We start from the raw sequence: 71156 nt of genomic DNA on the forward strand, positions 1-71156 counted from the left end.
ATATTTAAGATACAATTATAGATAATTAATAAGAATTATATTCCGAATTAAATTCTTATTCAGTAACCTAATTCTATCTAACTAGGGTTTAGATACAAGAGGATATATATATATACCCCCCTTATGCAATTTTCAAAAGACCCTGGGCATACTAAGAGAGAGAATTTCGACCCCCCCTGTTCGAGGACGAGATTATCTACCGCTTCCTTCCGTTCAATTGATTTTCATCTCTTTCTCTTTATCCTTGATCTTGTGTTGATTAATTAGAGACAATCTACTTTGGTTGTTATAAACGGTTGATTCTAACTTGATCTTCAATTGTTTTTTGTTTTGTGCTTGGGAACTCGAAGTAAGAGTTGTGGGCACTTCGTTTGCAACGGTAGATAGAACATCTGAAAGGTATTTCTTTTATCCCTCTTTATATAAAATAACGATTAACAGATCTTGGGTTAATGGAAATATGTTAAAATTTTTATATTTCCGCTGCTATACGTTAGCCTATTTTCTTTCAAGAATATCTTTAGATGATTGTTCGGTTGGGTGCTCAATTCATGATAGGTCTAGCTAGCCTATCCTTTAGTTGGATGACCGCGGAGGAGACTCGGGTTAGATAATAGAAAATGCAATCTAACACATATTAGTTGAGGATGGAGACACATTCGATTGATATGCCAAGGGTTTTTAGCCTCATGGTTAAAATGCTTTCTTGTTCTTAATGCATAAGAGTTCTTGTGAGCCCACATTTTATACTAGTTTGCATGCTCTTAGTAGAATCTCTGGAACATGGGAGACCTGACCTTAGTGAGATTAGTGAAAGTTACCTTAGATCTATGTGCATGATATTGTTCATTAGGGATAAATCTGCTTGTTCGCTAGTCGTCTGGTTGTGCTTCCAGCATGTTCTCTATTATCCTGACCCACCCTAGAATTACTTTGCATGTTTGTTATTAACTCTGATTCATTTATTCTATTTATTGCATTTAATTTTAATTACTCAAACTCCAATTTTAAGTCACCCAAATCTTCGTTCTAAGAATCTGATTGTTCTATTTAAATATTAGTGACTTTTGCTTGTTCTATCCCTGTGGAGACGATAATTTACTATCATTTTATTACTTGTACCTAGTGCCCTTGCTAGAGTCACGCCCTTTGGGGGACAATAAGTTTTTGGCACCGTTGCCGGGGATAGAAAATAAAAGTCGTTATTTTTTTTATATAACAGTCGGTTCTCACCTGTTTGTTAAGTGTGCAGTTGTTCAGTCAGAACAAGCAGCCGAAGAAGAAGAACAAGCAGAGGAACATCAAAAAAAAAAAACAAAGACATGGAGGAAGATGTTCCACCCTTACGAATGAAAGAGTATTCAAAGCATTCATGAAGAAGAAGAACAAGCAGAGGAACATCAAAAAAAAAAACAAAGACATGGAGGAAGATGTTCCACCCTTACGAATGAAAGAGTATTCAAAGCATTCATTTATGGGACATATGTCATGCATCGTAATGCCGGATGAAGGAGAAAATGAATTTGAGATTAAGGCCTCCATGATAAAAAAAATATTGCAAGCAATTGTTCAATTTAGTGGATTGCCAAATGAGGATCCTAATGATCATATTTATGATTTTCTTAACATTTGCAATACTTTCAAAGCTAAAAAGGGTGTTTTTGATGATGTGATCAGGTTGAAGCTATTCCCATTCTCCTTAAAGGACAAGGCAAGGAGGTGGCTCAATTCTTTACAACCGGGATCCATCACAACTTGGGATCAAATGCTTGGAGCCTTTTTGACAAAATATTTTCCACCTTCCAAGGTTGTTCGCATGAGAAATGAGATCTCCAAATTCACCCAATGTGATGATGAGTCACTTCCGGAAGCTTGGGAGAGATTTAAAGAGTTATTGAGAAAAGTACCAAATCACAAGATACCCATGTGGATGCAAATGAAAATATTTTACAATGGGTTGAGCAATGCATGTAAAATTCAAATTGATTTAGTTGCAAATGGTGATTCGGATGAGCTAGAGGCGGAAGAGTTCTATGAGTTGATTGAAAAATTGGTGAGAACGAGCCATAAATGGCATTTGAGGAGTAATGGTGGAAATGAGAGGATTCATGGAGCAAAAATTGTGTTGCAACTTTCAGAACAAGTGGAAGCATTGTCAAAAAAACTGAAGGAAATGGAAATGACTAATGTTTTGGTTGTTCCAAGCATACCTTTGAGTTGTGAGTTTTGTGGAGGAAATCATCAAATCATTGAGTGTGAAAGAAGAAAAGTGCAAAATTGTACCCAAGAACAATGTTACTTTTTGGGAAATTCTTTAAAGAAACAAGAGAATTCATTTTCTAACACTTATAATTCTGGTTGTAAAAATGATTTCAATTTTTTTCAGGAACAGCCAGAAGACATTCCCACTCACCTTGTTCTGAGACAGAGAGAACAACCAGAACTTGTTCAAAAGCATGCAAAACCTCTACCACCAAAAGAAGAGCACAAATCCAACATGGAGGAGATGATGATGCAATTTATGAAACAACAGCAAAATTCAATCAAGAGCTTGGAGACTCGCATGCAACAACTAACCGATATGGTTAGCTCGAAGAATAATAAAGTCTCTCCAAGTAAGATCGAACCAAATCTAAGAGAAGGGGTGGAAGCAATCATGCTTAGGAATGGTGAAAAAATGCTCGAGCCAAAGAGAACAACCACAAAGGTTGTTCCGGTAGAGAACAAATGGACAGAAGAACAACCAGAGATTGTTTAGACTAAAGATAACATTGTTTCAGCACAACCACAAGTTGTTCGAGAAGTTGTTCCTGAAACCATTCCAGAGAATCTGATTGTTCCTGCATACATACCAAAAATTCCATATCCGGGGAGATTAAAGCATCATCAATTGGAAAAACAATTTGATAAATTTTTAAAGATTTTCAAAAAGCTTCATGTTGATGTACCTTTTATTGATGCTTTGATGCAGATGCCCATGTATGCTAAATTCATGAAGGAGCTCTTGGAGAACAAGCAGAAACTTGAAAGTGTGGCCATAATACAATTGAATGCAAATTGTTCAACAATTTTATAGAACAAGTAGGCTCTTCCCCAAAAGCTAAAAGATCCAGGGGATTTGATCAAGAAAAATTGTTTAGAAAAAGGAAAACAATTTCAGGATACCAAAGAAGAATGCAAGGAAGGTTCAGAACAACTGCATGACTGTTCTAAAAATTATTGGTTGAAACAGGAGAACAATCTGGCAAGGCAGCCTACCCTAGTTAAATCCTTATTGGCAGAACAATTGCAAGTTATTCCATGGCAAGAAGCGGAGGGTTTAGCTCAAAAGGTTCCATATATTAGCCCACCATGTGTATCATTTGTATATGAACCACCATGAAGAGCAGCCAAAACTAGTGTCCGCTCTAAACACCAATTGGAGCATGGTCGAACAATTTAATTTGTTGTCTTATTTTATGGAATCTCTCTCTTCTGGTAATGTCTCTAAACTCTTTTCTCTTTGATTGCTTGAGCAGAACATGGTAAACAGATTCTCTATCTTTTGTTAGCATTGAGGACACTGCTACTTTTATTTTGGGGGTGGCTTAGCTTGCAAAATGCACCTACATTCATTCAAATTATGTTGCATGGTGAGAACCTAAATGTTTAGTGACTATAGTTGATATCTATTTTGGGGGTCCCCTGTCTTTGGACCCCCCTGAAAAATTTTGGTTGCTCACATAATGATTTTGTAAAGCCTTATTTCGGGGGTCCCCTGTCTTTGGACCCCTTATGCAAATTGATATGAAGGATTAAGCAATTATTTTGGGGGTCCCTAGGCCTAATTCGTTAACTTGTCCTCAGTTGTTTTAATTTCAATTGTTCTGCATTTCTCATCTGTGTATTAAACTATTTAGTTCAGTTGTTCTGTGCGACTGTCTGCGTAATAGAACAACCTGGCTAAGCTGTTCTGTGCGACGACCTGTGTAGTAGAACAACCCGGCCAAGCTGTTCTATGCGACGACCTCTGTAATAGAACAACCTAGACAAAATTGTTTGATGTTGTAAACTTTTTGTCTGATCTTTTCTATAAGCTTCAAAAAAAATTAACTTTAAGTAGAAAATCTATGGATCCTTTAACTTGAATACAATCAATCAATTGAAAAATCCAATGAGCTTAAGCAATTGATCCTTTCAAGTGTTTTTCAAAGTGTTCTATCTTGAAAATGAACATTGCCTAATTTTAATTAATGCAATTAGAAGTCAGAATGCAAATTGCCTATTTAAGTGAGCTTTGAGCCAAATGGTTAACAAATTTAAATTGCTCATATTTCTTCTGAGTGAGCTTGCTTGAGTGGTTAAGTCTAGAACTTGCTTTGGTTGCCTTTTCAAAACCGCATGATTGATTGATGAGCACAAAATGATTTGGGCATTAGGTTTTTCCCAACTTAGCTTAAAAGGCCACCTTTGTATTTATGTTATTTCCCCACGTTTTAGAAAAACCCAACTTGAGCCAAACCTTTCTTTGTTTAACCACCAAACTATTCCTTAGCCTTTCACTCTTAGTTTTCAAAAATGTCCCTTGAAGTCTACTGTTGTCCAGTAAATAGACTCTAGCAAGTGCACTAGATACAAGTAATAAAGTGATAAGTGAGTATCGTCTCCACAGGGATTGTGATACAAATAAATAATGGAAATCGTTGCTAAACAGTGTGTGTTATAAAAGTGCCTTCCTTTATGGTTGTTTGTTTGATATTGGTTGTTTAATGACTCAGGCAGAATACTCAATCAAGGAAATAAGGTTACTTTTCAAAGATTAAGGGAAGAGAACAGGCTTTACATGACCGAACACGGTGTGCTACATCTTACAACATTCGATGAATAAAAGATAATGCCAACGAAGCCAAAGTATCAGTTTTAAGTGAGTTTGAGTCAACTGTCGTGTGTTCTCAAACTCCTAAGATTTACTAACATCTTTAGCGTCCTAAAGATATGTTCTTTCTAGCATTAAGAACAAAACTGCATTTCTAGATGAGAAAACCCTCGACACAACCTTCTAACTTGTCAGCTTCGAAGTTGGGAGATCAATAGAGATATCGGTGAAGATGAAAGTAGTGTCCTAACATTCATCTAACACATACATACATGCTTACGCAAGAAAGTTAAATCCTCATGGATCACAACATTGGCAAAATACTAAATATTCATAAAAACGTTGTAAAACTTACATCACCGGGCCGGCCATGCCATGCCCGTTCAAAATGTCTACTCACTCATATCAAGCAGTGAGAAGAAAATTCTTGTTACAGCTTGAGACTCCATCAGAGCTCTCTCCTCCTTCTATTCTACTTGTTAAAAACTAAGAAAATATCCGATCCCTAAAACCTTCTCTGCTTTTCCTATTTAAAGGGAAAAGACCGAGACTATCCAAAATTGGTACAACTTTCGTACCCTTTTACAAACAAAGTCAACTACTTACTACAATTAAAATAAACTAGAAAATGATTAACTTTTAGATTAACCCTTGAACACTCAAGGGGGTGAGACTTCAAATCATCATGCTTCTTTGGGCAATCCCATCGCCACACACTTTCACCTGCTTTTCCTGCCGCTTTCCTTTCACTGCCACCAACGATCTGTCGCTATCCGTCATTGGATAATCCGGCATTTAACTGCTGGATACAAGTAAGGCTCCACTCCTCATTGGCATTAGCGAAACAAGCTGTTTCCAGCGAGTTTAGCATTTTTCTTTGCTTATCTGCACAAGGACATTAATTAGCCCTTATTCCTTACAAAATGATATAAAAAATACCCGAATTCCCTTATAAATTATCTGTTTAACTTAGTCAATTTCATGCCTAACAAATACCCCCAAATTGAACCTTTGCTTGTCCTCAAGCAACAAATTGTAAGAAGAGATCAGAAAAAGGGTTAGGAATGAAATTAGTTTAATGAATGAGAACGACGAGTAAAGAAACATAGAACGCTTGGCACTATTAGGAGATGAACAGATGCATGCTAAGGTTTCATCGAAGAGTAAAAACTTGTTTTAAACGTTGTGTCCTTTTTGCTCCAGAAATTAAAATTTAGACTTCCTCTTTCACAAAGAGTTACCAACAGCCAGACATGCCTCACTAAGGAATGGAATAATTCACTCACTCTCGCATGGCATCTTTTTGCCATAGGAAAACAAATGCGATTTCACTCCTCAGCTCAGACACCACACCCTTAGGGTGCGAGTTTGCCTATTGGTCCCGAGTCTATGGGTCAAAGTTCCTCCTGACATAGTCCAAAGGACTTTATAAAGGTTGTAATGTTAGGCTAGGGCTCTGGTTTGACAGTGAAAAGCTATTTCGGTGTATGAATTCTGTCTTTTTGCACTCTATTTAACACACACAGCCTATAATGATTGCTGTTTACACATACTTTATCTACACAAACTATTCCCTCATAACCCAGTACTCTTCTGACTATTAATAAAGGTTCCTTCCTCCCCACATTATATTCCCTAGTTCATTCAATCGTTTCCTTAAGCGATGTTTGCTCAATTGCTTATGTTCGCTTAACTTAAGCACATGATTTTTATTTTAAACAATTGGCAATTCGAGGCATAAGACAGAACTCAAGGTATTTTAGAGTTAAGTGAAGGGAGAGGGATATTATTTGTGGTTATTCAGAAAGAGCAGGTTATGGCTCGACTTGGTTATCCTAATAATTGGGGTGCATAACACAGGTGCCTTTTGTGTAGCGGAGGGAATAACTAAATGTATTTTTCCTCCTATGAAATTCAGAACCAATCACCGTTTCATCAGGGCACCAAGGCAAATTCTCCCTAAAGATAGTGAGTGCTGGCCCACTAAAAAAAACAATGCATACCATGGGTGCATTATAAGGCTCAAATTCTCACTATTTTCGGGAAAAATTGCAGTAAGGCCATGATTACTAATTTTGACAAAGGAATTAAAGATTTCAAAATTTTTGGAACTTCCAGAATTAGAGAACACGAAGTGCAAACAAGCAATTAACACAACCAAACACCAAAGCATGCACAGTCTGCTCTATGATTCCTACATAACACCAAGCAATTCTCTAGATGGAACAAACATAAGCGAAAAGAAAACAATGGAAGCAGACAATAATTACCAAGGATATGCACAAGGATTCTCAAGGGATATTTGTTTTACATCAAATCACTAAATTAAACCAACCGATTTACAGCATTTATCATGTTATTTCCGCATAAATTGTGATGCACACAACACAATCCCCACCCCCAAAAGAAAACAAAACATTGTCCTCAATGTTAATAATCACTGCAGCAGATTGTACAAGATAGGTGGATCAAAACATGATAGAGTAAGGGTGTTAGAGGTTACTAGATGCTAGGACATCGAATATTTGGTCAGATCAGGCGTGATGGGAAAGAGAGGAGTTAACCTCTCTATCCACAGGGGCAGGAATACCCTCCTCCTTCGAGGAGGCGGCAGCGTTAGCCTTAACATTGGCACTGGCAGGTGTTTCGGGCACTTGTCTTACCGGACTTTTCACAGAGAAACCAGAGGGACTTTCTTTGGCATGCTCCTCAATGCAAAGGCTCTTGAGCATATCGATCTCGCCCTGTTGTGATGTATACTTTTGCTCTATGGCGAATATCATTTCGCGGTTTGCCTGATTCTGGGCAAACAGGGCATTGAATCGATCCATCACATCCTCGCATGTCATCTTTGCACATTTCTTATAAAAGTCCAAGTCTTTCGGCTTCTCGACTTGCTCGGAATCTGACGACACTGATAGGGTAGGCTCGCTTTTCCTTTTCCGGCTCTCAGTCTACCGAGATGTAACAAAATCAGACATCCAGACCCACTTCCCGTTCACAATTTTTCCGAATAACATCTTTTGGAGGCTCTTGAGATCAATAGGGTCAGGATGATTCACAATCGTGAGACGAGAGTGGTCTTCAGGTTTAAAAACCCCGATTGACTCCGCAATTCTGGTGACAATGCTTCCACAACAGATGACTGATGAGTTTTTCTTGGAAAAAGCGCTGATGTACTCTCCAAACCAGAATCACAAATTCATTCTCGGTCCAACTGCCATACTCCACAATGCGGTGAGATCTGCATGTGGCATGGTGGCTTGGTTTTCCCGGGCGAAGATCGTACCAGAGATCAACTTGTGCAAATACCGAACAGCATAATCATCGATATTGGACGCCTTGGTTGAACTGCCGTCATAATGTTTTTGTCCTGAAAGTGATTCCCAAAAGGCCACAGGGTCGAAAACATCAGGCGTTGTGGTGAATGCCTCTTTATAGCTCTCGGATTCTAGATCGTCATCGTCGGCAGCACCAAGCATCTGGTTGAACAAGTTAAGCGAAGGCCTTTAGGAGTGACCCATGAGCCTGAAGCTAAATTTTCCCTCTTCGTCAGGTTCGGTTATCTCAGCATTGTGCTTAAAGGTTGCCAAGAACTCGAGTGTTAGTTCCCGATAGGCCGGTTCCGTCATTTCAAAGAAACATTCAAAATGACCAGACTTCATGAGGGTGCGTACACGATCCTCGAGCTTTAGCCTTTTTAGGGATTCCCAGCAAACTGTTCGGATGGGTCCGAACTGAAGTTTCGCTAGCTCATCATAGTATGCCTGAACAGAGGCGTCTTTGAACTGGGAGAGTTTCTTGACCAGCTTCTCATCTGGGACAAACGCCACAGTGCACGGTTCCGCCATTTTTGCCTTTGCTTTTTCTTTCTTGGAAGAACCCTCAATTTTCACGTTTTTGTCCAAGCCTCGGGTTCTCATTTCGCTTTCAAGTTTAAGTAGGGTTCTCCAATGGTATAGGGCACAGATCATGAACTACCTTTGTGAAAAGAAATCTCAAAGAAAAGAAAGAAATATGGTGATAGAAGGACTGAACTGAGATAAAGCTTCTTTAAGTAGGGAAACGAGGCGTCTTCTCGCCAATCTGTCAGTTTGAGGCCGAATCAAAGTCGGCCACCTGGACAAATCGATAGAAGGGCGCGTATTTTCGAATCAGAATGAGGGTAACTGAACGGTCAAGATTTAATTTTAGCATTTATATCCCCCCAACCGTTCAATCTTATCGAGGAGAAAAACAGGCGGTATGATTGCCTATTTGGCATAGGAGTGGACGTTCCACTTTTCCTAGCTTTAATAACAAAATCCTACCGCCCAAATTTCTACGATTTTCCCTTTCCCTACAACACAGGTACAATTGTACTACCTCACCCTGGGAAGGATTTTTAGGTTTTACAATTGTGCCTAGGCAGAAATTACTCAAGATGAAGTCAACTTCAAACACACTTTACACAAGAGAAACAAAAAAATAAAAATAAAAAGTAAAGATAAAAATTAATAAAATGCGAAGTTACTTGTGCTACAATTGGTGTTTGTAGCGGACACCCTGTTCTCTTGCTTTTACTGTCCTGGGGGATCCTGGAAATGAACAGTGTCAATCTTCCTTGTGTGATCGTTCTCTAAATATGGTTTTAATCTTTGTCCGTTCACCTTAAAAGGATCACCCTCATATTTGAAAATTTCAACAGCTCCATGTGCAAATACACGGTTCACAATGAATGGTCCTGACCATCTTGACTTGAGCTTTCCCGGAAAGAGCCTCAATCGTGAATTGAAAAGAAGGACGTTTTGTCCTTCATGGAACACCTTGTTAATGAGCTTTTTGTTGTGCCACTGGTTGGTCCTGGCTTTGTAATTCACCGCATTTTCGTATGAGAACAGCCTGAATTCCTCTATTTCGCTCAGCTGTAAACTTCTCTGTTCACCAACAGCCTGTGTCTCAAAATTTAAAAATGTTAACGCCCAAAATGCGCGGTGTTCCATTTCCACCGGCAAGTGACAAGATTTCCCGTATAACAACCGAAAAGGAGACATTCCAATCGGTGTTTTATAAGCGGTACGATATGCCCATAGAGCATCATCGAGCTTGTTTGCCCAATCCTTTCGAGAATTGCCAACGGTTTTCTCTAAGATTCTTTTTATTTCTCTATTGGAGATCTCCACATGTCCACTGGTTTGTGGATGGTATGGTGTGGCAACCCTGTATGAGACTCCAAGTTTTCCCATTAATTTTTCAAATTTCGCATTACAGAAGTGGGTCCCTTGATCACTGATGATCGCTCGCGGGACCCCGAATCTGGCGAACAGTCTTTTCAGAAATTTGACTACCACACGGGCGTCATTGGTGGGACTTGCTATTTCTTCGACCCATTTGCTCACATAATCCACCACCACTAGGATGTATTTATTCCCTTGGGAAGTTGGGAATGGTCCCATAAAATCTATGCCCCAGATGTCAAAAATTTCGCACACAACTATGTTGTTTAGGGGCATAGCATTTCGAGCTGAAATGTTTCCCGTTCGTTGGCACTCATTGCAAGTTCCAACGAATGCATTGGCATCCTTAAAAAGAGTGGGCAAAAAAAACCTGATTGGAGAACCTTTGCCGCGGTACGGCTTGCACTATGGTGTCCTCCTGCTTCGCGGTTATGACAGTGGCTGAGAACATCCTGTCCCTCTTCTTGCGATATGCATCTTCGAATGATTTGATCCGCGCACAACCTGAAAAGGTAAGGGTCATCCCAAAAATAATATTTGATTTCGGAGAAAAACTTCCTTTTTTGATTTGTGGATAGGTTGTGTGGTTTGAGCGAAGTTGCAAGGTAATTAGCTATATCGGCGAACCAGGGCGCAGACTGTGCCGCATACAGATGCTCGTCAGGAAACCTTTCCACGATTTCTATTTGTTCAACCCTGCCTTTGTGATCTATCCTTGACAAATGATCTGCAGCAACATTCTCCGTTCCCTTTTTATCCTTAATTTCCAAATCGAACTCCTGAAGTAATAGCAACCATCGGATCAACCTTGGCTTAGCATCTTGTTTTGCGAACAAGTATCGCAACACTGCGTGATCTGTGTGAACAATCACCCTGGATAAAACCAAGTAGGGCCTGAACTTGTCGAAAGCATATACAACCGCCAGAAGTTCATTCTCGGTAGTTGTATAGTTTTGCTGGGCCACGTTCAATGTTTTGCTGGCATAGTAAATAGGTCGAAACCTCTTTTCAATCCTCTGTCCAAGAACAGCTCCCACACAAGTGTCGCTTGCGTCGCACATTATTTCAAAAGGTTGCTCCCAATCTGGTCCTGCTAGTATAGGTGAGTTGATCATCTTAGTCTTTAAGAGCTCAAAGGCCTTCAAACAGTCTACATTGAAAGAGAACTCGGCTTCCTTATGGAGTAGGGCTGACAATGGGAGTGCTATCTTTGAAAAATCTTTTATAAACCGGCGATAAAACCCTGCGTGCCCCAAAAAACTTCTCACATCTTTGACGTTCGCAGGCACAGCCAGCTTCTCGATTACTTCCACTTTTGCCTTGTCCACTTCCATCCCTTTCTCAGAAATTTTATGCCCTAGGACAATTCCTCCATTGACCATGAAGTGGCACTTTTCCCAGTTCAAGACTAAATTAGTCTCCTTGCACCGCGCGAGCACCGCTTCAAGGTTGATTAGACAGCTATCGAATGAACTTCCATAGACTGAGAAGTCATCCATAAAAATTTCCACAGTCCGCTCCACCATGTCATGAAAAATTGACATCATACATCTCTGAAAGGTGGCAGGAGCGTTGCACAGTCCGAAAGGCATCCTTTTGTAAGCATAAGTCCCATATGGACATGTGAACGTGGTTTTCTCTTGGTCATCGCAATGAATTGCGATTTGGTTGTATCCTGAATACCCATCAAGAAAACAATAGAATGTATAGCCCGCTAGTCGTTCTAACATCTGGTCAATGAAGGGTAAGGGGAAATGGTCCTTCCTTGTGGCTTCATTAAGCTTTCTGTAGTCGACACAAACTCTCCACCCTGTTATTGTTCTTATCGGTACTATCTCGTCCTTTTCATTCAAGACTACGGTTGTTCCGCCTTTCTTTGGTACAACGTGGACAGGGCTTGTCCACACACTATCAGATATTGGGTAGATAATGCCAGCATCGAGAAGTTTGATCACCTACTTTCTCACAACCTCCTTCATGTGGGGATTTAGCCTACGTTGCGGCTGAACAGTTGGTCGGTGGTCCTTTTCCATCAAGATTCTATGAACACAGACTGTCAGGATAATTCCCTTTATGTCATCAATTTTCCATGCTATTGCAGCCTTGTTTCTTCGCAGGACCGCCATTAGTTACGCCTTTTGGTCAGGAGTTAATTTTGATGATATGATGACAGGACTTCCGCTGGGTGGTTCCAGGAACACATACTCGAGATGTTCAGGCAACGGCTTCAATTCCGGCTTAGACACAGGCATAGTGGGTACCTCTGGTGGTTCTTGATGAGTTGGAACAGCAGGATCTAATGGAGGTGTCGGAAAGTTGCTTTCAATGGAACAACCTGTTTCTTCGCATATGTTCACCTCTCTCTCCCCAATAAAGTTTCTAATGTGTCCTGTTCCTGCAAAGTAGTAAGACTCTGAAAATCATCTAAGAAACAGCAAGTGTCATCATTATTATTCGCACGCCTCATTGCTTCATTCATTTTAAATATCACTTCCTCACCATTTATCCTTAAGAATAACTTTCCCTCTCCTACATCTATCAATGCTTTTCCTGTTGCTAGAAATGGTCTTCCTAGGATAATAGGGACATGCAAATCTTCATCAATGTCCATTATAATGAAATCAACGGGCAAAATGAATTTTCCTACTTGGACTAACACGTCTTCTACTACTCCCCTAGGATAGCATACAGAACGATCAGCTAATTGAATAGACATACGAGTGGGTTGTGGTTCTCCTAACCCGAGTTGTGCATATACAGAATATGGCATGAGGTTTATGCTAGCTCCTAGGTCGCAAAGTGCATTTTCAATAGTCAGCTTCCCAATTGAACAAGGAATCGAAAAACTCCCTGGATCTTTTAGCTTCTTTGGAAGCTGCTGCTTGTTTTGGAGTATGGACGAACAGTCTCTGTTGAGTTGTATCATGGAAATGTTCTCCAGTTTCTTCTTGTTCGACAAGATATCTTTGAGGAATTTTGCGTATGTCGGCATCTGTGCCAGAGCTTCCACAAAAGGTATGTTGATGTGCAATTTCCTCAAAGTGTCCAACACTTTAGAATTCTGCTCCTCCAACTTCTTGTTGATCAGCCGTGTTGGATATGGCACCGGTGGGACATACAGCTGTGGTGGTTTACAAGCCCTTTCCTCCTCTTGATTTGGCTTACTTGCTTGGTTATCCGTCCTCGTTTCTTCATTACCAGGAACAGCTTGTTCCAGTTCCCCTTTAGCCTCTTTGGATGTTTCTGCACGCTCAGCATCTTTGTTAGATAAAACAACTGGTTGAGTTTCCTTACCAGACCTCAAGGTGATTGCCATGATGTCGCCTTTAGGATTTGGCTCAGTATTGCTCGGCATTATTCCTTTTCCTTTTGATGTGGACGCGGCGATCTGGTGGGCTTGTGTTTCCAGATTATTGATCGATGCCTGCGTCTGTTTCATGAACTGCATCATCATTGTTTTCATATCTGGTTCGACTTCTTCCTTTTGTGGCACAGGTTGCATATAATGCTGCTGAGGTTGTCTTTGGTAATGTCCTCCTTGCTGTTGTTGATACCTCGGCTGATCTTGATACTGTCCTTGCTGGTCCGGTTGGCCTGTCCATCCAAAATTTGGATGGTTCCTCGTTTCCGAGTTATAAGTGTTAGAATAACGGTTGGGCTGATTCCTCTGATTGTACCCTGCGTAGTCGCATTCAGCCCGTGTGCCTTTTCCTTGCTTAACTCCAGGACAGTTGATATTGAAATGAGCTCCTCCGCAAAAACCACAACTTTCATTGAATGGTGGTTCACTAAATGGCGGTTCATTGTGAATGGACGAGACATTTATCTTTCCCAGCTGCCGGGTAAGCTGTTCTACTTGGCTTGTTAGTTTTGAAACGACATCCTCGTTTCCTATCCTTTTTCCTTCACTTCGTGACGAATGCCAGTTGTAACTCGTGATGACCACTTTCTCTATTAGTTCATATAAGCTTGTGGCTCTAGATCTTTCGGGTTACCATTCGCGATAGATTCGATCTGGATTTTGTAAACGTTGGTCGCGCCATTGTAAAAATTTTGCATTTGCATCCACATGGGGATACCATGATTTGGCACCCTTCTGAGCAGCTCCTTGTATCTTTCCCATGCTTCTGCCAACGACTCATCTTCTTCCTGTATGAAGCGTGACACTTCATTTCGTAGCTTAATGGCTTGTCGAGGCGGAAAATACTTCATTAGAAAAGCTCGTGCCATTTCTTCCCAACTCGTGATAGTTCTAGGCTGTAAATTCCGCAGCCATGTTTTTGCTTTATCCCTTAGTGAAAAAGGGAACAGCTTTAATCTGATCACATCATTAGAGACACCTCTGTTCGACCTGAATGTGTTGCACAAGGTAATGAATTCTTGAAGATGCCCATTAGGATCTTCAGATTGAAACCCATTAAATTGCACCGAGGCTTGGATCATTTGTATCATGGACCCTTTTACTTCGAACATGTTGTTTCCCTCGTTTGGCAATACGATACACGATGAGTGTCCCTCGGTAGTTGGCCTAGAGTAGTCTCTGATTCTCATAACAGGAGGGTTATTATTTTCTCCTTCCTCTTCTTGGTTTGGTGGAACTGGTTGTTCTGGTCCTTCCCTTCCAGCCATTCTTCTCTCTCTTTGCCTTTCTCTTTGTCTAGCACGTCGAGCTCCCACTCTGTTTCGTCTACACGTTCTCTCTAATTTGAGATCGATAGGAAAAACACGAGGTTCAGCTCTACGCATAAACGGAAAAATGATCTTTTTGTTCCTGCACGCCTTAACACACAGATTAAAAACACCCTGTTTTACAGAAATTTCAGCTATAAATTTGTTGCTCTCAATTCCCCGCAACGGCGCCAAAAACTTGTTGTCCAGTAAACAGACTCTAGTAAGTGCACTAGATACAAGTAATAAAGTGATAAGTGAGTATCGTCTCCACAGGGATTGTGATACAAATAAATAATGGAAATCGTTGCTAAACAGTGTGTGTTATAAAAGTTCCTTCCTTTATGGTTGTTTGTTTGATATTGGTTGTTTAATGACTCAGGCAGAATACTCAATCAAGGAAATAAGGTTACTTTTCAAAGATTAAGGGAAGAGAACAGGCTTTACATGACCGAACACGGTGTGCTACATCTTACAACATTCGATGAATAAAAGATAATGCCAACGAAGCCAAAGTATCAGTTTTAAGTGAGTTTGAGTCAACTGTCGTGTGTTCTCAAACTCCTAAGATTTACTAACATCTTTAGCGTCCTAAAGATATGTTCTTTCTAGCATTAAGAACAAAACTGCATTTCTAGATGAGAAAACCCTCGACACAACCTTCTAACTTGTCAGCTTCGAAGTTGGGAGATCAATAGAGATATCGGTGAAGATGAAAGTAGTGTCCTAACATTCATCTAACACATACATACATGCTTACGCAAGAAAGTTAAATCCTCATGGATCATGTAGATACCCATTTTTGTCCGGACCAATTTTTAAATTTTTAATAATTTTCACTCAAAATCTGAACAATTCACGAATTATTCAAAATATATAGTATTATCTCGAAAATAATTTATTAAGGGAAAATGGTGCTATTAAGGCTAATTTGCCATATTTCGGTATAAATCGGTAAAAATATCGAATTATATTCGAAATGTGACTTAATAGAATTAATGCATAATTTTAACCTATTATAAATCTTATTCGAGATACGTTCCTCGTATTTTGAATAAAACTGAATTTGCTCGAATTCGAGTTATAATTTATTAATTAAAGTTCAAATGTCAATCAGTCAAATTGACATTTCAATACGTATTTATTTGTCGTAATCTGTATTTGGAAACGCCTATAGTCTGAATTACGAATTATGATATAACATCGTATATCGAAGTTAAAAGTTAATTTTTGACTTTGGTCACAATTTGTACTATAATTAAAGGTTTAGAATATAAGTGATTTCGAAATAACAAATTATGATGGATGGATCCAAAATTGAAAAGCTGATAAGTTAACGACAATTGAACGTTGCCTTAAAATGTTAGTCGTCGTCATAGCCCAAAGTGCGTCTTTATTAAATAGGTCGGTGGAGGTAATATTCTTCTTTTTTTCAGATTAGTCGAGTTCAAATTGCTTTGTTGTAAAATTTCACGGTCACGTGTTATTGTAACTCGAGTCGTATTTATTAAGCATTTTAACTCGTCGTATGCTGCTGGGCTAATTGCGTTAAATAAAATGGAAACAATGATAAATATATATATATAATAAATAATGGAGCCTTTTTTTATTAATAAAGTAATAATATACGAATACAAATTACATTACGGTACAAATGTTTAACTTCTAATTACATCTTTTGCAGAAAAAATAAAATAAAAAAAAAAGCGGAGCAAATGTAGCGGACCCGGGGGGGGGGCCGCCATACAATGTCGGGGGTTTCTGTACCCCACTTTGAACGCCGAGGCAACTCAGGATCCCGAAAAGCAGGGTCAAAAGCCCACATTCAACCCGGGAGTGCCTGTTCGTTTTTATCCGAGGCGACTAAATTCACATGGGACAATCAGAATTTATCCGAGGCGACTAAATTCACAGGGGACAATCAGAATTCATCCGAGGCGACTAAATTCACAGGGGAGAATCAAAATTCACCCGAGACAACTAAAGTCCATCCGAGGCGACCAAATACGTACAGGACAGTCTAGAATCATCAGATTTAACCCGCGACTACTAAATCAAACCGGAGCGGCAACAGTCAAACAGGGACCCGGAGTTCAAATAGGCGATTCGATTCGGGACTAATTCCGTCAATTCCCAACAAACTTACCGACTCGGATCAAATGCAGAGTCCGTCCACAAAAATCACAATTACAGGGACCAAATCGCATTTTTACCAAAAAAATCAATAATTCAGCAGAGATGAGATCATCCCAACAGGCATCGAGAAGTGAAAAAAAGCAAGCAGATTGACAAATTAACCCCCAAGGGTACAGTAGGAAATATGAAGAAATCATGATCAATAATTCACAGTGATTTTCTTACTATAAATTGACAAAGCTGATCACTGTAAAGGGGAGGAATTTGGTAAAAACTCCATCAATGTAGTAGAAAAAGCTTCACTGTAATAGGGATGGAAAGAGCAAGAACAAGTTCATCCCCAACATTGTAACAAGGAATCAATCAATCAAAAATCAAAAGGTTAACATCATTCCTAAAGCATCATTTATAATCATATATGCTCATTTATATTGTTCACTGTAACATTTAATTCTACTTTCTGTTGTTCTTTTCGTTTCTCATCATACGAATACATGTTAAGCATCAATATACGAAAGTGAACCCGACTTTACCCAAATCGAATTGAGATCCGAAACACCCTCCAGAGCCGGTAATGGCTCTGGTTGCGTTCATGAAACCCGTTTGAGAGTCTCAAACGACTCTCCTCCCACACGAAACCAAGATCAGACAAGTAAGGGCAAAGACTAGAACAGGGGTGTGAAATAAGCATGGTGGAACACAGTAAAATCAAACTTCTATCTCAAAACCCCAAACAAACATAGCAAGCATTTACCTCAATCTAAAAACACAGAACATTTCATACGCTTAGAGGAGTTTCTAGAACTCGCAAAAGGAACCCGAAAGAGAGACCGAACTCAGAAAAGAGAGTGTAGGAAAAAAGGAAAGGATACAAACCTCAAAATTCACATGTGCATGTAGATTCTAACCGACTGAACCTCCTCGGGAACTCAGAGTTCCTCATCGGAGACGAGAGATCGCGTCGTTCGTAGGATGAGACCCAAGGGCTCTGTAACTAGGCGGAATCCATGTGAGATAGTTAGGAAAGTCTATGAGGGAGTGATTGAGAGCGAAAATCAGGGAGAAAGGGAATCGGAATCCATGGGGACGAGGAGAGCACGTCGATCGCCATAGGAGGGGAGTGAAGAAAAGAGAGAAATCGCAAAGGAAAGAGAAGGGATTGAATGTTGTGAGAAGAAAAAAGGGGGATAGGTTTAGTTAATTAAGTCATGGGCTTTAGGCCTCATGGTTACGGGTTAGGAATTAGGAGGCTTTAATAATGGCCCAATTGGCTCAATTGAGCCTATATCGACGATAACCGTGTTATTCCGAATACACGGATACCGCAAGTCGATTAAATCAGTTTGGTCATTATCTTTGCAACAATTTAATGGATAAATTAAGAGTGATCAGTTAAAAGTGCTCATTTCAAAATTAATTGCGAGCCGTTGCGGTTATAGCCTATTATATTACGATGATACCAATCAGCTTTGTTTTTTTTTGTGTTGAACTTATTTTTATTCCCGTTTACAAGAAAATCCGAAATTCACTTTTAATTAATTCATAAATCTAACCCTGCTTATTCGATTAGGCCCTCCTATTATCTCTAATTGGACCTAAATTGTCTAAAGATAAGTTCAGTTAACCCCCTCCTAAACTACCTCTACGCCCTTTGAGTTCGTTTAAATTCTAATATGGCCCTTAGTAAATCAAAATTAGTTTATATCCCTTGCATCATAACGAACATTTAATTCATCTCCTAAATCTAACCTGTAGATTTAATGTATCGTGTATATGATATACCTAAAAAATAATAAACCAATTCGAAATGTTATTTCGAATTAATAGAAAATAATCAAGTTAATTCAGATCGATGTGGAAACGTCGTCCGAATCAATAATCAAAGCAATTCGAACCAATGTGAAAACGTTATTCGAATGCGCAACCAAGATTAATTCTAGTCGATGCGAAAACGTCGCTAGAGTTCGAGATGCTCCCTTTTGGATCTTCTATTCTATTTTTTATCGTATATGTGATATACGTAAAATAATATCGAACTCTAATTTAATAAAAAGAGATTACGCGTATGCCGCACGTGTAATTTAAAAAGAAAATAAATCGATTCGAGATGTTATCCCGAATCAATAAAAAATATATTAAACCAAATTAATTCGGGTTGATGTGAAAACGTCACTTGAATTTATCTCTGAATTAACTCAAACTGATGTGAAAACGTCATTTGAACTTATAAATTAGATTAATTCAAGTTGATGTGAAAACGTCATTTGAATATTAAAATTCACTCGAATCGACGTGAAAACGTCTTTCGGATTTAAAACCATATCAGTTCGGATTGATGTGAAAACGTCATCCGAACTCTCAACCAACTTAATTCGGATCGATGTGAAAACGTCGTTCGAATTCATAATCAAATTAATTCTAATCGATGTGAAAACGTCATTAGAATACAATACTAAGTGCGATAACCCCAAAATACACAAGTGCATGGTCTATACTGACAATTCAAAGCAAAACAAATAGCAGACATGCAATATCATGATAGTACCGATACGTTGGGCGGGGTAGGGTGAGATCACATCTCTTCCCTACACGTAACCGGAAAAACGAACCCTAAATTTCTCCAGAGACCATCCTTACCAAACCTAAACCATACAGAGTCAATCCAAACAGATAGGGCGACCAATCACGCCCGCGCACGTATTTCCAAGTGATGATTGGTGGCGACTCGAAACCTTAAACGCGAGAAAGGCAGATCGAGCCGGCCACGCACCCCGACCTGTGTAAAAACCGGAAGCCAGGGTGCGACAGATCACAACATTGGCAAAATACTAAATATTCATAAAAACGTTGTAAAACTTACATCACCGGGCCGGCCATGCCATGCCCGTTCAAAATGTCTACTCACTCATATCGAGCAGTGAGCAGAAAATTCTTGTTACAGCTTGAGACTCCATCAGAGCTCTCTCCTCCTTCTATTCTACTTGTTAAAAACTAAGAAAATATCTGATCCTTAAAACCTTCTCTGCTTTTCCTATTTAAAGGTAAAAGACCGAGACTATCCAAAATTGGTACAACTTTCGTACCCTTTTACAAACAAAGTCAACTACTTACTACAATTAAAATAAACTAGAAAATGATTAACTTTTAGATTAACCCTTGAACACTCAAGGGGGTGAGACTTCAAATCATCATGCTTCTTTGGGCAATCCCATCGCCACACACTTTCACCTGCTTTTCCTGCCGCTTTCCTTTCACTGCCACCAATGATCTGTCGCTGTCCGTCATTGGATAATCCGGCGTTTAACCGCTGGATACAAGTAAGGCTCCACTCCTCATTGGCATTAGCAAAACAAGCTGTTTCCAGCGAGTTTAGCATTTTTCTTTGCTTATCTGCACAAGGACATTAATTAGCCCTTATTCCTTACAAAATGATATAAAAAATACCCGAATTCCCTTATAAATTATCTGTTTAACTTAGTCAATTTCATGCCTAACATCTACCAAGTTTGCTAATTAATTATCTTGATCTAAAGTTGATTTTTTATAATGTGCATAATTTTAATAGTGTTTTATTAGAAGAAAAAAAAGTCAGCAAAAAAAATTGAAAAAAAAGTCTTGCTGACTGTTCTTTCTGCTTGTTCAAAAGTAAGCACTATTCATATTCTTCATTGTCTACTTGCACTAACTACTCTTCAATTTACAACTTTACTCAATTTTCTTTAGCTTGGTAGTCTTCTTTAGCCTAATATTATCCCTTTCCTACCCATACACCTAACCCCCGATTCAACCCTTTTAAAGACCCTTTGATTGTGCTTATTTTCAATTCAAAGCAGTAGAGTTTTGGCCGATTTGCAAGCTTATTGTTCTTAATTGCTCATAAAGTAGTTGTTGAGTGAAAAACACATTAAACCTAAACACTTTGAGAGACTTGCGTGTTTACTCTAGTGAGGCATTCTAATTTCAAGTTGTTTTAATTAAGGTAGTTAATGTTCAGGCTCATTATATGCTTTACAACTTTGGTTGAAAAACAAGAACTTTTGATTGAATGTTTGAAGTTAAAATTGCTTGGTTACTTGTCTTTTTCTTGAGACTGAAAGTATCTCAACGTTTTTAGGATCCTTGTATTTTCTGCTACCGGTTCTCTAAAATTGTGTCTACTTTCGGATTAGTGTTTCTAGTTTACCTTTGGTGTCTTTTGTTGTGTCTTAGTGTTTGCTTGAGGACAAGCAAAGTCTATTTTGGGGGTATTTTATAAGTGCAATTTATACCTATATATTTATGGGACTTAGACTCGAATTAGAACTAAGATGAACCAATTATTATCCATAAAGGCTTATAAATTGCCTTATTTGTGCAGGTTGTTCTTTGATACTTTTGCTTGTTCGAAAAGAGTCAAGAACAGTCAAATTAGGAGAGAGAAAGAGAGGTCATGTGAGGAAGGCTTCGGAAGGAGAAATGAGAAGTCCCAATACTGATACAACAAGTTTCTAAGATAAAAAGTTCTTGCATGCATCTTGAATGAATCATTGAAAAGAGAACATTGTCCTTTTGTAGGCAGACTTGTCTGCTTGTGCTGTTTTATCCTTTACTGCAGGCTGTTTTGTCTTATGCTGCAGACTGTTCTATGCAGCAGTTGTTTTGTCTGCTTGTGCTAGACTGTTTGTCTTTTGTGCCAAACTGTTCTGTCTGTTCGGCACACTGTTCTCAGATGTTGATTTCTATAGTTTTGTCTTTGTTTTAGTATTTTATTAGTTTTCTTGTGTATTTAAACCCACTTTGGGTTGTTGTACTGATAATTTATCATTGTAAGGATCAAAAATCCTATTTTAGAATCATCAATTAGAGAAGGTCTAATATAGACCAGACTTAAGCTTCATTTCTTCTTGTATTGCATGGTGACAAAGAGTGAGTAGTCACTCTATGGGCTGAAGCCAGCCTTAGGCTAGTGGATGTAAGTGGTTTTTCTTCCCTATTATATGCAAGAATATCTTTAGATGATTGTTAGGTTGGGTGCTCAATTCATGATAGGTCTAGCTAGCCTATCCTTTAGTTGGATGACCACGAAGGAGACTCGGGTTAGATAATAGAAAATGCAATCTAACACATATTAGTTAAGGATGGAGACACGATCAATTGATATGCCAATGGTTTTTAGCCTCATGGTTAAAATGCTTTCTTGTTCTTAATGCATAAGAGTTCTTATGAGCCCACGTTTTATACTAGTTTGTATGCTCTTAGTAGAATCTCTGGAACATGGGAGACCTGACCTTAGTGAGATTAGTGAAAGTTACCTTGGATCTATGTGCATGATATTGTTCATTAGGGAGAAATCTGCTTGTTCGCTAGCCGTCTGGTGGTGCTTCTAGCCTGTTCTCTATTATCCTGACCCACCCTAGAATTACTTTGCATGTTTGTTATTAACTCTGATTCATTTATTCTATTTATTGCGTTTAATTTTAATTACTCAAATTCCAATTTTAAGTCACCCAAATCTTCGTTCTAAGAATCTGACTGTTCTATTTAAATATCAGTGACTTTTGCTTGTTCTATCCCTGTGGAGACGATAATTTACTATCACTTTATTACTTGTACCTAGTGCACTTGCTAGTCACACCCTTTGGGGGACAACATCTAACCCGTATATTTTTTCTCGCATGTTAGTGATGAAGGATAGGGAGGCGGTTGCTAGAGCTACTGCTAAGACTGTCACTACGCCTGGAGACGGCTCTGCCCTAAGAAGAAGTGTTGCATTAGTGGATGCACTAACTCTTTCCACGACACTATTATGTCTGGCCTGATGATGCTCAGATCGGGCCCACTAGAAGCTGTCCAAAGAAATAGAAAAGCTGATAGAAAGCGGCAAGGTAGACAGATTCATCCAAAGCCCCCAAGACTTGGAAGAAAGCAAGTAGAAGTCTGATCCGAAAAATAAATCCAAAGGCGTTATAAACGTCATTGATGGCGGACTAGGGTACCAATGTCCAGTTAAATGATCTAAGACATCCTCCACACGGAATGACAATACCAAGGATTTTCTCAATCGACTATTCGCCGAATCAGGAAATGGTATCTCCCTACATGTGGATGCCCTAGTAATAGCCATGACCATCGAAGGATGGGATATAAAGCGGGTGATGATTTACAACGAAACTTCTTGCAATGTTATCACCAAAAGTGCATTCGCCAAGTTGAAAGTAGATTCGATACGAATTGAACCAACATTCATACATATATTGGGAGTAACTGGGCACATGATACAAACCAAGGGCCAAGTAATGTTGGAATGTGAGATAGAAAACAATAACTGTTGAAACACATTTCCACACTGATTTTGATTTGACAAATCTATTTGAATTAGAATTAAATTCCTAAGATAAATTTCCAACACATTAAATTTAAATGCTTTGATTTATTTGTTACTAGTGTGTTTGTTGAGTATTGTTTGGAGTATTTAAATATATAAGTGTGAAAGACATTAAGATAAAGCCCAAAGCCCAATAAGAAAGGTCAAGGCCCAAACTAAGTCAAACAGATCAAAGGTTTGTGATTCAACTCAGCCCAACAAGTAGAAGGATCCAGAAGATTGGCTAACTCCTTCACAACGAAGCCGCTGAGTTCAACGGACAAGAAGACAAAGCAGAAGTTGACTTGATAAACTTGGGGACAAAGTCTATCCAAATGAGGAAAGGTTCAGATGCAACAGAGAAGCTGTCTAGGAATCTTTGCCGAAAATGGAGAGACAATCTGACGCTTGCTGACCAAAAGCAACTGAAGCACTGATCAAGACACAGAGAATACTACGTTCTTATTGGCCGCGACACTGAGCACTGAGGACGAAAGGGACATCAAACCCATTTCCCTCCAACGGTTATTTCGAAATTCAAAATGACCGATGGCTTCAAGTGTCACTATAAATAGGCCTCTCATTTGTTTCAATCGATGCAATTCTTCAACAAGTCGAAACGATGACTAAATTCTCTCTTGAAGTTCTGTGAAAAAGCAAAGCAACACAATCTTACACCAACTCTCATCTTTATGTAAACGATTAGATTAAATCTTATAAAGTGTTCTTTGTTATAGAACAAAAACATTATGAATTATCAAATTATTAGGAGACTTTGAGTTGCTCGGTATTTAGCACTCAGAGGTAGATAGTGTTGAATATAGGATATAGAGGAAGGTACTCTGTATACTCGCTGACTATTGTAAGGGGTTTGTGCTCTACCCAAAAGAGCTCAATAGTGGATTAAAGCTTGGAAGGATTCCGGGGACTGGATGTAGGCAGGAGGCCGAACCAGGATAAAACTGTTGGGTAATCTTTTCTATCCCTTAACTCATTTATCTGCTTGCTTTTTATTTTGTCTAGTAAATGCTTAACTGAACGAATACTGAGTTGTGTGAATTGGTGCTGAGTTCATGAATAGACTCCCAAGTGCTATTTCCTGACTCAACGTTAGAAGTAGCTTTAGTCATTGATCAATTAAAGCTGCCTCTGACCTCACCCAATATCATTGTGCTAAAAATTCAAGTGAAAAACTTTAACTCATAATTGAGACAAGTCAGCCTAATAAAGCAAAATTTTAAATAGTTCCTTTAACTCCCCCCCCCTAGGAACTTATTCTCATATCATAAGGGACCAACAAGAACCAAGCCTGGAAAGGTGATTTAGAGTTCTCCATCATGGATGGGCAATTAGCATATAATGCCATCCTGGGTAGACCATTGCTTCCAGAGGCTGGAGCGCTATTCTCCATCAGATATTTGGTGGGGTTATGATAAAAGGGAACCAAAAAGTGGCACAAAAAACTTACTCAACCTCGTTATCAATATGTCTTCAAAAAAAAAGAAGACGAATATAAACTAATTACCATAGCTCTCGGAGAAACAGAGCTACTCATGATTCCCACAGGGAAAAAGTAAAAATTGCGAAAGGCTTGAAACCCGAGATAAAAGAAGCCATCACCAAAGTACTGACTCAATGTGAAGGTTTCTTTGTCTAGGAAAACGAAGTTTTGATTGAAGTAAGTCCATATGTTATCGCCCACAAGTTGAACATGGCTGAAGATGCAACACCAGCCGCACAGAAAAATAGAAATCATAGATCCAAAAGACAAACAAATATTAATAATTACCTAAGTTTTATCAAATAAGTTAAACAAGAGCTAACAAAAAAAGTAATCGGCTAACCAAAAAGTAATCAGCTAACTGCATGACAATGTAATTAAAATGGGTTACAACATATTTTCTTATAGGAAAAATTACAAAATTGGGTCAAATGGGAGGCCTATTTACATATTTAGATCAATTACCCAAGCCGTTACCTATCTAGACTATATATTTATGACTTTTCCAAAATGTCCTTCATATATATATAACCACTTAGAAATTTCTTACTCTTTCTTCTTTCTCTCTTCGTTTCTCTCTTTGATTCTTTCTTAGTTTGCGAACTTGGCACTCCGTCTTAATTATCGACTCATATATACGTAAAATCTTTCTTCTTGCAAACTTGGCACTCCGTTTTTTTATTATTTTGTACGTTTTCCCAGGATAATCCTTCCAGAGTACATGATTTTACTTCGCATTTTTCGCAAACTGCGAAGCCTGCGAAGGTAAATACTACTTCAGTACACGATTTTGCTTCGCAGTTTGTAAAAGTCATTTTGCGAAGTAGTATTTACGAAAAATGCGAAGTGGTATATAACATCAAAATCATAAACAAAGATTGCAACAATAATTATAACATTAAAATCGTAACATTATCAAAATTTAAAACAAAATTGCAACAATAATTCAAACCACAAACCCTAAACTAATCATAACATTGGAGTGCTTCCAGGTTTTACAGAAACAAGAAAAATCGGCTATGTCATATATAATTAATGGCATTTGGGAGGAAGTTCAGAAGCAAAAAGAACTAGAACATCCCAATCACCCCTCACTGTGATTGATGTCTTGGTCTTCACCATCTTCATCACATCCTAATAACCCCTCACTGTGATTGATGCCTTTGTAGTCAAGATAAACAGATCACTGTGATTGATGCTTTTGTATTCAACCTTCACAAATATAAGTCATTTTAGGGAAATAATGAAAGAAACGCTTCGCAGACTAGAGAATCTACGAAGAAAAATACACTTGAAAATGGATGATTTTTACTTCGCAGAAAGCGAATTTGCGAAGAGAAATTCCCCTGAAAAAGGATGATTTTGCTTCGCAGAAAGCGAATCTGCGAAGAGAAAAAAAACTAAAAAATGATGATTTTGCTTTGTAAGCTTCGCAGATTCGCTTTCTGCGAAGCAAAATCATTCTTTTACAGGTGAATTTCTCTTCGCAGACTTCGCAAAATGTGACGCAAACTCATTTTGCAAAGTCATTTTCTAGAAAAAGAGGAAGATGAAACAGTAGATACTTACGTTATTTCCACTTTTTGCCATTAAAATCGATAATAAATATATGATAAACGCAGAAGAACGTCGAATAACGATGCTTTTGATTCGGACAAGAAGAAAGAAAACACGAGACGAAGATGAAACATGAAGATGAAGAACCATGCCTTCACAAGAACAGAGAGACAAAGAGAGTAAAAAGAGAAATGATGATGAAGAATTTCTTAATGATTCGCATAATATAAATGAAGGGAAAGATGAAACGATAAACATGAAGGGGAGATGAAACCGATGAAATGTTTAGGTTATTTAGGAATGTCATGAATATATAATTTAGATAGATACTAATTTAGATGAGATGTACCTCCCATTTAACCAAATTTTATAATTTTTCCTTTCTTATAACAGCTTTTTTTTTTTTTTTTTTTTTTTTTTTTTTTTTTTTTTGGTCAGATTTGTTGGAATCTCTAAATTAGTTATCACATTTGACATACATTAATTTTATAGAAGAATTTAGGGTTTATCTTTATCTAGTGGCTAAAGTTAAGAAGATTGACAATATTTTATGCTTTGGATGGCAAAGTTCCAAAAAATTTATTCGAATTGGACAAGAATGAGGGAATTTTTTAACTGGGTTAATCTATGTATATGGTGAAATGAAGACTAGGGAAGGCTTTTCTGCAATTGGTTGACTAAATTAGAGAGTGGTGAAGTCTGTTTCTTTCTTCATCTACTCATTTGCCTCCATCTATGGCTTTTGGTTCAGTTTATCAAACGGGTTCTTCTCCTCCAGGTATTCTTTCGATTTTGTGATTCATGCTTCATTTCTACCTTTTTTTTGAATCAAAATGTAATTTATCAAGCTAATGTAATGTAATTGTTTCGATTAGGGCAGCTGATGAAATCACAGAGCATCTGTTGAACGTGGGGGATGTAGAACCAAGCGTGATTGATTCTCAACCCAAGTTTAGGATCCGCAATTTGAGCAAGATTTCCGATGCCGGAGTAACCATACTTGACGGCGTTTACTTGGATATACCAAAGGGCGTTATTATTGGAATCATAGGCCCTAGTGGTAGTGGAAAATCTACTCTTTTGAGGTCACTTAACCGCCTGTGGGAGCCACCGTCCGGCACCGTGTTTCTTGACGGTTGTGATATTACAGATCATGATGTTCTTAGCCTCCGCCGTAAGGTTGGGATGCTCTTCCAGATTCCAGCTCTATTTGAAGGTGATTTTTTTACTATTCGTTTTGGAATTCAATTCAGTTTCCAGTAATTGTCCCATTTTTGTGATCCTGTGAGTGGCTTTAGCATAGGGTGTCAAAATGCATTGTGGTGTCATAATCGTGTTACTGATCTGTAAATGAAATAAAAATGATAATCCAGTCAAAAGTTGGTGTTTGGCGAGTTATTTATGTAAATCATGTTATGGTGTCAAAAATTGACGGCCATAGTTTAGTATTTCTAATGTTTTAAGATAGCCAGACCTTTTATGAGCCTTTTAATTGAACCCAAGCAGGAAGTTTCTGATGTTTGAACAAAGCTTGTATTAAACTCTCATGCATAGTTTTAAAGGCGCTAAGGGGTCCTAAAGCCTAGGTTCAAGACGCTTGCCTGAGGAGCATGAGGCGCAGAAAATTTATATATATATATATATATATATATATATATACTCTATTGCTAGTTAAAGCATAAACCAATATGAACTCAAACAAGACAAAACCACATAAAAACATGATGCTAAATGTCAAAAAGACCAAGCTAAGTTCATACTTTATAGAGACATTAACATACACTTAATATCTTAACCTAAGTATCTAACTAGTGCTACTAAACTAATAACTATTCATTGTCAATCAAAAAGAACACACACAAAAAAAAACTAATTCCAGGCTGCACGTTCTCTGCTGATTATTCTGTGTGTAGCAGTTTCTTCTGTTTCTTTATGTGACTCTGCTCTTAATCCCTCTCTGGTCTTTCTATATTTACGTCTCTTGATTTTCTTATTTAGATCAAGGGTTAAGATTAAGTTTATTTAAATTAGATTAGTGGTTGAGATTAATCAACCATTTGTTTTACACAAAACAGTAAAGAAAAAAAACCTAGTGAAAACAGTATATGTTAGTGAGGCTGCCTTGACTAAGGCTCCGAAGCCCAGGCGAGGCGGACAAGGCAAGAGCCTTCTAAACCGCGCCTCGCCTTTCACTACCTTGAGCCTTGTGTAAGGCGCCCCTTTAACAACTATGCTCTCATGTTGTTTGTTTTGGCTGGTAGTTAGAATCCAGCTCTAAAATGTTGTAGTTTCAAGGATCAGAGGACAAAGAACTTGGCCAAATTTCAATCCAAACTTGGTACATTTGACCAGATTTCCATCTCATGTTTGCATACTTGTTCCTTGACTCGCCCTGTATCACATTTTCTGCAACATGTCACCCTCAATAAATTGCTCCTCCTAAAAGAACAATCTTCCTTTTAAAAAACAACATAATTGATTTAATCTTAATCTCTTCACTGAGAACGCTTAGATTACGAAAAACATGATTCATGTGCATATCGAAGGGCTTTTTGTCCAAATATGTGCTGCCTGAGTGTCTTTGGAATATATGCTTTATAGTTGATTGATTATGGATTTGCATCTCTTTAGGCACAGTTGCAGATAATATAAGGTATGGACCACAATTAAGAGGGAAGAAACTTAATGATAATGAGGTTCACAAGTTGCTTAAACTGGCCGACCTTGATCCTTCATTTCACAAGAAAAACGGCAACGAGTTATCCGTAGGTCAAGCTCAGAGGGTTGCACTTGCTAGGACTCTGGCAAATGAACCAGAGGTAAACCTTGTTCACCATTTTGGAATATGAATTCCTTTTCAATTCCTGTAATATGAATTTTTATATTGCGTCTTTGAAAGGTGTTGCTACTTGATGAGCCAACAAGTGCGTTGGATCCGTTGTCGACACAGAACATAGAGGATGTTATTGTGAAACTGAAGAAGAACCGGGGAATGACAACTGTGATGGTCTCTCATAGTATCAAACAGATCCAGAGAATTGCTGATATAGTTTGCCTCGTTGTAAATGGACAAGTTGTTGAAGTTGTAAAACCTGATCAACTTTCAGAGGCAAAACATCCTATGGCACAAAGGTTTCTTCAACTTAGCTCTTGAAACTTGTTTGTTCTGTTTTGTGTTTTCAGATATAGCTCTGCGAAATATCACTGTTTTGCTGTGAAATACTTGGAACTTGCCTTCAGACTGTTTTAATGTATATGTTTTAATGTATATGTATCTTGGATTATGTAATGGACGTATATGATGCAGCTAATGAGCTCTGAATTATGTTCTTCAATTTCGCTTCAGTAAGTTGGGGTTTACACCCATAGTCCCTCTCATTGAAAGAAATGGAACGAAATTGTCATAATTCTTTATTTTATAACGGAAAATCCCTCATTTGACTTCTGTTTTTTCAGTGGTCATTTTGACCGGAGATTAACTAACCCATTTGTTGCAGATGCCACTTTTCAACCACCGTGAAGTATAAAAAAACAATGAAAATTGATCTTTTTCTTGCATCCTAGTCCACATGCCAAAAAAAAAAGTAGGAATTTGAGACCCACGTGACATTTTCGGCAAATGGGTTCGTTGATTTTCGGTTAAAATGCAATCAGAAGAAGAAAACGGTAGAGGGTTTCTTGTTAAGAATTGAAGTGTTATAGCAGTTCTGTTTCATTTCTAATAGTTACAGAACCATGGTCTAATTAGCCCATCAAGTTTTAACTTTCAATCAAAAGACATTAAGTCAACATTTTGAATTTTAATTGATGTTGGACTTTCAGCTGCAGATTAATCCAGTTCCAACAGACTATCCCAACCAAATATGAATTGCTTCTGCAGCCATAGAAAACCAAAATGCATTAAGTTCTCTTAATGACCTAAATTAAGGTTTGAAACTATTTAAATGCTATAATAAATTTGAGTATATAATCAAAATTAGGACAAACTAAACCAAATAGAGTCATCACAATCCACCCATTAAAAACATACAAAATTAATATTTATTCAAGAATCTAGGCGGAGGATTGAAAAATCATATTGATCTTCCATGAAAAATCATATGATCAAGTGGAGAACAGGGGAAGCTTTTCTGCTGTTGGGTGAAAAGAACCCCGTTTCTTCACCCACACATTTACCTCTTTCACTACCATCGATGGCTGCTTCTGGTTCAATTCGTCAAGCCACTTACTTTCCTCCTCCAGGTATACTTTTAATCCTCTCCTTTTTTTTTTTTTTTTTTTATCTTTTTCTGCATCGAATTCTACGCTGTTAAGCTTATGCTATTGTTTTTGTTTGTGCAGATGCTGAGGCTGGAGAGTATCCACTAACTGTGGTAGAACTAGAAGTAGGGGTAGCAACAAGGAAGAATTCCTCATTTCCTGCAGGAATCAGAACCGACGGGAACAGAGGATCTCTCCTTGTTTGTCTCCTACTTAACCGATGGTAGCAACTATTGCAGATATAGTTTGTCTCCTTGTACATGGACAAGTTGTTCAAGTTCTAAAACCTGATGAACTCTCCCAAGCAAAACATCCCACAGAACAAAGGTTTCTTCAATTCAGCTCTTGAAACTTGTTTGTTGTTGTCTACTTTATAATGTGATGGGTTTTCTAGCACTGCATATATTGGAACTACATATATGAAGCATATGAAAGGGACGCTCTAATGATCATTTCGAAATTTCGAAATTCTACTACATTTTACTTAAGTTGTAGAATTTGCACAGAGATTGACAATCATATAGTACTTTGCACAAAAATTGAATGGATAGGAATCTTTCATATTTATCATACACCTATAATCAGTTTAGGGACTGTGAAGTAAGTGATTGAGAAGTAGATGATGATACCGCAGATTTAGTAAACTGTGAGGAATCTGAAGGGTGACCATTACTTGAAGACGGGTACCGGCCTCCCTCCAAAGAGCCAGTAGGATTATAGAAGCCATTAGCTGGTGTAGTGAAGTAAGTCGGAACAGGCATCGTTGGTGGGAGAATAGGCAACGCAGCTTCAAAATTCAGCACATGTATTGATTGTCTGATAGAAGGTCTAAGATTTTCATCGGGGTGAGTAGACGACAGCCCGACGATCATCAATCTTTCGATTTGCTGCCTGTCAAATTGTCCACGGAGTCTTGAGTCAGCTGCTTCAAGTAGCTTTCCTTTTCCATAAAGGCTCCAAACCCAGTTGACCAAATGCACTTCATCTTCCTCCACGCTGGTATCGATGGGTTTTCTTCCACAAGCTAGCTCCAAAGCAACAATTCCGAAACTGTACACGTCCGACTCTCTGCTAGCTTTCCCTGTTGTTGCACACTCAGGGGCCATATAACCCATTGTCCCAGCTAAAACTGTTGTTTGTGATCCTTTCCCATGATCTACAAGCCTCGCTAACCCAAAATCGCCAAGTTTAGCATTGAAATTCGAATCCAGCATGACATTGCTGCATTTTATATCTCTGTGCACTACACATTGTTCCCATTCTTCGTGCAAATATAGCAATCCCGATGCTAATCCTTGAGCGATTTTGTATCTATCCTCCCATATCAACAAGTTGTGTTCTTTGTAAAGATGAGAATCTAAGCTTCGGTTAGGCAGAAACTCGTAAACAAGTAACATTTCCTTCCGTTCATGACACCAGCCGAGGAGTTGGACCAAGTTTCTGTGCCTCAAACGGCTAATGATCTTCACTTCCGCCGCATATTCCTTAACCCCTTGATTAGACCCCTTGGATACTCTCTTAACTGCAACATGAGAATCTGTGCTTCGTAAAAATCCTTTATAAACCCCTCCAAATCCTCCTTGGCCTAACTTGTTTTCATCCTTAAAATTATCGGTAGCTCGAGCTAGTTCATGATATGGAAATCTTTTTGCTCCTATACCACTTTCAAATTCATCATCCAGGATATGAGCAACTTCTTCATCCTCTCTAGATTTCTTCAGATACACAATGATAAGACCAAGTATACAAATAACACCAACTAAACCAACACCAACACCCAAACCAACTGCTAGTCCTGTCTTGCTTTTCCGTTTCGTCGAAACGACAACATTCTCACCTAGGGTTGAACTGAAATCCCAAGATAAAACACTGTGTAAAGCAGTATCATTTCCTGTTGCTCCTGTAAATCCGAAAATAACCCTTTCCGGCAGGTACTTTCTCAGATCAAGTATATGACTGAGGTACTGCAGTTCTTGAGCACCATTTCTGAATCCGGTGAAGACAAGACTCAGATTATGTGTCCTGGAATCATAAACAGTCCAAACATCAATCACTCTCCCTCGTTCGATCCAAGTCATCCAACTAATATTTACCACAGATTGCAGAGAATTAACATCAATACCTACATGTTCCTTATAATCCTGAGGATCAAAAGCATTATCGAAAATATCGAATTCCACTGCTACAAAATGATTTGCTGTAGTGTTTGTTTCCTGCCAATCACTTGTAAGACCAAGAGTGCTGCCTCTGACCATATTGGAAGGAGGTTTTGAGCCTTCAGGTGCAAGAAAGAAGGTCAACCCGTCTCCATAATCCGAATCACCCTGCGAATCGATGACAAAAGAGAAATGAGTTTGGAAGTCTGTGAGATTTCCTGAACTTTTGTTCCAAAGATACAAAGATTGATTGTATGTAGCTCGTCCGATACTCGAAGTAGACTGCCTGGTAAGCTGAATAGATCGGTCTGTTATTGTTGCTGATCCCTCATACGTAATGGGGTCATCCACGTCGAAACTGCTGAAATTGAAAGATAATCCAGTAGCTAGAGGTGTGATTGTTAGAGAGATTTGAATGAGGAGAACAATAAGAAGTTTCGCTATGATAACATGTAAAAATATTGAGCTGGAGAGACTCATGTTTTGGGTTTGGTTCTCAAGGAAGTTGAATGCTGCAAAAGATATAAGTTTATGGGTTTTTTCAAGGAAAACAAATTTTATGAACTTTTATGTGGACTTGTCTTAGGGACTGCCGGCCTTATCTTTTTATTTTATTTTATCTTTTAGAAGAAACTTTAGATCATCTTTTTGACAGATGGTGAAACCTCAGTTTCTTGATTAGGTGGTATATAGTATATTAATTGTTGAACTGATACGTGTATGAACATATATTGGTCAACTTTATTTGAAATTTTTCTCTATTTAAATTGTTATAGATAACGTAAAAAAGTGGTAGTCTTTGGTATCTACAAATAGAAACAGCGATTGACTTATTGATATAATAACTGATATGTCATCAAGTGAATCAACACAAATCAATAATTTAAGATAAATGATTAAGCCTTTAATCTTTCAAATAGATATATTAAGTATTGATCTTTTAAAATGATATACTAATCAATTCTTTTTTTTTATTAGTGAATGAATTTGAGGGCGAGTCTTGGCGCAACGGTAAACGTTGTTGTCGTGTGATTGAGAGGTCACGGGTTCGAGTCTTAGGAGCGGCCTCTAATGCACCGGGCCGCCCTTTTTATTAGTGAATGAATTTGAAAACTTCTATCTTAGAGAAAGACAAGAGTTCTGATTACAATCTACTGAAAATTGCATGATACAACCTGTTATTGATAAATTGTTTTGTTCTCTTTTATTTCCATCAAATCATACTTGATAGTTGAATATATTTCACAGATTTTTCAAATTTTAATTTGACTTTATTCATGACTCAGCAGCACAAATGGGAAAAATAAGGGAAGGAGAAGTTTCAAATGACTTGCCAATAACAAAAATACAAATTACCTTTAAATGGATATTATAATCATCAAGAATGTTATTAACAAGTGCCTACAAAAACTAGACAAAGCAAGTTCCTTTTTCTACAATAAAGACTCTTCTAAAAGCACAAGGGGAAAGAAACAAAAAACAACTAACATTTCTCCTGAAGTTTGTTCTATTACTTCGAGTGGTGATGCAAATTTCAAGACCACCATCAGATGAGAAATGTCTGTCAGATGCTAGTAGAATTGGTTCAGATTCTTCGGAATTTCAACCTCCTGGCGAAATCATAGAGCAAGATGTTAAGGGAAAGGAAAGTGAACCCATAGAGAGTGATGACAAGGAGAATGCTTTAACCTCCGATAATAACAGGTTAGAAACTCGTTTCATTTTCTTCCTTTCTGCAAGATGCTATCCATTTTAATGCAACTATCACTTACTAGTATTTCTATTTGCAGAGCATCCGGCGTTAAGAAAATCCACATAGAACATAAGATTCTTAGCAAACATGAGATTCCAAAGAAAAATCAAAAAGTATACTAGATTATCATAATTTCTGTTGTGTATATTTGCAATGTTTTCGAGTTTCTGATTTGTTGCTGCGTTGAACATGAAACAGACCACTATAGCAAAAAGTAAGCAGTCTAAACAAAGCTCAAGAACTGATGTATGTTCTTACAAATTCTATAGCAAACAGACCACTATAGGAATGGAATCTAAGAATGTAGAACTCTTATAGGAAAGAGGAATTCTTAAGGAAGCAACTCTGGAAACGAAACTGCACCCGACACGACCTCTTTGTGAAATCGCAGCTGTTCCAAAATTAACAACTGTTGCCTCTTTTGAAAAGCATGATTATGCATTTGTAGTGAGTTTTTTCCCTCTAAAATTGCAGATATCTCTTTTGGTTATTTCAAATTTCCAGATCTAAATTAATATTTTGTTGATCCCAAAAGATGCAAAGTGCATGGAGAAAAACCAGAATCACGACAGACGAAGGCTGGATCAGCAGCCCGTAAGTCTAACTGAACGTAGAGCTCGAGATCATTTAGATTTTTATACATACATTTCTAAAACTCAGAAATTTTAATATATTATGCAGCAACATATGTCTTTGAGAATGAAGATTGTAAAAGAAAGGATGGGTCTAAATAACGCTTCTTCCTTATTGTCTGCTGTGAAGCTACCAATTTCTGCTTGGAACAAATAGTATGTCTCTGCGGAGTTGGAGTTGTTTTATGCCCCCATCCTTTCTTTTGCAATCTTCATTCTCAAAGACATATTTTGCTGCATAATATATTAAAATTTCCGAGTTTTAGAATTTTTTTTATAAAAATCCAAATGATTTCAAGCTCTACATTCAATTAGACTTACGGGCTGCTGATCCAGCCTTCGTCTGTCGTGGTTCTGGTTTTTCTCCATGCACTTGGCATTTCTCTGGGATGAACAAAATATTAATTTAGACCTGGAAATTTGAAATAACCAAATGAGATATCTCCAATTTTAGAGGGAAAAACTCACTAGGAGTGCATAATGATGTTTTTCAAAAGAGGTAACAGTTGTTAATTTTGGAACTGTTGCGATTTCACAAAAAGGTCGTGTCGAGCGCAGTTTCGTTTCCAGAGTTCCTTCCTTGAGAATTCCTCTTTCCTATAAGAGTTATACATTCTTAGATTCCATTGAAGAGAAATAGAAGTTTTTGTATATAGTGGTCTGTTTACTATAGAATTTGTAAAAACATACATCAGTTCTTAGTCGAAAGGGCTTTGGATTTGTCGGCTTTGGTTTCTTAAGCTTCATGGATTGAGCATTGGAAGCAGGTGCAGCAGAGCTTTCTTTAGACTGCTTACTTTTTGCTATCGTGGTCTGTCTCATGTTCAATGCAGCAACATATCGGAAACATTGCAAATATACAAAACAGCAGTTATGATAATCTAGTATACCTTTTGATTTCCCTTTGGGATATGTTTGCTAAGAATCTTATGTTCTATGTGGATTGTCTTAACGCCCGATTTTCTGCAAATAGAAATACTAGTAAGTGAGGGCGAGCCTTGGCGCAACGGTAAAACGTTGTTGTCGTGTGACCAGAGGTCACGGGTTCGAGTCTTAGGAGCGGCCTCTTGCCAATTAAATTGACAAGGGAAGGCTTGCCCCCAATACACCCTTGTGGTGGGACCCCTCCCCGGACCCTCGCTCAGCGGGGACGCGTAATGCAACCGGGCCGCCCTTTTTTTTTTTTTTAGAAATACTAGTAAGTGATGGTTGCATTAACGGATATAGCATCTTGCGAAAAAGAAAGAAAACGAAACGAGTTTCTAACCTGTTATCATCAGAGGCTAAAGCATTCTCCTTATCATCACTCTCCATGGCTTCACTTTCCTTTCCCTTATCATCTCGCTCAATGATTTTGTCAGGAAGTTGAATTTTGGAAACATTATCATCTCTAGAATTCAACACGGAATTTGAACCAATTCAATTAGCATCTGACATACATTTCACATCTGATGGTGGTCTTGAGATTTAATCACCACTTGAAGTAATAGAACAAACTTCAGGAGAATGTTCGTTTTTTTCTCCTCAATCTCAGTTTCATTGACATCATTTCCAACCCTTTTCCGACACATCATCATGTTTTTCCGGTAAGTTGTTTGCTTTTCTATTTTTCTCCAAACATCCGTTTCGTATGACGGTTCATGTTAGCCGACTAATTTCGGGACTAAGGTTTTGTTGTTGTTGTATTTAGATGATTTGGCAGCCTGGACCTTGTCATTATTTGAACATAGACCATCAAAAACTCGAATTTTAACCTCTCGTCTTCTAAATTGTTTTCGGGAAGTGTCTGAAGGCAATGGTCTATCATATCCCAAAACTTGCTTCCTCCGACTGGTGGTCTCAAGCTTCTTCATCCCAGCAGACAAGTTCTTTAAAGGTTTATTCATTTCGCCCTTCTTCGGCGAACCAAATACCAAAGTTTTTGCTACTGCTCTACTATTTGAACCTTCATTCTCTGTTGTTTTCTGGTTCCTAACACTTGGAACTGCTTCCGGGGTAGTCAAAGCCTGCTTAGCCTTAGCTTTTGGGGTTGCATTTTGTTTAGACATTGAAGAAATCAGAGCCATTCGTGTTATTCTTGATTTTGAAGGTTTTGCAGGACCCGTAAGAGGGCATTTGACATCGACACTAAGGCACAGAAAGCAGTAAATTAAATGATATTAGTAAAAACATAATTACAGGTATAAAGAAAAGAAACACCTATATACACACCCTGAATTATTTCGGCAGAGTGCTCTTCGGAGACCCATTTTTTGGACTTCTTGCAGCCATAACCTGCTGGATTCAATATCTTATTTCCCAGAATCTAAATATGATATGCTATAGAGACCTAAAATTTGTAACTAACCCGGAGAACGAAATTTTTGTAGATTGTTTCTGAATCCATTTCTTCTTCATGTTTATGGTCACATCCTGGAAAAACAGAATCATCAGATGATTGAGGAACTAAAAAAATAGAATTTGAAGAGTGTATGCAACGGAAGTGACTGAATTTTCCGATTTGATGGTTGAACATGAATAATTCATGTGGCCAGGTGCATATAATTGTTCTTTCCACATTCAAATCCAATTCTCCGCTTTCACCAAGACATTTCCGCAGACAAAAAAAAGCTAATCGAAGAAACCCGGAACCAGAAGAGAAAGACCAAACAGCATTTTGAATAAGAAAAACTCACCACCTCTTGAGCTGAACCAGGAACGATCATCTCCAGGTTCGTAGAGATCTGGTGCATTAAGGTCCATGAACCTGGGTGCTTCAATGTTTTCATAGAATTCCTCTATCTCTGTTCCATTCGCTTCTTCGCCATTGACGATCCACGAACTCAGACTCGACCATTACTTTACGTGGAGTAAAATTAGAAAGAGAGAGAGATAGGAAGAGATATTTTTAGTTCTCTTAATGATCTAAATTAAGGTTTGAAACTATTTAAATGCTATAAGAAATTGGAGTATGACAAATCATAGCAGATAGAGTTTATCACAATCCATCCATTAAAAACATATAAAATAAATATCTATTCAAGAATCTAGGTGGAGGATTGAAAAATCATATTGATCTTCCATGAAAAACTTTTCATCCAAACTGGCAAAGAATGGAGGAAATGTGTAACTGGGTTACGCAATCCTATGATGAAGTGAAGAACAGGGGAAACTTTTCTACTCTTTCGCTACCATCATGGCTGCTTCTGGTTCAGTTCATCAAGCCATTTATTTTCCTCCTCCAGCTATAATTTTAATCCTCTCCTTCTTTTTATCCTTTTCTGCATCGAATTCTAAGCTGTTAAGCTTATGCGATTTTTTTGTTTGTTTGTGCAGATGATGAGGCTGGAGAGCATTCACTAACTGTGGTAGAACTAGAAGTAGCGTATCAACGAGGCGGAAATTCGTCATTCCCTGCGGGAATCAGAACCGATGGGAACGGAGGATCTCTCCTTGTTTGTCTCCTTGTACATGGACAAGTTCTTGAAGTTCTAAAACCTGATGAACTTTCCCAAGCAAAACATCCCACGGCACAAAGGTTTCTTCAATTCAGCTCATGAAACTTGTTTGTTATTGTCTACTTTATAATGTGATGTGCTGTCTAGCACTGCATATATTGGAACTACATATATGAAGCATCTGAGAGAGGCTCTAATGATCATTTTGAAATTTCGAAATTCTTCTACTATTTTACTTAAGTTGTAGAATTCGCAGAGATTGACAATCATATAGTACTTTGCACAAAAATTGAATGCATAAGAATCTTTCATATTTATCATACACCTATAATCAATTTAGGGACTGTGAAGTAAGTGATTGAGAAGTAGATGATGATACTGCAGATTTAGTAAGCTCTGAGGAATCTGAAGGGTGACCATTACTTGAAGACCGGTACCGGCCTCCCTCCAAAGAGCCAGTAGGATTATAGAAGTCATTAGCTAGTGTAGTGAAGTATGTCGGAACAGGCATCGTTGGTGGGAGAATAGGCAATGCAGCTTCAAAATTCAGCACATGTATTGATTGTCTGATAGAAGGTCTAAGATTTTCATCGGGGTGAGTAGACGAGAGCCCGACGATCATCAATCTTTCGATTTGCTGCCTGTCAAATTGTCCACAGAGTCTAGAGTCAGCTGCTTCAAGTAGCTTTCCTTTTCCATAAAGGCTCCAAACCCAGTTGACCAAATTTACTTCATCTTCCTCCACGCTGGTGTCGATGGGTTTTCTTCCACAAGCTAGCTCCAAAGCAACAATTCCGAAACTGTACACGTCCGACTCTCTGCTAGCTTTCCCTGTTGTTGCACACTCAGGTGCCATATAACCCATTGTCCCTGCTAAAACTGTTGTTTGTGATCCTTTCCCATGATCTACAAGCCTCGCTAACCCGAAATCGCCAAGTTTAGCATTGAAATTCGAATCCAGCATGACATTGCTGCATTTTATATCTCTGTGCACTACACATTGTTCCCATTCTTCGTGCAAATATAGCAACCCGGATGCTAATCCTTGAGCGATTTTGTATCTATCCTCCCATATCAACAAGTTGTGTTCTTTGTAAAGATGACAATCTAAGCTTCGATTAGGCAGAAACTCGTAAACAAGTAACATTTCCTTCCGTTCATGACACCAGCCGAGGAGTTGGACCAAGTTTCTGTGCCTCAAACGGCTAATGATCTTCACTTCCGCCGCATATTCCTTAACCCCTTGATTAGACCCCTTGGATACTCTCTTAACTGCAACATGAGAATCCGTGCTTCGTAAAAATCCTTTATAAACCCCTCCAAATCCTCCTTGGCCTAACTTGTTTTCATCCTTAAAATTATCGGTAGCTCGAGCTAGTTCATGATATGAAAATCTTTTTGCTCCTATACCATTTTCAAATTCATCATCCAGGATATGAGCAACTTCTTCATCCTCTCTAGATTTCTTCAGATACACAATGATAAGACCAAGTATACAAATCAAACCAACTAAACCAACACCAACACCCAAACCAACTGCTAGTCCTGTCTTGCTTTTCCGTTTTGAAACGACAACATTCTCACCTAAGGTTGTGCTGAAATCCCAAGACAAAACCCTGTGTAAAGCAGTATTATTTCCTGTTGCTCCTGTAAATCCGAAAATAACCCTTTCGGGTAGGTATTCCCTCAGATCAAGAACATGACTGAGGTACTGCAGTTCTTGAGCACCATTTCTAAATCCAGTGAAGACAAGACTGAGATTATGTGTTCTAGAATCATAAACAGTCCAAACATCAATCACTCTGCCTTGTTCAATCCAAGCCCTCCAACTAATATTCGCCACAGATTGCAGAGAATTGACATCAATACCTACATGTTCCTTATAAGCCTGAGGATCAAAAGGACTGCGGAAGATATCGAATTCCACTGCTACAAAATGATTTGCTGTAGTGTTTGTTTGCTGCCCATCACTTGTAAGACCAAGAGTGCTGCCTCTGACCATATTGGAAGGAGGTTTCGATCCTTCAGGCGCAAGAAAGAAGGTCAACCCGTCTCCATATTTCGAATTACCCTGCGAATCGATGACAAAAGAGAAATGAGTTTGGAAGTCTGTGAGATTTCCTGAACTTTTGTTCCAAAGATACAAAGATTGATTGTATGTAGCTCGTCCGATACTCGAAGTAGACTGCCTGGTAAGCTGAATAGATCGGTCTGCTAGCGTTGCTGATCCCTCATACGTAATGGGGTCATCTACATCGAAACTGCTGAAATTGAAAGATAATGCAGTAGCTAAAGGTATGGTTGTTAGAGAGATTAGAATGGGGAAAACAATAAGAAGCTTTGTTATGAGTGACATGTTTTCAGTTTGGTTCTCGAGAAAGTATAATGCTGCAAAAGATATAAGTTTATGTTCTTTTTAGGGAAAATTCCTGCAAGCTTCCATGATAACAAATTTTCTAAACTTCTATGTGGACTTGTCTTAGGGTCTGGCGGCTTAGCTTTATTTTTTTTTTTGGTAGAAAAGGAAAAGAAAAATGAATAACAACAAACTACCCAGGAATTAGCCTAGGGAAGCTAACCCCAATCCTATCTTCTAAGAGAAGATGAGAGATGAAACTAGGGGAAACAGGAAGGGTAGTAACGCCTAACGTCCCTTCATGGCCCGCCGCCGCCAAGCGATCAGCAACACGATTCTGCTCTCTAAAAATGTGTCTGAACTCTACGAACTCAAAGGAGGAGCAAAGCCTTATAATAGCTTTGATGAGGTTGCGACTGTTAAGACCCATAGAATGATTCTCAGAAATCATTTTGATTGCTTCCAAATTATCAGACTCCACAGAGAGCCTCTTAACACCCAGCCTTTTAGCAAGATTGATTCCAGTAAGAATAGCCCAGAGCTCCGCAGAAAAGGAAGAACCCAACCCTAAATTCTGGGAGAACCCAGAAAGCCAGACGCCCCCTACATCTCTAAGCACACCTCCAGCCGCAATCTTACCGTTACTGAGGCAGGAACCATCAGTATTCAGCTTCACAACCCCCTTTCTTGGCCTGCTCCATCCCACGAGATGGACATCACAACACTGAGAGGCTCTGGCAAGGGACTCTCCTTTGAAACTATCGATAATAGAGAAAAGTTTTTTCGAGAAGAAATCAGCTAAGTTTGTCATAAAAACAGTTTTATCTCCAAAAATCTCCTCGTTTCTCCATTTCCAAACTTGGTGACAGATAATAGCAAAGAAAATGTCACCATGCTCCATGTATGGAAGCAACTTTCCTCTAACACCATCAGAGAACCAGTCGACCTCAGAATGTGCCATGAAAGAAGAGAAAATATGGTGTGGGAGAATTTTCCTCCAAACCTCTTTACTATTAGAGCAATCTCTAAGAGCATGGCACAGAGTCTCAACATGGCCTCTGCATCTACTGCAAGCTCCAGAATCAGCCAAGTGCCTTCTGTGCCTATCCGAATTAGTAAGAAGCCTGTCCTTAACGCCCAGCCACAGGAAACTCCTAATACGGAAAGGAACTTTAAGGGTCCAAATCGACTTCCACACATCCGAGGGAGGATCAGATCTAAAGAGAGAGAAAGCTTCAAAGGCCGATTTGCAAGAATAAACTCCATTGTTAGTCAGCGCCCAACAGTGCCTATCCAAGTCTTCCTCTTGATTACTCACCTTCACTCCCCGCATTCTAAGGAGAGTCTCAAGGCTAAAGAAAGTATCAAACTTTGACCAGATCCAGTCCCCTTCCGAGTCAACCACATCGGCAATCCTCCAGTTGCGTATATCACTAGGCGGGGGGGAAGAACACACCTCAATTAACGGTTTATCCCCAATCCAGTTATCAAACCAGAAACTAATGGACTTACCATTCCCCACCTCCAGGCCAACTCCCGAGCAGAACTCATCAAACACAGCACTAAGTCCTTTCCAGAGGAAGGAACAATTAGCAACTTTCTCTTTCGGGCCCCCGAAGATTTTGTCTTTCCGATACTTACCACAAAGGAGGCGAACCCAAAGAGAGGAGGGGTTTTGCCACATACGCCAAAGGAGTTTCATTAATAAAACTTTATTATTGTCCTTTGCTTTCCTAATACCCAGACCCCCAGAATCTTTAGGCTGACAAACCTCACTCCAAGGCACAAGATGGATCTTCCTGCCCTCCGCAGCTTCCCCCCACAGGAACCTACGGTTAATCTTGTCAAGATCATTAAGCACAGGATCCGGAAGCTTACAAGCCTGCATGATGTGATTGGGAGCAGCACAATTAACAGATTGAATTAACGTGAGGCGGCCAGCGAGAGACAGAGTCTTGGCTTTCCAAGTGGCACACTTCGAATTAGCTTTATCCAAAGTCTCTTTGAAGGAGCCTTTAGACACACGCTCACTATGGAGGGGAACGCCCAGATACTTCCCAAGAGAATCAGTAAGAGGAATACCTGAGAGATCACTTAATCTCTTACAGACTCTCTGATTCATATTCTTAGAGCACATCATCCTAGATTTCTGGATATTAAGCTTCTGCCCAGAGGCCGAACAAAAACAATCCAGAATATCCATAATGACTCTCAACTGCTCCTCATTACCCTCAAGAAAGATAAGGACATCATCTGCAAAGAATAAGTGAGTCACCTGGGGACAGAAGCTGTTGATCGCCACAAGGTGGAAACTCCCATTATCAATCGCATCCTGAATCAGGTGAGAGAGCCTCTCCATAGCAATAACAAAAAGGAAAGGGCTCATAGGATCCCCCTGACGGATTCCTCTGCCCGGGGAAAATTCCTCCGACATATCCCCATTGACCATAACTTGAAACACAGGAGAAGAAATACATACCTTAATTAAACTTCTCCAGCTGTCCGGGATTCTAGCTCTTTCAAGGCTCTCCATCAAGAAATCCCAATTAATTCGATCATAGGCCTTCTCTAAATCCAGCTTCAGAGCCACAATGCCTTTCCTCCCCTTCCTAATCTTCATCGTGTGGACCATCTCTTGGGCGATCACCACATTATCCATCATTTGTCTACCAGGCACAAAGCTACCCTGATTCTGACAAATGATCGCAGGAAGAATGCCACGGATTCTATTAGCCATAATCTTTGTAACAGTTTTGTAAAGAACATTAAAAAGACTGATAGGTCTCATATGCAAAAAGGAAGAAGGCTTATCAATCTTAGGAATCAGAACCAGGAGGGTTCTATTAACCAGCTCAATATCCTTCGAACCACTGAACACCCCCAAGACAAAATTATAGATGCCTTCCTTCACTACATCCCAATGCTTATGGTAAAAGCCCGCCGGAAGACCATCAATCCCAGGAGCTTTAGAAGCCCCAATGCTGAAGATAGCTTGGTCAATCTCTTTTCGGGAAATAGGTTGAAAGGCCTCCTGACTACAATCCTCACTGATTAAAGGAAATGTAGCAATAGAGTGAGCCCTCTCCAAAAGAACAGGTTCCTCTTTGAACAGCTCTCTGTAGAAATCCAGGGCTAAGTTTCGAATAACCTCATCTTCATAAACCCAATCACCATTAGAATCCTTAATGGCCTCAATTCTATTTCTCTGCCTTCTAATCAGGGTAGAGAGATGGAAGTATTTGGTATTACGATCGCCATCTCTAATCCAGGACTTCCGAGACTTCTGGAACCAAAGGAACTCCTCCTGCCTAAGCACAGCCTCCAGCTCCTTCTGAAGGGTTCTGAGGAGGCCCTCAAGGCTATGATCAAACCTCCCCTCCAACCTGCGTTGAATGCCCTCCATCCTCTTTAATAACTTGTTCTTCCTTCTGATAATATGCCCAAACACATTCCTATTCCACCCCTGCACCTTATTCCTGAACCCTTCAGCAGCTTGCAGTACATACGAATGAGGTCTCCAACTCTCATGAACGAACTCTTTAAACTTAGGATGGGACTCCCAAGCCAACTGATACCGGAACGGTCTCTTACCCCTAGGATGCTTACCTCTCAAAAGTCTAAACAAAATAGGACAATGATCCGAATGACGGAATGGGAGGTTCAACACAGAGCACTCGGGGAAGGAAGTTAGAGCTAAAACATTAGCGTAGACTTTGTCCAATCGAACAAAAGTATTATTACGCTTCCAAGTGAATTTATGACCAGAAGCCCCCAGATCGGAAAGCCCACATAAATCCATACTATTCTTGTGATGCAGACAGCGATTAACATAATGATTGGATCCCCCTCTCTGATCACTCATAAAGGCGATATCATTGAAGTCACCCGCCACAAACCAGGGCTCCGAAATGCTGACACTCATAGAATAGAGAACCTCCCAGAGCCGTTTTCGATTAGACAAGATAGGGTCAGCATACACAAGGGTATAAAAAAGGGAGTATTGCCGGAAATACTCACTTTACAATGAATGAACTGCTTATCCATGCTAAGAATATCAAAATGAATCCGATCTGGCCTCCAAAAAAGCCAAATCCCCCCAGCCCGGCCAGTTGCCTCCGATCTAACACAGTGCCAGTTCTTAAACTTCTTAACCACCTCATCTGCTTTCTCACCACTAATCTTAGTTTCCAAAAGAGCAAAACAAGATGGATTAAACTGCTTAATAAGATCATTAATATGGATACGGGTAGCCTTGCTAGCCGCACCCCTAACATTCCAAAATAACAAATCCATAGAAAGGAGGACAACTGACCACACCCCTACCCTAAGCTAGGTATTTACTAGGGGCTCCTGAGAGCCTTACCGAGGTACCCCCGGGCCCCCTCTTATCTGGAAACGCCAAAGTGTTAAGGCCAATTTTTTGTTTTCCTTTAAGCTTTTTCATATTAGTTTTGTTAACTCCCATAGATTTCCCAATCCCAGGATCAATACCAGGAACAGGAATACTAACCTCATTTGAATTCTTCATCCTTCTAGCTGCAAGGGTCAGGGTCCCCCCCTGGGCTTCATCCTTAGAGACAAAAAGCGGGTTCACAGATTCAACCACATTCTCGACTGGATCTACAGACTCTAATCCTGGAATACTCTCATCCATATGATTCTCATCTTGGTCTGACTCTTGAACTTCCTCAATCATCAGGGCCCCAAATCTGGACCCAGGCAAGGCTACTGAAGAAACCCCAGCCTCCTTTCTAGCTTTGAGGACAGGCTTCTCCTTGACATTTGGAATAACAGTAGCTTTAGGAGAAAGGGACTTAGAATTTGTGTTGATATCAGGAGGACGATTGTAAACCACTGCAGGTTGATTCCTACGTCTAGCGGGCCTCTTTGCCACCATCCAGGGACCAAAGTTCCCTTCATACCCCTGGTTCCCTCCAGTAATCCGCACACTACTCTCAACCCTCTCTATAACAACCCTCTCCCTTTTAGGGCAACCCTCCTGAGAATGACCATACATGCCACAATCATAACAGATGTTATGTAAACCTTCATACTCAATAAAGAACACTTTATCCTGAACACAGAACTTAGAAAGTAAAGGTTTAGCCAGATCAACATCTATACATACCCTAGCAAACTTACCCCTAATGGCCCCAATTGTAGTCTTGTCCACATGGTGGACCTTACCAACCAAACCTCCTATTTTACTCAGAAAGTTTTCACTGTAGTACTCAATGGGAAGGCCCGGGAATCTTACCCAAGTCAAGATCCTGTTAACCGAACAGTCGTGAGGATTAAAATTAGGAACCCAAGGCCTTAAGGCCAAAACATGATTGGAAATGATATATGGGCCTCCCTTGATAACCGAATTATAATCCTCAACCCTAGTAAATTTAATGACATAGTAGTCATTTTCCAGGTCAGTAATACTGACTTTACCTTTCCTTGCCCACTGCGCTTGTATTCTTTGGGCAAAATAGTTAAAACTAATTCGCTTACCCAGGATAGTAACAATCAAAGACACCTTCCACTTCTCTCTAAGCTCACGCTTCTCTGCAGCGGAAAGTCTAATGACCGGACAGAGAGGATCCTCCTGGCCATTATCTTCCTCATCAGAATCCGAGAACATATCATCAGAATCTCCCACCATTAAAACTTCCTCTAAAACCGGCTCTTCCTCAGCCACCCTCATGACCGTGTCCTTCCAAGAGTTTTTACCAATCTCGCTCATCTGAACCCTAGGTCTGGGGGAGACCGTCTTCCCATGAGCTACTCCTACAACACCCACCCTTCCCGAATTATTAGAAACATCCAGACCCGAGGCAGCCTGCCTCCCCGTCGTAGCCCCTGCCTGCCCCTCACAGCCCGGAGGAGAGGATCCCGCGCAAGGCACTGCGCCGACAGCCCCAGCCCACTGCCCGACCGAGGAGCCGGCAGCGCCTGGGCAGTGCCCGGCACTATCGGCGCATAGCCCTGCGCCAGGCACCCCCGGCCCCACTTCTCCCCTCGAGATTGGGGAAGCCTTACCCCCGGCATCAGAAAACCCAGCCGCCCGTATCTCCCATTGATCCGCACCCAGCCGCGACAACCTTGTCGAATCTGCCGCCTGTGGATCGCAAAGATCCGTCCCCAGCCGCACGGGCGGCGCCCGCGAGAACCCTGCCGATGCACCATCCATGCCCACGAGATCCCTACCGACGCCCCTGGATTCCCCTGCCTCCACCCCGCCAAGCGCCCCGCCCCGATCTACACTAGGTGCACGCTCGCCGCCAACAAAACTTGCCTCACCCTTCTCGCCCCAAACCACCAAGCCACCGCCCCCTTCCTTGCCGCAAATCCCCTCCAGATCCGACCCCCCCTCGCCGGCCACAGCCCCCCTCTCCCTAGATCTATCCCTAACACGCTTTACCATGAACCCTAGCCGAGAGAGAGAGAGAGAGAGAGAGGAGATAGATCTAAAAGAGAGAAAAAGATCTAAAAGAGAGAAAAAGATATAAAAGAGAGAAATAGATCTGAGAGAGAGAGGATAGATCTAAAAGAGAGAAAAAAGATCTAAAAGAGAGAAATAGATCTGAGAGAGAGAAGATAGATCTCAAAATTCTCCATCTTCATAAAAATTCTTCACCATGACAACAGATCTGAGAGAGAGAAGCCAGATCTGAAAAAGAGAAGATAGATCTAAAAGAGAGAGAAAGATCTAAAAGAGAAGAGATAGATCTCAAAACTCTCAATCTTCATAAAAATTCTTCACCATGACAAAAGATCTGAGAGGCTTAGCTTTATTTAATTGGATAATAAATTTTTTTTTTTTTTTTTTTCAAATTTTGATTGAAACCGGCAGCTACTCAACCGGTTTTCATCAATAATATTTTAAAGGGAAAATTACAATTGGGTCAAATAGGAGACCCATTTACTCAACCTATTACATATTTAGACTATTTTTGTTTGACTTTTCCAAAATACCCTCAATATGTTTGTAATTTTACGGTGCAGCCGTCTCCTTTCTGTCTGACTTCGCGAATCGATACTTTCGCGATGTATGCAAATCAATTGTTTGGTTTAGTTGATGATTTTAATCCACATATGCAAAATCTGAACGTGTTTTTAAGAGTATTCGCGAAGCGGTATATAACAAAAAAGGCCAAACAACAAGGGATTATAATATTAAAATCATAACATTATCAAAATTTACAACAAGATTGCCAAAATAAACTTCTAACTAATCACTTCAAGGTGAACGTGACGAATCTGGATGGAAATTTCTCTCTTTACAGGAAGTCCAAACTTTTTGGGATGATAAATGCAAGTCCAGACTTTTTGGGATGGACGTTTCCCATGGTGCATACCAAGATTGACACAATCTCTCCTAACGGATCATTTTAAAGTGAATGTGCCAATCTTGGGAAATTAATCCCTATACAAGAAGCAAAGGCATATCCCCTACACCCCAGTACGCGTCTTCCAGAAAGGAATGTTATTTATTCAACCACCGTTAGAAAAAATTAATCGTGTTAGACAGAAAAAATGATGATTTGGCTTCGCGAAATGAAGATTAGCGAAGCATGCGAATGTAAATGTGCAGGGAAGAGGATGATTTTACTTAGCGAATCGATGCTTTCGTGAATTCTGCAAGGTCTGAAACGTGACGATCTACGTCGCATATCGATGCTTTCGCGAAGTCTGCGAGTGAAATCATGAACTTTTCTGCTCGCAGACTTCGCGAAATAATCGATTCGTTAAGTAGATCGTCACGTTTCAGACTCTTTCTCATCGCAGATCTTCACGAAATCATCGACTGCACGAAGTGATTTTATAGAAAAACGCGTAGAATAACCATTGCTTTGATGGTAATAAGAAGAAAGAAACCAAGGAACGAGCAGGAAGATGAAGAATCATGACTTCATTTTCTAGGATTAGGAAGATGAAGAATCAAGAGATGAAGAGAGGAAGAAGAGAAATACATTGTGATGTGGAGAAATGGTGTAGATTTTGCGCAATTTAAAGGAAGAGAGAAAGATTAAAGGTCTAGAAATCATTTGGGAAATAGCAGCGGGTTCGCGGAACCGGAAAAGAGAATGGAGGAAGATGAAAGGTTGAGGTATTATGAAAAAATCATACAAAATTAGTCTAGATATGTAGTAGGTTGAGTAAATGAGTTAAATATGTAAATGGTTAATTTATTATCTTTAAACCATTATCTTTAAACTTATTATTTAATTTTAGAAAGTGGTTATTTAGTTCTAATGTAGGAAATAGTACAAATTTAAATCTAACGTTTTTAAGCAAAATCAAATTTAACCTAACGTCATCAAAAACTTAAAAAGATTGTTTTAACTGTTATTTTATTGTCAATTCTGACCTTCCAAACTTTAATTATGTCTAAGATATACTAATGTATTACTAATACAATTACAAAAAAAAAACATGTTAAACTACTAAAAACTAAGTTAATAACAAAAAAAAAAGTCCAGAATATTTATTGTGTTACTAATATAATTATAAATAATTAACCAAAAACGTATGAAGCTATTTTAATTTATCCATAAACTCATTTGGAATGTTCGATGTGACATTTAAATAATAGTCAAACCAATTGTTTCAATTTTCAGTGACGTAATGTTAAAATTGATCTTATTTAAAAATATTATAGTTAAATTTATAGTTTCAAACTGTAAAAACCATAAAGAAACGGTAAAAAATTATAATTTAATCTGTAAAAAAATATCATTTTGTATTTGATTTCGATTCGATTTTTCACAATTTTTATGTTTTTCGTTGATTTTAATTATGTAAATAAATTTTATGATTGTATTTTTTTTTAATGAATTTTTATGATTATATTTAGTTAGGAAAATATAAGTATTGTAATTGTTATTACATTACATCATAATTATCAACCAAACATGGTAATAGAATTATTATTCCATTCCATTACATTACAACTTTGATTACATTACGACATTGATTACATTACATTGCATTACGACATACCAAACGGATCCTAAAGTTATTTTTGTATCTTAACCCTTTAATTAAATTTGATCTAGGGTGAAACCTCAATTTCTTGATTAGGTGGTATAGTATATTAATTCTTGAACATATGAATATATATTGACTTCATTGACATAATCACTGATATGTCATCAAGTGAATCAACAAAAATCAATAATTTAAAGTAAAATGGATATTTGAGGTGATCAATTGTCATCAAGTCCTTAATTAATTTCTTAAATCCTTTTGATCAATTAATGTGTATATAACACATTAAGTCATTGATTTTTTAAATAAATATACTAAACCCGGGATCAATTATCTTTTAACATATTATTTATCTTTTAACATATTAAATTCCTATTTGACATGCGGATTATGTGATTAATTCATCAAACTCTGTTTAATATGTATTTTCAATCTCAATCTCCATATGCAATATCTTTGTTTATAATTACATACTATTGAAAATCGCTTTCAAAACAATGAGTAGTCACTATTAAAACCTTTCATTGGTAACTTGTATACTTTTTTTTTTATAATTTCCATCAAATCATACTTGATAGTTGAATATATTTCAACTACTTTTCAAATTTAAATTTGACTTTATTCATGACTCAGCAGCACAAATGGGAAAAATAAGGGAAGGAGAAGGTTCAAATGACTTGCCAATAACAAAAATAGAAATTGCCTTCAAATGGATATTATAATCATCATAAAGTTATTAACAAGTGGCTACAAAAACTAGGACAAAACAAGTTCCTCTTTCTATAATTCAATGAATTAATTGAACCCAAAAACACAACAGATTCCTTATCTAATAACAACTTAAGCAATTCCATTTGGCTCTTTAAGAATGGTTTTAGACCTTCTTGAAGCAGCAGGGCAAACAGAAGCTTTTGTTGCTAAGGAAGAAGCACCACCATTTTCTCTTGCTTTTATTGCTGCTCTGCCTTTTATAACTGTAGAGCTTGTTTCTTTGATCGTGCAGAGTTGACCGGTTTTCAGCGTAGAAGAACTCATTTGACTTCCTCTAGATACTTGCCTTACAGATGGTAATTTAGACCTCCTCAAGGTATTCTCTTATTTTGGAGTAGTGCTTGTCTGCTGTGAAGCTACCAATTTCTGCTTGGAACAAATAGTATGTCTCTGCGGAGTTGGAGTTGGAGATGTTTTTTGCCCCATTCTCAAAGACCTATTTTGCTGCATAATATATTAAAATTTGTGAGTTTTATAAATGTCTGTATAAAAATCTAAAAGATTTCGAGCTCTACGTACAGTTAGACTTACAGGCTGCTGATCCAGTCTTTGTCTGTAGTGATTCTGGTTTTTCTCCATGCACTTTGCATCTCTCTCCATGAACAAAATATTAATTTAGAACTGGAAATTTCAAATAACCAAAAGAGATGTCTGTAGTTTTAGAGGGAAAAAACTCACTAGGAGTGCATAATGATGTTTCTCAAAAGAGGCAACAGTTGTTAATTTTGGAAATGTTGCGATCTCACAAAGAGGTCGTGTCTGGCGCAGTTTTGTTTCCAAAGTTGCTTCCTTGAGAATTCCTCTTTCCTATAAGAGCTATACATTCTTAGATTCCATTTAAGAGTAATAGAAGTTTTTGTATAGAGTGGTCTGTTTGCTATAGAATTTGTAAAAACATACATCAGTTCTTAGCCGAAAGGGCTTTGGATTTGTCGGCTTTGGTTTCTTGAGCTTCATGGATTGAGCATTGGAAGTAGGTGTAGCAGAGTTTTGTTTAGACTGCTTACTTGTTGCTATATTGGTCTGTTTCATGTTCAATGCAGAAACAAATCAGAAACTCGAAAACATTGCAAACATACACAACAGAACAGAAGTTATGATAATCTAGTATACCTTTTGATTTCTCTTTGGAATCTCATGTTTGCTAAGAATCTTATGTTCTATGTGGATTGGCTTAACGCCGCCCATTCTCTGCAAATTGAAATACTAGTAAGTGATGGTTGCATTAACACGGATAGCATCTTGCGGAAAGGAAGAAAATGAAATGAGTTTCTAACCTGTTGTTATCAGAGGCTAAAGCATTCTCCTTATCACCACTCTCTATGGCTTCACTTTCCTTTCCCTTAACATCTTGCTCTATGATTTCACCAGTAGGTTGAAATTTGGAAGAATTTGAATCAATTCTACTAGCATCTGGCAGACATTTCTGATCTGAAGGTGGTCTTGAGATTTTATCACCAATCGAAGTAATAGAACAAACTTCAGGAGAAATGTTAGTTGTTTTTTGTTTCTTTCCCCTTGTGCTTTTAGAAGAGTCTTTATTGTAGAAAAAGGAACTTGCTTTGTCTAGTTTTTGTAGGCACTTGTTAATAACATTCTTGATGATTATAATATCCATTTAAAGGTAATTTGTATTTTTGTTATTGGCAAGTCATTTGAAACTTCTCCTTCCCTTATTTTTCCCATTTGTGCTGCTGAGTCATGAATAAAGTCAAATTAAAATTTGAAAAATCTGTGAAATATATTCAACTATCAAGTATGATTTGATGGAAATAAAAGAGAACAAAACAATTTATCAATAACAGGTTGTATCATGCAATTTTCAGTAGATTGTAATCAGAACTCTTGTCTTTCTCTAAGATAGAAGTTTTCAAATTCATTCACTAATAAAAAGGGCGGCCCGGTGCATTAGAGGCCGCTCCTAAGACTCGAACTCGTGATCTCTCAATCACACGACAACAACGTTTACCGTTGCGTCAAGACTCGCCCTCAAATTCATTCACTAATAAAAAAAAAAAGAATTGATTAGTATATCATTTTAAAAGATCAATGCTTAATATATCTATTTGAAAGATTAAAGGCTTAATCATTTATCTTAAATTATTGATTTGTGTTGATTCACTTGATGACATATCAGTTATTATATCAATAAGTCAATCGCTGTTTCTATTTGTAGATACCTAAGACTACCATTTCATTGACATCATTTTCAACCCTTTCCCCACACACATGATCATGGTTTTTCAATAAGTTGTTTGCTTTTCTATTTTTCTCCAAACATTTAGAAGATTTGGCAGGCTGGACCTTGTCCTTATGAGAAAGTAGACCATCAAAAACTCGGCTTTTAACCTCTCGTCTTCTGAATTGTTTTCGAGAAGTATCTGAAGGCAATGGTTTATCATATCCCAAAACTTGCTTCTTCCTGCTGGTGGTCTCAAGCTTCTTCCTCCCAGCAGACAAGCCTTTAAGGTTTATTCATTTCCACTGATTGTTTCTGAGAAGTATCTGAAGACAATGGTCTATCATGTCCCAAAACTTGCTTCTTCCGACTGGTGGTCTCAAGCTTCTTCATCCCAGCAGACAAGTTCTTTAAAGGTTTATTATTCATTTCCACTGAATTCTTTGTTCTCACACCCTTCTTCGGCGAACCAAATACCAAAGTTTTTGCTACTGCTCTACTATTTGAACCTTCATTGACTGTTGTTTCCTGGTTCCTAACACTTGGAACTGCTTCCGGGGTAGTCAAAGCCTGCTTAGCCTTAGCTTTTGGGGTTGCATTTGTCTTAGAAAGAGGTTTAACTTTCACCTTGGTGTCAACTGTCCTTTTAGACATTGAAGAAATCAGAGCCATTCGTGTTATTCTTGACTTTGAAGGTTTTGCAGGAACTGTCCGAGGGCATTTGGCATCTATATACAGGTATAAAGAGAAGAAACATCTATATACACACCCTGAATTTTTTCGGCAGAGTGCCCTTCGGAGACCTATGTTGGGACTTCTTGCGGCCATAACCTGCAGGATTCAATATCTTATTTTCCAGAATCTAAATACGATATGCTATAGAAACCTAAAACTTGAAGATTAAATATTTATAACTAACCCTGAGAACGAAATTTTTGTAGATTGTTTCCGAGTCCATTTCTTCTTCATGATTATGGTCACATCCTGGAAAAACGGAATCATATGATTGAGCAACTAAATAAAATAGAATTTGTAGTGTATGCAAGGGAAGTGACTGAATTTTCTGATTTGATGGTTGAACTTGAATAATTCATGTGGCCAGGTGCATATAATTGTTCAATACACATTCAAATCCAATTCTCCTCTTTCACCAAGACATTTCCGCAGACAAAACAAAGCTAATCGAAGAAACCCGGAACCAGAAGAGAAAGACCAAACAGCATTTTGAATAAGAAAAACTCACCACCTCTTGAGCTGAACCAGGAACGATCATCTCCAGGTTCGTAGAGATCTGGTGCATTAAGGTCCATGAACCTGGGTGCTTCAATGTTTTCATAGAATTCCTCTATCTCTGTTCCATTCGCTTCTTCGCCATTGACGATCCACGAACTCAGACTCGACCATTACTTTACGTGGAGTAAAATTAGAAAGAGAGAGAGATAGGAAGAGATATTTTTAGTTCTCTTAATGATCTAAATTAAGGTTTGAAACTATTTAAATGCTATAAGAAATTGGAGTATGACAAATCATAGCAGATAGAGTTTATCACAATCCATCCATTAAAAACATATAAAATAAATATCTATTCAAGAATCTAGGTGGAGGATTGAAAAATCATATTGATCTTCCATGAAAAACTTTTTTGTCTACTTTATAATGTGATGTGTTGTCTAGCAGAATTCGCAGAGATTGATCATTTTACTTAAGTTGTAGAATTCGCAGAGATTGATCATTTTACTTAAGTTGTAGAATTCGCAGAGATTGACAATCATATAGTACTTTGCACAAAAATTGAATGCATAAGAATCTTTCATATTCATCATTCACCCTTCAGATTTAGTAAGCTGTGAGGAATCTGAAGGGTGACCATAACTTGAAGACGGGTACCGGCCTCCCTCCAAAGAGCCAGTAGGATTATAGAAGTCATTAGCTAGTGTAGTGAAGTATGTCGAAACAGGCATCGTTGGTGAGAGAATAGGCAACGCAGCTTCGAAATTCAGCACATGTATTGATTGTCTGATAGAAGGTCTAAGATTTTCATCGGGGTGAGTAGACGAGAGCCCGACGATCATCAATCTTTCGATTTGCTGCCTGTCAAATTGTCCACAGAGTCTAGAGTCAGCTGCTTCAAGTAGCTTTCCTTTTCCATGAAGGCTCCAAACCCAGTTGGCCAAATGCACTTCATCTTCCTCCACGCTGGTGTCGATGGGTTTTCTTCCACAAGCTAGCTCCAAAGCAACAATTCCGAAACTGTACACGTCCGACTCTCTGCTAGCTTTCCCTCTTGTTACACACTCAGGGGCCATATAACCCATTGTCCCAGCTAAAACTGTTGTTTGTGATCCTTTCCCATGATCTACAAGCCTCGCTAACCCGAAATCGCCAAGTTTAGCATTGAAATTCGAATCCAGCATGACATTGCTGCATTTTATATCTCTGTGCACTACACATTGTTACCATTCTTCGTGCAAATACAGCAACCCCGATGCTAATCCTTGAGCGATTTTGTATCTATCCTCCCATATCAACAAATTGTGTTCCTTGTAAAGATGAGAATCTAAGCTTCGGTTAGGCAGAAACTCGTAAACAAGTAACATTTCCTTCCGTTCATGACACCAGCCGAGGAGTTGGACCAAGTTTCTGTGCCTCAGACGGCTAATGATCTTCACTTCCGCCGCATATTCCGTAACCCCTTGATTAGACCCCTTGGATACTCTCTTAACTGCAACATGAGAATCCGTGCTTCGTAAAAATCCTTTATAAACCCCTCCAAATCCTCCTTGGCCTAACTTGTTTTCATCCTTAAAATTATCGGTAGCTCGAGCTAGTTCATGATATGAAAATCTTTTTGCTCCTATACCATTTTCAAATTCATCATCCAGGATATGAGCAACTTCTTCATCCTCTCTAGATTTCTTCAGATACACAATGATAAGACCAAGTATACAAATCAAACCAACTAAACCAACACCAACACCCAAACCAACTGCTAGTCCTGTCTTGCTTTTCCGTTTTGAAACGACAACATTCTCACCTAAGGTTGTGCTGAAATCCCAAGACAAAACCCTGTGTAAAGCAGTATTATTTCCTGTTGCTCCTGTAAATCCGAAAATAACCCTTTCGGGTAGGTATTCCCTCAGATCAAGAACATGACTGAGGTACTGCAGTTCTTGAGCACCATTTCTAAATCCAGTGAAGACAAGACTGAGATTATGTGTTCTAGAATCATAAACAGTCCAAACATCAATCACTCTGCCTTGTTCAATCCAAGCCCTCCAACTAATATTCGCCACAGATTGCAGAGAATTGACATCAATACCTACATGTTCCTTATAAGCCTGAGGATCAAAAGGACTGCGGAAGATATCGAATTCCACTGCTACAAAATGATTTGCTGTAGTGTTTGTTTGCTGCCCATCACTTGTAAGACCAAGAGTGCTGCCTCTGACCATATTGGAAGGAGGTTTCGATCCTTCAGGCGCAAGAAAGAAGGTCAACCCGTCTCCATATTTCGAATTACCCTGCGAATCGATGACAAAAGAGAAATGAGTTTGGAAGTCTGTGAGATTTCCTGAACTTTTGTTCCAAAGATACAAAGATTGATTGTATGTAGCTCGTCCGATACTCGAAGTAGACTGCCTGGTAAGCTGAATAGATCGGTCTGCTAGCGTTGCTGATCCCTCATACGTAATGGGGTCATCTACATCGAAACTGCTGAAATTGAAAGATAATGCAGTAGCTAAAGGTATGGTTGTTAGAGAGATTAGAATGGGGAAAACAATAAGAAGCTTTGTTATGAGTGACATGTTTTCAGTTTGGTTCTCGAGAAAGTATAATGCTGCAAAAGATATAAGTTTATGGTTTTTTTAGGGAAAATTCCTGCAGGCTTCCATGATTGATTCCAAGGAAAACAAATTTTCTAAACTTTTACGTGGACTTGTCTTAGGGTCTGGCGGCTTAGAACTAGTCTACCGGTTTTCATCCATAATATTTTAAATATAGAAAAAGTAAGCAAATGGTGACTTATTGTAAGGTTTTGAAAACTTTAACAGTAAAAACTCATAATTAGTCTTTATATTTTTAATAATATTAATTCAACTTCAAACCATTATCTTTAAACTTATTATTTAATTTTAGAAAGTGGTTATTTAATTCTAATGTACGAAATAGTATAAATTTAAATAAAACGTTTCTAAGAAAAATCAAATTTAGCCTCAAGTCACCGAAAATTTGAAAATATTGTTTTAACTGTTATTTTATTGTCAATTCTGACCTTCCAAACTTCAATTATGTCTTAGATATAATAATATATTACTAATACAATTACAAAAAACAAGTTAAACTACTAACAACTAAGTTAATCACAAAAGAATGTCTAAAATATTTATTGTGTTACTAATATAATTACAAATAATTAATCAAAAATGTATGAAACTATTTTAATTTATCTATAAACTCATTTGGAAGATTTGATGTGATAGTTAAATAACAGTCAAACCGGTTTTTTTTAATTTTTAGTGATGTAAGGTTAAAATTGATTTTACTTAAAAATAGTATGGTTAAATTTATAATTTCAAACTGTAAAAACTATAATTCAAATTGTTAAAAAAACTGTAAAAATCATAATTTAAATTGTAAAAAATATAATTTCAAATTCATATTTAAAAGAATAAAGCATTTTAACCAAATGAGATATTCACTATTAACTAATTTGGCAATAAAAAACTTAATTAATGAGTCTAAAAATAAATAGTTAAGAGTTGAAGTTAAATTAATATTTTAAAAAATATAGAGGATCAGTTTTGAAATTTTACTTTTAAAATTTTGAAAAGCAGATGTCCACAGAAATGCCACGTTAGCCTATTATATTTATATGCCCCATTTGCTTTTAAAGTTTTGTCGGTGCAAGTAAAAGTTTGCTTACTTTTGATTATTTAAAATAGGGTTAATGTGTAAAAAAATAGCCCTAACGTTTTAGATCAGAAGTAATTTTACTTTTTACGTCTAAAATTATGTAATTTTACCCCAATATCGGAAGCCGAGAGCAATTCTACCTCTAACGTTCATAAATTGAGTCAATTTGAGAAATATTTCATCAAACTGTCTTTTCGGTCATGAATCTTACCATTTACACTTCACATGTGCGTTATTTTATCAGTTACAAATTACAAACATATGTTGGGATGTGAAAAATAAATAAATAAAAATATACTGTCTTTTGTACAAATTGGACAAAAAAATTCAAAAAATCACCGAATTTATAAATATTAATTTCTAATTCTATTATTAAATTATAAAGAAACAAAATTGCACAATTGGTGCATAATAAAGAACACAAATACTTGTGTTTTATAATAGGGGTAAAATCAATCCAAGTTATCAACGTTAGGGGTAAAATTGTTCTTAGCTTCAGACGTTAGACGTAAAATTACACAATTTTAGATATTAGAGACAAAATTTGGCCCCTAATCTATCCAACATTTTGTCATTTGGCCCCTGATCTATTATTTGGACACATTCGGCCCCTGATCTATTATTTGGTCACATTCGGCCCCTGAACTATCCCAATTCGTGAAATTTCACCCAATTTGTATTCAAACTTTAACCAAATCGTTATCTCATTGATAAGTAACGATATTTTGACACTTGAACTTAATAGATTTTAGTTTAGGATTTGTTTTTTACTTTTTTCCTTTTTTAATCTAATTAATTATTTCCACATAATGTGGCAAAAAAACTTTAAGAAATATCACGTTTCAAGTTCAAGTGTCATTTGTTGGTCCCTTGTAAGGTTGCAAGTATAGTTCCAAGGGGGGGTTAGGAACTATTTAAACTTTTTCGCAATTAGGGCAGACTTCTTTTTCTAAGGAAAAAGGTTTTAACAGCGGCGCTGAGTAAACAGCAAGACACTGGCTTAGTCAACTGGTGACTAGGTCAGTTTCTTAGCTTGAGTCAGGAGATAGCACTTAGAGTCTATTCCTGAGCTCAGATGTTCAGCGTGCACAATTCTACTTGACCTCTTTACTTGGTCAGTTTTTGGTTATTTTAAGCAAGCAATATATATACGGAGTTAAAGGTAAGAAATACTTCACTCAGCAGATTTATCCAGGTTCGGCTTCTTCTAAGCCTACGTCCTGTCCCCGGAACACGTTCCGAGATTTCGAATCCTCTACTGAGCTCTTTAAAGGTAGAGCCTCAAACCTTTTACAATCTTAGCAACTGAGTATGACAAGAGTACCTTCCTTTATACCTCTACTCAATCCTAATCTCTCGCTGAGTACTAAAACCGAGTACTCAGCCTCTCCTTTCTATCTCTAGAAATGATAAGTGTATTGTCCTATACAAAGATTTGCTAAGACACTTTAGACGATTGAAACAATCACTCTAGACTTTTACACAGATATAAGAATTGTAGTGTAAGATTTGTTTTGCTTCTTTGCTTGCAGAACTTGTGTAGAAATTTGGTCAGCGTAATGGCTTGATCAAGTTCTGTGTTGAGTGAAGCTTCTGATGGCACTATTTATAGAGACGTCTGGGCATTGGTCATTTCGAAATTCGAAATAACCGTTGGAGGGAAACGGCTACATGTCGTTGTCATCCTGACTTGCTCAGAGCTCTCGGCCAATCAGAATTGTGTATCTTCTGTCCTCGGTCAGCTCAGCAGACTGTCTCTCCTTTTATGGTAAAGTCACCTGGACAGCATACTGTGTCGTCTGAACTTTACCCAAAGTAGAAATACTTTGTCTGGAAGTTTTCATTTGCCAGCTGCTGTCTTGTACGCTTTGTCGAGACTACTCAGCAGCTTCATCTTGAAGTTGTTCCCGAAGGTCTTCTAGATCCTTATTTTGCTGAGTTGCGTTTTGTTCAAAACGGCAACGTCTTGACAAACGCGGGCCGAGTTGTACTGAGTTGTTTGACTTGGGCCTTGACTTCCGTATTGGGCTTTGGGCCTTCTAATTCTTGTGTCTTATAAACAATTTAACTCAACATTGAACAAACACATTAGTAGAATAAATCAAAGCATTTAAACTTAGTGTGTTTAGAATATGTATTTTAATTATACTTAAACAATTTTGTCAAATCAAAATTTATGTGGAAAGGTGTTTCAACAAACTCCCCCATTTTGATGTTGGCAAAACTATTCAGCGAGGAACTCAGTATGAGCTCCCCCATGATAGTTGACCTAGTATAATTTAGCAAACTCCCCCGTAAGGGTTGAGCTACTGACTTAGTTTTACTCGAAACATTTAAAGGTTTAATTGAGTAAGTCTAAGGTCGGTTTTTAGATATAGGCCAGCTTATTAAACATATTCTATTTACTCAGTATAAAGCGGAAGGTTTAATCATATAGAGTGCGCTGAGTAATTTGTTGTTCAATGGATTCTTAACAAACAATGTTTTATAAGCACATAGGACAATGTCAAACATGTTATCAGCATTTGATTCAGTCAATAAGATTTATAAGTTAAAAGCTGATTTAATTTGAAGATACGTAATGACTTAGTACACAGTAACATGTATTAACATATATCATAACTCATGAATAGGAATAAAAGATGCAGATATGATATATTGATGGAAGTCGGTGTTTACACAGCAAAATTCATAGATAAGGCATAAAGATTACATCTAACTTAGTCTATACTGAGCTAGCCTATCTATTTCTTTTTCTTGTGTTGCGACTGACTTCGCTCATGCTGAGCTCTAGCTGCATGTTCTTTCTCCCCCGTTTTGGCAGCATCAGGAGGAGGAAGTCTGAAGGCATCAGTTAAGGCAGCTCGAGTCAGTTCTTGGGACAGCTCTTTAAGTTTCTCAGCACTTTCATTGACGCCGTCAAACATTGCAACTCCATCAGTTGATACCTCTGGGGGTAAGTTGAGTTCAGCAGCACTGAGCATATTGACGCTAAACGCTTGAGCTTTGCCTTGCCAGATGAGAGCTTCAGTAAGACCAGCAAAGATTTGGTGAAAGGTCTTCAAAAGAGCTGTGTCATAATACTGACGTTGAATGTTGTTATGCCGAATGTGGTTGAAAGTTTGTTATATGATCGACTGCATCTCGTGCTGTTTCAGTGCATCAGTATCCATTTCTTGCTTATTCAGATTAAGCAAGCGAATAGCCTCACCTATTTGCTCTATTGAGCACTGATTGTAAGAAACCATTTGCTCATTTGTCTTAAGTTGCTCGGTGTGAAGCTGAGCAAAAAGCATCTTTACTTCAGATGAGGTGGCATAGTCGGTGTGCACAGCTGACAATTTCTGAACTTATTCTTGTAAAGAGTTCAAGTGTTGCACGATTGTCAGCTGAATCTCAGCTAGCTTGGCTATTGAATCCTGCTTAGCTTGCTGTGCTTGAAAAGATATGATGATGTTCAGGAAGTCCTTGAGTCCCTTAACTTCGTTGAGAAGCTGAGTGACCTGGGAGAGCTGAGTCGTCTCAATAGATGAAGACCCAGCAGCAGGAGGAGTGGAATGTTGAAGGTCTCTGATCAATGCTTGAACTGAGTCAATGAGCTTTTTGCCGGACTCAGTAGCATTCACATAGCTTTGAGAGCCTTCAGGGACATCAGTGTGACCGGAAGGAAGAGGAGTGAAAGGAGTGACCTGGTCAGTGACTGGAATAGTATTCTCAATCTGCACTTGAGTTTTAGGGATAGTTGATTGATCGGCAGATAGTTGAGTTGGAGAAGTGGTGATCCGAATACTGTCTGTGCTGACGGCAGAAGTGTGTGGAGTCAGCACCATGCTTGAAGAAATGGCATGAACAGTAAGCGGCTCAACCTGACTGGTTGAGGTGGCAGAAGCATTTGGTTCGGCATGTTCCTGTTGAGAAGAAACAGAGGCTTGTTTTTCTAATGGAGCCGATGTAGTGGAGGTTGCTTGGCGTTTGAAAAATTTCAGCTTTACTGAGGAGGGGTCCTTAGTTGTCTTTGAAATTGTAAAGTCAGGAAGAGTTGGTGGTGGCACAAAATCTTCACTGACGAACTTCTCACTGGCCTTAACCAACTTTCTCCTTCTACGGGGTGGAGTTACAGTCTGAGTAGGATCTCCTGAGTGAGAAGGGGAAGATTCTTGTTGCTCAGTATGAGGCTGGTCAGCTTGCTCTTCAGCTGGATCAACAGTGTGTTGGTCGAGTACTTGCTCAACTCCAGCAGCCAACTCAGTATCGGCATGCTCAACCTCATTCTCACTGGCTGTTTCCTCAGAGTCCTCAGCGTCATCCTGACCGCTGGCTTCTTCTTCTTCTTCCTCTGAGCTATCACCATCAAGTTCTTCTTCAACTTGGGAGATAAAATGATCATCCAGTTGTACATCGTGCTCATCATGCTCAGCTACAGTACCTTGACACTGGGTGAAGTGAGAGTCACCCGGTACAATGAAATCAGTTGGTATAGCGTTGAGGGGAGTCAGTGTAGAAGGTTTCTGCTTCTTCTGAGGTTGCTCAGCAGCTTCCTCAGTTCCAGGCTCACCTTGCCTGCTTCGTTTCTCAGCTGACTTTCCAGCTGACTTCTGCCTTTTTGCTGGAGACTCAACGTTTTTGGAAGGAGTCTCAGCAGTTTTCCTTTTGCGGGAAGCTGGGGCCTTAGTCCTTCGCCCTTTCTTTGGCTCAGCAGTTCCCTCAGCTTGGCCAGCAGCAGCAGCAGCTTTACCTTTCTTCAAAGGCTGTCCAAACTTTAGTGCTCTCAGCGAGGCAGCTGTGATCTCAGTTCCTCGAGTCATCTCCTCACCTTCGAGGTCAATTTTATGGTCGATGAGGATTCTGGTGATGAGTGATCCAAGCCGCATCGTGCCAGTGCTTCGAAGGAAACCAGCAACGAGAAAGACTGGCATGTTGATGGGAGTGTACGTCAGCATATACCATATAAAGCATTGCTCGAAATTAGTTGCTGATGTAGTGCAGTTGATCTTTGGGTAGATAAAATAGGTCAGCAAATAATGAGCCATCTTCTAGTGCTGACCCATTAATGAGGCTGAGACTTCTCCTGAGTGACCTGTTGAAACACCTTTCCACATAATTTTGATTTGACAAAATTGTTTAAGTATAACTTAAAATACATATTCTAAACACACTAAGTTTAAATGCTTTGATTTATTCTACTAATGTGTTTGTTCAATGTTGAGTTAAAACTGTTATAAGATATAAGGATAAAAAGGCCCAAGCCCAATACGGAAGCCAATGCCCAAGTCAAACAACTCAGTACACTCGGCCCGCGTATGTCAAGACGTTGCCGTTTTGAACAAAACGCAACTCAGCAAACGGAAGGATCTAGAAGACCTTCGGGAACAACTTCAAGATGAAGCTGCTGAGTAGTCTCGACAAACGTACAAGACAGCAGCTGACGAAGGAAAACTTCCAGACAAAGTGTTTCCTCTTTTGGCAAAGTTCAGACGACACAGTATGCTGTCCAGTTGACCTTACTATAAAAGGAGAGACCATTTGCTGAGCTGACCGAGGACAGAAGATACACGATTGTGATTGGCCGAGAGCTCTGAGCAAGTCAGGATGACAACGACATATAGCCGTTTCCCTCCAACGGTTATTTCGAAATTCGAAATGACCAATGCCCAGACGTCTCTATAAATAGTGCCATCACAAGCTTCATTCCACACAGAACTTGATCAAGCCATTAGGCTGACCAAATCTCTACAAGTTCTGCAAGCAATAAGCAAAAGCAAAAATTCTTACACTACATTTCTCATATCTGTGTAAAAGTCTAGAGTGATTGTAAATCGTCTAAAGTGTCTTAGCACATCTTTGTATTAGGACAAAACACTTATCATTTCTAGAGATAGAAAGGAGAGGCTGAGTACTCGGTTTTAAGTACTCAGCGGAGAGATTAGGATTGAGTAGAAGTATAGAGGAAGGTACTCTTGTCATACTCAATTGCTGATATTGTAAAAGGTTTGAGGCTCTACCTTTAAAGAGCTCAGTAGAGTATTTGAAATCTCGGAACGTGTTCCTGGGACAGGACGTAGGCTTAGAAGAAGCCGAACCTGGATAAATCTGCTGAGTGAAGTATTTCTTACCTTAACTCCTTATTTATATTGCTTGCTTTAAATAATCAAAACTGACCAAGTAAAAAGGTCAAGTTGAGTTGTGCGCGTTGAACGTCTGAGCTCAGGAATAGACTCTAAGTGCTATTTCCTGACTCAAGCTAAGAAACTGACCTAGTCACCTGTTGACTAAGCCAGTATCTTATTGTTTACTCAGCGCCGCTGTTCAAATCTTTTTCTTTAGAAAAAGAAGTCTGCCTAAATTGCAAAAAGTTTAAATAGTTCCTAACCCCCCCCCCCCCCTTGGAACTATACTTGCAACTAAACAAGGGACCAACATGACCCTCAGGTTTGCAGAAGTTTTGTTCGTACCCAGTGCCATCCTGATCTCCAGATCTCCTCAGCCTTGCTCCCTCAGTTTTCAACTTGAGCAGATTTCCTATGTAGAGAGGGTTGATGAAGATGGTTTTCTCTTTAACCACAGTGCACAGGTAGTCAGTGTTGTCATTTGCAACTCTGAGGTTGTGATAGAATTCCCTCACAAGGTCAGGGTAAGTATAATCCCTAACTGAAAATAGCCCAGTCCATCCATTCTGTGTAGGGGTGGGCAAAAAAACCGATCAAACCGGTAACCGAACCGAAAACCGGTAATCCGACCGGAAATTACGGTTAACCGAACCGGCGATTTTCTTAATGGTTAAAAAAATAAGTGGCTATCGGTTTCGGTTTCGGTTTCGCATGTTAAAAAACCGCGGTTAACGGTTAACCGAACCGCTTAATATATATAAATTTAAAATATATATATATATATATTAATATATAACATATATTATCAATATACAATAGTTATAAAGATAAAAACCCTCTAACCCATAAAGTATAATACAAGTTATAAACCTTTAACATACAAAAAAAAAGATGAAATATTGTATTAAGTACTTTGATGAAATATTATTTACGTTTCTTTATGTTTTAAATATAAACTTGATGGATTGTTTTTTAGTTCGGTGTTTATGTTTGAATTCTGAACTTTTATATGAATTCGTTTCGTTTGAATTTTTTAAATTATGTATATTTTAATATTGTTTAAAAATTTAGGTTTGGATAAAAATTATGGTTAACCGTAGATTTTTGATTAACCAGTGTGAATTGGTTAAAAACTGTTAACCGAAAAACCTAACCGAAATTAATGGTTAACCGGTTGTACGGTTAACCGATTGTTCTGGATCGGTTTCGGTTTACATAGTTAAAAAACCGAAGGTAACGGTTAGGTTAATAAAATCACCTAATGGACCGGTTAACCGAACCGTGCCCACCCCTAATTCTGTGAGATCCACTCGCAGAACGGTTGTTCATTTTGCACGAAGTTTTCAGAGACCCATCTTGAGGGCTCAACTTTCCATTCGCGGACATTCTCAAAGACCTTGGAGTAGGTCCTGACCTTTACGGGTTTTCCCTGACCAGAGGTTTGGCCAGCTTGTCCTTTGCTGGGTGTGGGAGGATTCCCAGTAGGTTCATCAGAGCTGGATTTTTGGTGGCCGGCACCGGAGATATTGTAGGTAACCTTAGTCATCGTTGAGGATGGGAAAGCTTAGATGGGTTTTTAGAGAGAGATAAATTCTTTTCTTGAGAATTCGATAAGCGTAAAGAATAAAAATGGGGAATTTCCCATTATTTATAGAGGTAATGTGTGGTGAGGATTTAATTGAATCCATGTGTCAGTTTTGCCTCGGGATTTTGAACTGACAAAGATCCTGGCATTTATGACACATACGGCGTATACGTCATCCTAGGGCTATACGCGTGCTATTGCATTTATTCTAACGGATCTAACACTCAGCGTTTAGAATACTAATCGTTTGATATTCTGAGTGGTCAGTATTGCATGAAGGGATGATTTCTAAGTTCAAGTTTAAACTAACTTACTCAGTGTGCAAGTTTACTCAGTATTTGATGTTCAGTCAGTTTCGATGAGTTACTCAGCAAACAATTAATCATTCAGCATAATAATTCACTCAGCATGCAAATTCATTTAGTTCAAGAATTTACTGAAGAGGATTAAACATACCAATAGCTTCTCTCAGTATGCTGAACTGCTCACGGGCCAGTGGCTTCGTGAAGATATCCGCAAGATGTTCGTCCGTTGGGACAAAGGTCAGCTTGATCTCACCCTTTAGTACATGGTCTCTAATGAAGTGATGTCTGATGCTGACATGCTTCATTCTGCTGTGTTGAATTAGGTTCTTTGAAAGATCAATTGCACTTTTGTTGTCACATTTGACTTCAATTGTCTTGGTTTGAAAACCATAGTCTTCAAACTGTTGCTTAATCCATAGGACTTGAGCAACACAATGACCAGCAGCAATGTACTCAGCTTCAGTGGTAGACAAGGCTACTGACGCCTGCTTTTTGCTGAACCAGGATACAAGACAGCTTCCTAAGAAGTGACATCCTCCAGAGGTGCTTTTACGTTCTAGCTTATCCCGTCCATAGTCAGCGTCAGTGTATCCGATGAGTGTAAAATTATGAGTGTTTGGATACCATAAACCTGCGTTCACTGAGCTTTGCAAATATCTAAGGATTCTTTTTACAGCAATCTAATGAGATTCCTTAGGGTTAGATTGATATCTAGCACAGTAGCATACTGAAAACTGAATGTCTGGTCTACTGGCTGTTAAGTAAAGTAGAGAGCCTATCATACCTCGATATAATTTGCTGTCTACTGACTTACCATTCTCGTCAGCGCAGAGGACAGTGTCAGTGCCCATAGGAGTGGATATTGGCTTGTAATTTTCCAAATCATATTTCTTTAATATCTCCTTGGTATACTTGGCTTGACTGATGAAGATGTCATTCTTTCCTTGTTTAATTTGAAGACCGAGGAAGAAGTTGAGTTCTCCCATCATGGACATTTCAAACTCAGTCTGCATTTGTTTTCTAAACTCCTTGCACATTGATTCGTTAGTTGCACCAAATATTATATCATCAACATAAATTTGGGCCAGCAGGGTATCTTTACCCTTTTTCTTAATGAATAAGGTTGTATCAGCTTTGCCCCTGACGTAATTTCTAGTCAGCAGGAAACTGGTCAGCCTCTCATACCAAGCACGTGGTGCTTGCTTGAGGCCGTACAAAGCCTTTTTGAGTTTGTAAACATGGTTTGGGAACTTAGGGTCCTCAAAACCTGGAGGTTGATTTACATAAACCTCCTCGTTTATAACTCCATTAAGAAATGCACTTTTGACATCCATTTGGAATAATTTAAAGTTAATGTAAGATGCATATGCACATAGAATTCTAATTGCCTCTAGCCTTGCCACTGGGGCAAAGGTCTTACCGTAGTCAATACCTTCTTGCTGACTGTAGCCCTGAGCTACAAGCCTTGCTTTGTTCCTGACTACATTCCCTTGTTCAGCGCAGAGGACAGTGTCAGTGCCCATAGGAGTGGATATTGGCTTGTAATTTTCCAAATCATATTTCTTTAATATCTCCTTGGCATACTTGGCTTGACTGATGAAGATGTCATTCTTTCCTTGTTTAATTTGAAGACCGAGGAAGAAGTTGAGTTCTCCCATCATGGACATTTCAAACTCAGTCTGCATTTGTTTGCTAAACTCCTTGCACATTGATTCGTTAGTTGCACCAAATATTATATCATCAACATAAATTTGGGCCAGCAGGGTATCTTTACCCTTTTTCTTAATGAATAAGGTTGTATCAGCTTTGCCCCTGACGTAATTTCTAGTCAGCAGGAAACTGGTCAGCCTCTCATACCAAGCACGTGGTGCTTGCTTGAGGCCGTACAGAGCCTTTTTGAGTTTGTAAACATGGTTTGGGAACTTAGGGTCCTCAAAACCTGGAGGTTGATTTACATAAACCTCCTCGTTTATAACCAGTGTTTTGAAAACCGGACCAGACCGGCCGGTCGAATCGGTCGAACCGCGAACCAGTCAAGTGTCCGGTCCGGTTTTAGCTATACAGGTTCAACTATATTAAACCGCATCAAACCGGGGTTGAACCGTGAACCGGTGTTGAACCAGTGAATCGGATTGACCCTGGTTTTTTGCCATTTTTTGAAAAACATATTGAATTAAGGAAAAAATTTAAAAATTAGATAGAGAACAACCTCTTTAATAATTGGTGTTAATTAATTTAATTTTAATCTTAATATTGTGTTAAACTATGAGTTTGATTTTAGATGTGTGAATTTTTAACTAATGTGTTAAATTAAGGATTGGTTACCGATGTGTGAATTTTTATATTATCTGTATGAATTTTTAATTTTTAATTAATATGTTAACTTAAGAATTGTTTATTATATGTATGAAATTTTTAATTTTATGTTCAATGAAACATCATTTTATTTTTTATATATATATTTATTTATTTTTTTATCCGGTTGAACCATTCCTTGAACCGGTTGAACCTATTGAACCTTGAACCAGTTGTCTCACCGGTTCAACATCCGGTCCGGTTTTCAAAACATTGTTTATAACTCCATTAAGAAATGCACTTTTGACATCCATTTGGAATAATTTAAAGTTCATGTAAGATGCATATGCACATAGAATTCTAATTGCCTCTAGCCTTGCCACTGGGGCAAAGGTCTCACCGTAGTCAATACCTTCTTGCTGACTGTAGCCCTGAGCTATAAGCCTTGCTTTGTTCTTGACTACATTCCCTTGTTCAGCGCAGAGGACAGTGTCAGTGCCCATAGGAGTGGATATTGGCTTGCAATTTTCCAAATCATATTTCTTTAATATCTCATTGGCATACTTGGCTTGACTGATGAAGATGTCATTCTTTCCTTGTTTAATTTGAAGACCGAGGAAGAAGTTGAGTTCTCCCATCATGGACATTTCAAACTCAGTCTGCATTTGTTTGCTAAACTCCTTGCACATTGATTCGTTAGTTGCACCAAATATTATATCATCAACATAAATTTGGGCCAGCAGGGTATCTTTACCCTTTTTCTTAATGAATAAGGTTGTATCAGCTTTGCCCTTGACGTAATTTCTAGTCAGCAGGAAACTGGTCAGCCTCTCATACCAAGCACGTGGTGCTTGCTTGAGGCCGTACAGAGCCTTTTTGAGTTTGTAAACATGGTTTGGGAACTTAGGGTCCTCAAAACCTGGAGGTTGATTTACATAAACCTCCTCGTTTATAACTCCATTAAGAAATGCACTTTTGACATCCATTTGGAATAATTTAAAGTTCATGTAAGATGCATATGCACATAGAATTCTAATTGCCTCTAGCCTTGCCACTGGGGCAAAGGTCTCACCGTAGTCAATACCTTCTTGCTGACTGTAGCCCTGAGCTACAAGCCTTGCTTTGTTCCTGACTACATTCCCTTGTTCATCCATCTTATTTCTGAAGACCCATCTTGTTCCGATGGTCTTTTGACTCTTTGGATGAGGCACTAGCTCCCATACATCGTTTCTTCTGAATTGATCGAGCTCCTCTTGCATTGCGTTCATCCAGAATTCATCGTACTCAGCTTCAGCGAAATTCTTCGGTTCTTGAACTGAGACAAAAGCAACATTGCTGAGGTACTTCCTGAGTTGATTCCTCGTCATCAGGGTATTCCCAGCAGAATCAAGGATCGCACTCTCTGAGTGCCCTCTTGGGATACTTATCTCTTTAGGTAGATTCATGTCTTGTGCTATTTCTGTTTCAACAATCTCTGCAGAAGTAGATGAGTCAGTAAAAGTAATCTTAGGTTCACTCTTACTCTTGGTCAGCCTTTTGGTGAATGACTCAGTAGCTGGATCTTGGTCAGCGGTGGTTACTGAGTGTGGATCATCTTCGGTCAGCGGCTGGTATCTACCTGCAGGGTCAGTTTCGTCGAACTCTACATGTACTGACTCTTCTAAAACTTGAGTTCGCTTATTAAAAACTCTGTATGCTTTGCTGTTTGTTGAGTAGCCCAAAAAGATAGCCTCATCAGCTTTTGAATCAAACTTTGCTAAGCTATCTTTGGTATTTAAAATAAAACATCTACAGCCAAAGGCACGAAAGTATCCAATATTGGGCTTTCGCCCTTTCCAAAGTTCATAGGGGGTTTTCTTTAATATAGGTCTAACTAGAGCCCTATTAAGAATATAGCATGCTGTGTTAACAGCCTCTCCCCAAAAATACTTTGGAAGCCTATGCTCATCCAGCATTGTCCTAGCTATTTCAACCAGAGTTCTGTTCTTCCTTTCTACAACCCCATTTTGCTGATGTGTTCTAGGAGCAGAAAAATTGTGGTCAATGCCGCTGGCTTCACAGAATTCAACAAACTTTTGGTTTTTGAATTCTCAACCATTATCACTACGGATGTGAGCTAATTTTAGGTCTTTTTCATTTTCAATTTTTCTAACCAAATTTGAAAATGTCTCAAAGGTTTCATCCTTGCTGGTCAGCAAGATGACCCACGTATACCGAGAGAAGTCATCTACAATGACCAAGGAAAATCTTCTTCCACCCAAACTCAGCGGCTGGACTGGACCGAAGAGATCCAAGTGTAGTAACTCTAACGGACGCTTAGTTGAGACAATATTTTTGCTATGAAAAGATTGTTTGGTTTGTTTTCCAGCTTGGCAAGCGTGGCATAATTGATCTTTTTCAAATTTAAGTTCAGGCAGTCCCTCAACCAATTGCTTTCTTGCTAGTTTGGCCAGGAGGTCCATGCTTACATGACCAAGTCTCCTGTGCCATAGCCAGAAATTTTCTTCCTTTGATACTAAGCACACAGTTTTTGAAAACTTTTTTTCTAAGTCTAGCATAAAGACATTATCTATTCGAGGGGCAATTAATATTAACTCATTTGTTTTACCCTCGTATATTTTACATCCAGTAGCATCAAATATAACTTTTCTCCCATTGTCACATAGCTGAGCTACGCTGAGTAAGTTATATTTGAGTCCGCTGACTAGGGAGACAGATTCAATAGTAGGATTACCTCCGATGGTTCCTGACCCTACTATCTTACCCTTCTTGTTGTCTCCAAAACTTACACTCCCTCCTCGTTTACGCTCAAACGTGATGAACTGAGTTTCATCACCCGTCATATGCCTTGAGCATTCGCTGTCAATATATCACATCTTTGACTTCTCGGCACATCTCAGGCTTACCTGCATTGTAACTAGTTACTTTTAGGTACCCAATTCTTTTTGGGTCCTTGCTTGTTAGGTGCAACAGGTAAAGTATCATATTTTATTTTATGGCGACATACATGGACAGTATGGCCATTCTTTCCACAGAAGTCACAACTGACCTTCTGTTTAGGATGTTTCACTGACTTGTCAGCACCCCAGTGCTGAGCGTGCCAGCACACCTTAGTGGTGTGTCCTAACTTCCCACAAAAGTCACACTGGAC

The 71156-nt window shown here is 38.7% G+C and overlaps 5 protein-coding genes and 1 pseudogene across 13 annotated transcripts; 1 reads left to right on the forward strand and 5 right to left on the reverse strand.

The window, feature by feature from the left end:
• Nucleotides 1-26843: 26843 nt before the first annotated feature.
• On the forward strand, nt 26844-38717 carry LOC136228023 (ABC transporter I family member 17). 5 transcript variants are annotated; one of them, XR_010688369.1, is made up of 8 exons: nt 26844-27054; nt 27157-27492; nt 28908-29095; nt 29176-29408; nt 30099-30518; nt 30618-30863; nt 33982-36663; nt 38393-38717. XR_010688369.1 is itself a non-coding variant. In XM_066016854.1 (5 exons), exons 1-5 carry the CDS (start codon nt 27012-27014, stop codon nt 38394-38396), a joined length of 804 nt encoding a protein of 267 aa, XP_065872926.1. In that variant the 5' UTR covers nt 26849-27011; the 3' UTR covers nt 38397-38717. The 5 variants fall into 5 exon arrangements, 2 of the variants coding, with proteins under 2 accessions (XP_065872926.1, XP_065872925.1); XR_010688371.1 differs by having other exon boundaries at nt 33982-34396; XR_010688370.1 differs by lacking the exon at nt 33982-36663.
• On the reverse strand, nt 30086-33214 carry LOC136228021 (L-type lectin-domain containing receptor kinase IX.1-like). Its single transcript, XM_066016851.1, has 2 exons — nt 31166-33214; nt 30086-30150 (listed from the first exon to the last, which is right to left on the reverse strand). The coding sequence occupies exons 1-2, from the start codon at nt 33170-33172 to the stop codon at nt 30106-30108; spliced, it is 2052 nt and encodes a 683-aa protein (XP_065872923.1). The 5' UTR covers nt 33173-33214; the 3' UTR covers nt 30086-30105.
• Nucleotides 36721-37872, reverse strand: LOC136226114 (uncharacterized). Its single transcript, XM_066014445.1, has 4 exons — nt 37753-37872; nt 37425-37489; nt 37289-37351; nt 36721-37204 (listed from the first exon to the last, which is right to left on the reverse strand). Exons 1-4 carry the CDS (start codon nt 37843-37845, stop codon nt 36721-36723), a joined length of 705 nt encoding a protein of 234 aa, XP_065870517.1. The 5' UTR covers nt 37846-37872.
• A 91-nt stretch (nt 38718-38808) lies between the features above and the next one.
• On the reverse strand, nt 38809-40907 carry LOC136228022 (L-type lectin-domain containing receptor kinase IX.1-like). The gene has a single exon (XM_066016852.1). It carries the CDS (start codon nt 40868-40870, stop codon nt 38846-38848), a length of 2025 nt encoding a protein of 674 aa, XP_065872924.1. The 5' UTR covers nt 40871-40907; the 3' UTR covers nt 38809-38845.
• Nucleotides 40908-50554: 9647 nt separating this feature from the next.
• LOC136226654 (uncharacterized) lies at nt 50555-54376 on the reverse strand. Of its 5 annotated transcripts, none has more exons than XM_066015265.1 (8): nt 54043-54376; nt 53719-53783; nt 51898-53630; nt 51734-51811; nt 51521-51643; nt 51299-51427; nt 51152-51210; nt 50555-51064 (listed from the first exon to the last, which is right to left on the reverse strand). In XM_066015265.1, the coding sequence occupies exons 4-8, from the start codon at nt 51806-51808 to the stop codon at nt 51049-51051; spliced, it is 402 nt and encodes a 133-aa protein (XP_065871337.1). In that variant the 5' UTR covers nt 51809-51811; nt 51898-53630; nt 53719-53783; nt 54043-54376; the 3' UTR covers nt 50555-51048. The 5 variants fall into 5 exon arrangements, 3 of the variants coding, with proteins under 3 accessions (XP_065871337.1, XP_065871336.1, XP_065871335.1); XM_066015264.1 differs by having other exon boundaries at nt 51152-51214; XM_066015263.1 differs by having other exon boundaries at nt 51140-51214.
• Nucleotides 54377-54514: 138 nt separating this feature from the next.
• On the reverse strand, nt 54515-56712 carry LOC136226653 (L-type lectin-domain containing receptor kinase IX.1-like; annotated as a pseudogene).
• Between the last annotated feature and the right edge of the window lie 14444 nt (nt 56713-71156).

This window comes from Euphorbia lathyris, chromosome 4 (genome assembly GCF_963576675.1).
Source record: "Euphorbia lathyris chromosome 4, ddEupLath1.1, whole genome shotgun sequence".
Lineage (NCBI taxonomy): Eukaryota > Viridiplantae > Streptophyta > Magnoliopsida > Malpighiales > Euphorbiaceae > Euphorbia > Euphorbia lathyris.

Bases quoted from the DNA above. Each gene is read 5' to 3' on its own strand.
- LOC136228021 (XM_066016851.1), bottom strand. From the start codon at position 33,172: ATGAGTCTCTCCAGCTCAATATTTTTACATGTTATCATAGCGAAACTT. The intron at 30,151-31,165 runs GTATCATCATCT...CTATGGCTGCAG, and splicing joins CACAGTTTACTAAATCTGCG to AAGCAATTCATATTTGGTTG.
- LOC136226654 (XM_066015263.1), bottom strand. From the start codon at position 51,808: ATGGGCGGCGTTAAGCCAATCCACATAGAACATAAGATTCTTAGCAAA. The intron at 51,215-51,298 runs GTGAGTTTTTTC...TTGTTCATGGAG, and splicing joins AACATCATTATGCACTCCTA to AGAGATGCAAAGTGCATGGA. The intron at 51,065-51,139 runs GTACGTAGAGCT...TATATTATGCAG, and splicing joins AGCAGCCTGTAAGTCTAACT to CAAAATAGGTCTTTGAGAAT.
- LOC136228023 (XM_066016853.1), top strand. From the start codon at position 27,012: ATGGCTTTTGGTTCAGTTTATCAAACGGGTTCTTCTCCTCCAG. The intron at 27,055-27,156 runs GTATTCTTTCGA...CGATTAGGGCAG, and splicing joins AACGGGTTCTTCTCCTCCAG to CTGATGAAATCACAGAGCAT. The intron at 29,096-29,175 runs GTAAACCTTGTT...CGTCTTTGAAAG, and splicing joins CTCTGGCAAATGAACCAGAG to GTGTTGCTACTTGATGAGCC.
- LOC136226114 (XM_066014445.1), bottom strand. From the start codon at position 37,845: ATGAAAACATTGAAGCACCCAGGTTCATGGACCTTAATGCACCAGATC. The intron at 37,490-37,752 runs GTGAGTTTTTCT...CTGTTTTTCCAG, and splicing joins CTGGTTCAGCTCAAGAGGTG to GATGTGACCATAAACATGAA. The intron at 37,205-37,288 runs GTGTGTATATAG...TCTGTGCCTTAG, and splicing joins CTCTGCCGAAATAATTCAGG to TGTCGATGTCAAATGCCCTC.
- LOC136228022 (XM_066016852.1), bottom strand. From the start codon at position 40,870: ATGTCACTCATAACAAAGCTTCTTATTGTTTTCCCCATTCTAATCTCT.